This window comes from Myotis yumanensis, unplaced genomic scaffold (assembly GCF_028538775.1).
Source record: "Myotis yumanensis isolate MYYU_CA2020_CCGP unplaced genomic scaffold, mMyoYum1.0.hap1 SCAF_15, whole genome shotgun sequence".
Taxonomy (NCBI): Eukaryota; Metazoa; Chordata; class Mammalia; order Chiroptera; family Vespertilionidae; genus Myotis; species Myotis yumanensis.
The window spans coordinates 26478322-26550410 of record NW_027223766.1 but is presented as its reverse complement, the minus strand read 5'-3'; the positions used below and the strand labels follow the sequence as shown (position 1 = coordinate 26550410).

Below are 72089 nucleotides of genomic sequence, written 5' to 3'. Positions count from 1 at the left end.
TGCTTGTCTCTCTTATTACATTAGTTGGGCATTTCTTGTAATACAACATATTAGAATTAGATACCTTCTGAGTTTTCTGAGTCTCTCCACCTTCTATGAGCCAGTGATTCTCAAAACAAGCTGCACACTACAATCAATTAAAAAAAAAAAAAAAGCGTGAGGCCTGTCTCCCTCTAAAAGATGCTGATTTAGTTGGTTTGGTTTGTAGTCAAGGTGATTGGTCTCTTAAGGTGATTTGAATTGCAGCCATTAAGTAGATGGACATATGACTTCACAGTTGAGAACTGAGAAGTCAGTTATGTTTTATTTCATCAAATGTTTATTGAGCATCTATTATATGCCAGACACTATATTGCTTCCACTGATACACAAGGCACAGCCCCTGTTCTCAAGGAGCCTGTGGTTTTATAGGAGGAAAAGGCATGCAGATAAATAATCATTAATGTGTGGTCAGTGCAATAAAACACAAAAAGTATTATTATCTGGCAGAAAGCACAGTGATAGATTCTTTTGAAGGGGCATGGGATAAACATAATAATAGTTGACATTTATCAAGTACTTACTATGGATCCTGAAGGCCCCAGGGAAGTGCTGATGTTTTACCTGAGGCCTAGAAGGGGAAGGAGAGAGCCAAGTGGGGAAAACAGGTGGGGGATGGGGAAGGTAGCTCTGAGCTGAAGTTGATGGAGATGGGGGTGAACGGGTAAAGAGACTAAGGGAGGTTACTCCTGGTTTCTTTGTAAAGTCAGGGTGGAGTCATGACCTCAGAGAGGATGGTGGAGGGGGTGGAGGGGTGGAGGGGTGGAGTCCGTGACTGGAGAAGAGGAGCTCCAGGCAGCGAGCGCTTGGTGCACTGTTGAAGGTCTAGATGAACTTGGGTTTCATAGATTGGTTTTGATCTTCAGGATCCCATACTCAGCAGCTCCAATGTTGAAATAGAGAGATGGGACTGTGGAAATGAGATTTTGGCTCAAGAGTTTAATGGAGATGAGTTTGAAGGAAATACGGTTTGGAGAGAACTGTTAGGCTTGGAAAAAACGGGGGAGAAACTGGGCTGAAAAGAATGCATCAGAGGGGGATTTCAGGGATGAAATTGGCCAGGGTGATGTTAATGTACAAGGTGTGGGTTGGGTAGGGTCTGCTGAAGAGGGGTGTGATGGGAAAGGTCACTAGAATTGTGCAGCCAGGAGACATCGGGTGGATTCCCCATGTGGATGCTGAAACCCCCGCAGGGGGAGGAGAGAAGGGAAGGAAGACTGCAGTGCTCTTTGGGCATATTTTATGAGACACGCCACTAGTAGGAGTGGATTCAATCAACTCACTCAGGAGAGGAAGGAGGGAGAGTTAGAGCAGGAGCAAGGGGCATGCCACAAAATACAGCACCTGTGAAACAGGAAAATCCCACTCAGAATGGAAAATATTGAGGAAGAAGTGGCAGAAATTCCTAGTGATGAAAGTTTTGTGTATCCTTCTGCAAACCTGGAGATGCATTTTCTTAGCTTAGGGGTAAAAGCTCTAGAATTTGGAAATTTTGTTGCCGGTAACAGCCGCGGAAGGCCAAGGAAGAGATTGTCTCTTATCAATTTTGTCATCAATGGTAGGGTTTACAGATAAGTGTCATTAGCAATGCCCTGTGTCTGAGAACTTCCATTTTGAATTAATTGTTCTTGGTTGCTATGAGCTACATTTTAAAAATCATTTTTAAGAAAACATTTCCCCAGCAGTGAGCTCAAATTGATACCTTGAGACAAAGCCCCATTCACCTGGCATTAGAGTTCTGCTCAGCCTGAAAGGGTCCCCGACTTCCCGCATTTGGCCTTCTCCTACCTTCCCCCAGATCCTGGAGCTCCTTTTATCCTAATAGTGAGCAATACTGATTAGGTGCCTTATCCGATGGCAAAAGGACAACGCCCCTTGTCAGGAGCCCCTCATCAGACCCAAGGTGGAACTCCATCCGGTGGCTGTCTTCTTCAGAATTTCCCGTAAGGGGAGAGAGCTGCACCTGGACATGGAAACATGGGTGCTGGAGTCCTCCTAGAACCCCCCTTTTCCAGAGAACATTATCTCCAAAAATACCGCAATAGAGACTCTGCGCCCCCAACAGAGAGAGATAGAGCCGCCCAAAGACCTCCAGAGAGAGAATTCCTGTCCCCCAATCCACAGCTGGGGGAGCATCCACACACCTTCTGCAGCCAGGCGCTTGTGGGAAGACAGGAGTCAGTCTCCCTTAGGAATTCATTACTAAGGGCTGAGACATACATGTTCGCAGCGGAAGGGAGGCCTTCCCCTTCCCAAGTGGGCTCTGCATCCTGTTCCCCTAACACCACTCAGGAGCGTCCCCAAAGGGGAAAACAGAGTTCTCGTGTCCCCCCACCCCTCCCTGGGCTGTCCCCCGGCTGTGTCGTTGGGTGGGTTGCTATGTGGGGCAGATGGACTCCTTTTCCCTGAGGGAGCCCTGGGTCCAGCTATATATAGTGAGGCCCCGCACACCCTCTCATTACTCATTTAGTTTGGCCCGGGTTTAAAGCATGAACAGTCTCTTCCAGGCACTCCCTGTTTTCACTTCCCTCCGACCAGAGGGCCCCTCCTCTCGTCTGACCTGTGGGGGTCAACATCCTTTCTAGTTGGCCCACCCCACTTCCTCCCTCAGGCTGCGCTCCAGGCTTGTTTTCCAGCTCCAGGGGTTTCTGGAGATGTGCTTCCTCTGCCCCCTCCATCATCACATCAAACATACTGGACTCAGGGTCTTGGGTTATTGCAGATTTGGAAGCAGAAAGCTCAGAGTGAACCTTGGGAAGAAACATTACGGGAGAGGGGGGAGTTGAAACCATCTATGAAGGTGGGCGAAAGGGGGCCGCCCTAAGCAGGGAAGGCACAGGAGCCGCCATGTTCCAGTCATAGTGGGCTGGGGGGGACCAGCCTGAGGTTTCAGGGAGGGATTCTGAGATGCTCAGAGGAGAGCTAATGAAAGCAGCATGCTATGGGGGGTCAGGCGTGGGCCACACCGGCTGAGGAACCTGAGTTTGCACTCCAGAGAGACCACCAGTGACTCTAAACCTTTGGCCCTCACCTAAAAACTCAGAACGTCTGTTTCCTCATCTATAAAATGTGGGTCACAATGATGACCTGCAGAGTCATTGCAAGGATTAGAAATATCTGTGCAGAGCCTAGCTGAGTGGTGGTATTAGGAGGAAATCTGTGCTCCTCTAAACTAGTATTTCCAGGGGTGTGTGTGTACCCAGAGAGCGTCTGTCCAGCCTGAGCCTGTAGAGTAACCAGCTTACTGACCAGTTCCTGGGACATAAACACCAAATGGTTTTGTGCTTTTAAGTATGGCTTTAACTAGGCTCTCTTTAATTTTCCTGTCTTGCTCTTTTTTTTTTAAACATTGTACAAGTGTACTTTTTAAAAATATATATTTATTGATTTCAGAGAGGAAGGGAGAGGGAGAGAGAGAGAGAAACATCAATGATGAGAGAGAATCATTGATTGGCTGCTCCCTACACTCCCTGCACTGGGGATCAAGCCTGCAACCCGGGCATGTGCCCTGACTGGGAATCAAACCAGTGACCTCTCAGCTCATGGGACAATGCTCAACCAACTGAGCCACACCAGCCAAGGCAATATAATTATATCTTGCATTTCAAACTGTTGCTACTTTATAGGAATATAGTTGATTTTTTAAAAAATTGCCAAACCGGTTTGGCTCAGTGGATAGAGCGTCGGCCTGTGGACTAAAAGGTCCTGGGTTCGATTCCGGTCAAGGGCATGTACCTTGGTTGCAGGCACATCCCCAGTGGGGGGTGTGCAGGAGGCAGCTGGTCAATGTTTCTCTCTCATCAGTGTTTCTAACTCTCTATCCATCTCCCTTCCTCTCTGTAAAAAATCAATAAAATATATTTTTAAAAAAATTAATCTTATATCTTGTGGCTTTGTAATCTTATTAGTTCTAGGAGGGTGTTTTTTTTGTAGATTATTTCAGATTTTGTTTATAAACAATTATGTTCTCTGTGAATAAAGATAGCTTTATTTCTTTTTTCAAATGTGCATGCCTTTTTTTTTTTTTTTTCTTATCTTACTGCATTGGCTAAGACTTTCTCTACATGTTGGAAAGGAGAAGCATCTAAGAGTCTTTCTTCTTTCTCTTGTGATGTGACTCAGGGGCAAGTTCCCTCCCAAGAGGGAAATGGATATTTTATTTCTAGGATCTGCCTCCATTACATCCCACTTAGTTTGAAAAGGGAGTAGAATGAATTTTGGTGGTTTGGGAGCTGAAAAAGAGACTGATTCAGCAGTTGTTATGGCTCTTTACCCTTGAAAGGACTTCCAGTGATTACGGGTCCCTAATGGATAGGCCCTAAACATGTTTTGGGGACAGTTGGGCTCAGAGGAGAATGGTCAGTCCTCTTGTAACTAAGGCGATTGGGTGGTTAGGCTACAACATGGTAAGTATAGTTAGAAACTCTTTGAATCAGGCGTGCCTTTGAAGAAATGGAGGTATAGAGGGGCAGTATTTACCTTCCATATCCCTGCCAGCCTAGGCTAGGGAATCGGGCAAGTCAGTCTTTGTTTCAGGAATTGAAAGGACAGCAGTTCATGGCCATCCTGGGTGGCAGAATATGATAATCCCAGTGGCAGTGGTTGAAAGACCCCAAGTCCCTTGTTCACTTGGTAGGATCTTTTTTGGGACTGCCAAAGAGCCTGAAGTTCTTGGATGATCCACAAAAGGGAAAGAGAGAACCCTTCAGAGGGTGAAATTGTGCTTCCTACCACTCTCAGACATTGGGAGTTGAATTGGTTTTAATTTAATTGGGGAATAAATGAAAAGTACTTGAATTTCAAGTGTTAAGGGTTGTTTATGCTTCCAATGAGTTGAAGTCAGATTATAGAAGCTTTTGAAAATCAGGCTGAAGTGGTTGAACTGAATTTTCTATAGGCAAAGCAGAATCATTAAATGTTTTTGAAAAATAAAACAATAGGTATGCAAAGTACCCCCATGAGCAACTGTATACTCAGGCGTACAGTGTGTGAAGAAGCACGGGGGCTAAGACAGGTAAGTCGAATGCTCAATGACAAGTCAACTAGTCTCTTTGGAGTAGAGTAGAAAGTAAGATATAAAGCGCTAGGAAAGAAAAAGCCCTGAGCAACACTTCTTAAAGATAGCTTTTCCACAATTGGTTAAAAACAATTCAAGGATCAGAACATATTTCCACTCTTTTTCTTATCAGACTAAAATTCATTTCAGTGGATATTTCTTAGCATTATTAGGGAGTAGGCTTATTGTTTACACAGAGGTTGGCAGCCCATTTACCACAGAGAACCTATTTAAGAACTCATGGTCTTGGGCTCTTTTCCAAGACATTGTAAAATTATTTTATAGTGTCTGATTTACACTAAAGCTGTTATTGCAGTTTAGAAACAAAATTTATCCTGTACACACTCTGTTTAAAACAGAATTTTCTCTTTAGTTAAGCATTGATAAAGAATGCAAAAATATGCATTTCATAGCATTAGTTCACTTTGATGTTAGATGAAAATGGAACCTGCAGTGTTTAATTATGAAGTTCATGGCAGAAGGAGGCACAAATCAAATATACATCTGAAAGTGTAATTTGCTTATGTCTTGAGTGACTTAATGAAGGTGGTGGTCAGTTCTCAAGAATATGGTGAGCATGAAACTAGCCACATCCAAGACAGTAGGAATATTGGAGACACTTTCTCACTATAATTCTGCTCCCCACCTCCCCATATGATTGGAAGGAAACACTTCCCTGGGGAAGGAAGGAAAGAACTAGACCAGTGATGGCGAACCTATGACACATGTGTCAGAGGTGACACGCAAACTCATTTTTTTGGTTGATTTTTCTTTGTTAAATGGCATTTACATGTATAAAATACATATCAGAAATATAAATCTTTGTTTTACTATGGTTGCAAATATCAAAAAATTTCTATATGTGACACGGCACCAGAGTTAAGTTAGGGTTTTTCAAATGCTGACATGCCGAGCTCAAAAGGTTCGCCATCACTGAACTAGACTATATGTCCAATATTCTGATTTTTTTTTTGAGGGGATTGACCTGGTACTGGTTTCTGTCTTGCCTGCATCTGAGTACTGACAGGAAAAATCTCAGGTCAAGAGAACTGAGATAAAGATGGAGATACAAATTCATATGCAAGCACCCACATAAACCCCTCCAGCGTGAACGGGAAAAATACTCCAAATCCAAACTTCTCACTGGGGAGAGAAAGAGTTGGATTATGTGTCCAATGTTCCAACTTCTATGGGAACTGAAGTACTGGCTTGTTTCACCTGTCTTGGAGCACTGAGAGGCTCAGTGTACTTTAGATGCTGGAGGGTCACCAGGAACAAAGGTAAAGATTTAGACCAGTACACAGTCACCTACCAGAGATCCTGCACCAGCTCAGTACAATACCATCGGCAAGGCTCCCAGGCCATGGCTTACCCCTGGACAAGGAAAGAGGAGACTGAAACTAACACCTAATATTCAGACTTTTTAGTGGCTGCCTGAGACTGACTTTATTTTTGAGTCTCAGAATGCATATGAAACCTCGAATGCTATAGATGTCCGAAGGCTACTAAGAACAACAACAACAAAACACCACCACCAACAACAAACAAACAAAAAGCTGAAGTTTTGCCACTGCTTCAAAAAATTCGTTGCACAGCAGACCAACACCAGAGGGAGCAAGAGATTATGAACTCCTGGGGAAAAAAAAAAACAACTGGAAAATTCCTGTAACTGGGAATTTACAAACACAAGTCCACAGAAGATGCTACACAGAGCAGGCTTAAGAGGCCTCCAGTCTTTTTCTTGTCTAATAGTTCTGGCTAGAACGGCCAGTGCTATCTTATATAATAAAAGGCTAATATGCAAATAGACCAAACGGCGGAACAACCGAACAACTGGTCGCTATGACGTGCACTGACCACCAGGGAGTGTTCATGGAACATGGTGGGTGTCGGTCGTGGCAGGATGGTGGAGCAGGTGAGCGGGGGCACCAGACCAAGGTGGGGTGCCAGTCACTGTCATCGGGGTGAACCTTTGGTGGTTACTGAAAATTCTTTTCTCCTCACCCCGCGGTCCCGCCTGGCACTCGCACCTGCTGTTGGTGCTGGAGGCGCCGCTTGCACCCATTGCCGGCACCAGCCCTGGTCACACCCGCAGCCAGTGCCAAAGTTGCCACTCACACCCGCTGCTTGCACCCACTGTAGGCACCTGGCACCGGTCCTGATTGCTTGGCACCATCAGCGGGTGTGAGTGGGGCTGGTGCCTTCAACGCTTGGGTGACTTCAGCGCTTGGGTGCCTTCAGCGCTTGGGTGCCTTCAGCGGCAGCAACGGGAGTGGGATTGCCAGCAGAGAGGGAACTGGGGGCCACAGCAGGAGGGGCTGGGCGGGAGTGCAGAGGATGGGCCGAGACCCACCCCTGTGCCCACCGCAGCCTCATGGCCCACAGTTCCTTTCAAGGTGCACAAATTCATGCATTGGGTCCCTGGTTTATAATAATAAAAGCGTAATATGCTAATTAGACCAGATGTCCTTCCAGAGGTCCTTCCTTCTGGACAAAACCGCAGCGGGTGGGGGCCGCTGCAGATGTGGCAGAGGCCCCCGGCCATGGCGGCAGTGGGTGGGGGTGGTGGCAGAGGCCTCTAGCCACAGTGGCGGCAGGCGGGGGGTGGGGCCAAGGCCCTTGCACGAATTTCATGCACCGGGCCTCTAGTGTTAAGTAGAATTAGAGAAGGTGTTCATCCTTGTCCTATTCCTGGTCTTAGAGAAAAAGTCTTGAGTCTTTCACCATTGAGTACAATGTTTGCTGTTGATTTCTCATTATAGGTTTTATTATTTTAAGCTAATTTTCTTTTATTTCGATTTTGTTGCGTGTCTGTGTCTAGAAAGTGTATTGGATTTTGTCAAATGCTATTTTTTTGCATCGATTGAGATAATGATTTTTATTTTTTATTTTGTTGAAGTGGCATATTATATTGATGATATATTGAACCATCCTTGCATTCCAGGAATAAATCCCACTTGGTCATGGTATAGAGTATCTTTTCAATATGCTGCTAAACTCTGTTTGCTGGTATCTTGTTGATAATTTTTTATGTCAATATTTATAAAGAATATTGGTCCATAGTTTTCTTTAAAAATATTTTTATTGATTTCAGAGAGGAAGAGAGAGGGTTAGAGAGAATGAAACATCAATGATGAAAGAGAATCATTGATTGGTTGCCTCCTGCATGCCCCACACTGGGGATCAAGCTCGCAACCCAGGCATGTACCCTAACTAGGAATTGAACCAGTGACCTCTTAGTCCATTTGTTGACACTCAACCACTGAGCCACATTGGCCAGTCCCATATGAATTTTAAAATGAGCTTGCAAATTTCTTCAAACTAGACATTGGGGATTTTGATTGGGATTTCATTAGATGGGGATCCCAAAGTCTATGGGTTTATTTGGGAAGAATTAATACTTTAAAAATATTTAGTCTTCCATACCATGAACAAGATATATCTCTCAATTTGTTTGAAGTATTCTTTAATTTCTATCAGCAATACTTCCTAGTGGGTAAAGTACAAGTCTTTCACATGTTTTGCCAGATTCAGATTTATCTGCAAGTATTTCATATTTTTTATGTTATTGTGATTTTTAAAAATTTAATTTTCTTATTTTCTATTGCTAGTATGTAGGAATACAATTTATTTTTGTATGTTGATTTTGTAAACTGAAATCTGGCTAAACTCACTTATTGGTTTTCTCAGTTTTTCTGTAAATTCTGTCAGATTTTCTACATAAATGATTATGTCATCTGTGAATAAAGAAAATTGTACTTTTCTTTTTCTAATCTGGATGACTTTTATCTTTTTTTTTTCTTGCCTGATTGCTCTGGCTAGAACTTCAAGTATAATGTTGAATGGAAGTAGTGAATGCAAACATTCCTGTCTTGTTTCTGACCTTAGACGATAAGCATTCTGACTTCCACCATCAAGTAGGTCATTCTGAAGTCCTTCCAACGGCTTCCTCCTTCTCATGTCTGGGCTGTTGTTCAGATCACCTACGTTTGACCTCTCCATGTTGCAGAAAAGGAACCTGAATTTTTATCAAAGATGATTCTTTGTAACTAGGTAGTGATTTATGATTACTTTCATAATGAACATTTTGTTCCCTTAAAGTTGCAAAATTCTAGAATTCAAGCTATCACTTGTCTTTTGATGTAAAGAGTATCTTCTAAGTTCGAAGAACGCAGGCGTTTTCAAAGCACAATGTCACATTAAGACAAAATTTCCAAATATAAGATGATCAGAAACACTAACAGAAATATTGCTGCCTAATATAATTCTATTTATTCAATTGGACATGACTTTATTGAGTTGTCTCATGTACAAGATACTGTTCTAGGAGAAGGAATAGACATATTTATTTTCATGGCTCTTAGAGAGGTTACCAGCCGTGGGCAAACTACGGCCCCTGGGCCGGATCCGGCCCGTTTGAAATGAATAAAACTAAAAAAAAAAAGACCATACCCTTTTATGTAATGATGTTTACTTTGAATTTATATTAGTTCACACAAACACTCCATCCATGCTTTTGTTCCGGCCCTCCGGTCCAGTTTAAGAACCCATTGTGGCCCTCGAGTCAAAAAGTTTGCCCACCCCTGGGTTAGACATTATCTAGAGTAGTAATACATGTAAACTGGTTCTGCATTTCCTTGAGACTTAAACTCCAACTGCTGCCCATGGGAATTGTGTTTGGGGCAGGAAATGAAGCAAGAGCCTTGATAGAGAGCGGAACTTCCTGTAAGACTACCTGCTGTGTTTGGCTCATTAAACTGCCTGGTATATTAGGCCAAGACCGGAGATAGCTATAAAATCATACAATCCCTGGGATGTTTTACCTTTCAGCATTGCAGGTTGGGGCACATACGCCCACTGCATTGGCAACTTTTGTCACTCACCTCACAGGCATGTTTTATTATAACATGATGCTAAGTGCTTTCAGCATTTTGGTCCAGTTAATCTCATCACTGGATAGACATTGTGTGCCTTTCTAGAAAACACTTTTAATTAGTCCCTAATTAATATATCATAAGGCAAAATCTGGATGTTTCAAGCATTAAAAGGAAAATTTAGTTAAGGGAAGAATAGTGATCGTTAGTTCTAATCTACTTATAGTTTCCAAACGTAAGTTGATGACAGATGTCATATACCTTTTTAACACAGTCCCAATATTGATTCTTACTGAAATGAGTTTTTAAAAAGAGAAACTAGAAGTTTTCGTATATTAAATGGAAATAAGTCAACTTAGTAAAATGTAAGTAAGGCCAAGTGTGAATAACAATATTATGGTATTTCATGCAAACAAACTACTCTGTTGTTTAATGCTTCTTATTTTTTTAATTGAGAATTGCTAAAATATCTTAGAATACCCATTTTCTAGCGAAGAATGAAAAAAATTTATGGGTTTTCATGATTCCGTTTAAAGCAAAGGGAAATGTGTTTCAGACATTTTCCTTAAACATTCTCCTCTGGACAGGAAGTGGGCAGTGTCAACTGAAAATGTGTCCATCAGGTGGGAAGAAAACCTGCCAGTGTGACAAAAGATCTATGTCCCCTACTTGATGTGTTTTCTTCTTCTTTGGTATTTCTTTCTTAAAACTAAACCAAAGCTCAGTGACAGTTTAATATCAGAGAGAAAGCAGGTCAAACTACAGCTTACAGTGATTAGAGAGAGAATTGTATGCTGAGGGCTGGCCCTTTAAGCCCTTCTGACAGATAAGAACTTGAAGAGCTGCCTTTCTTACAGAAATGACAGTCTCATCTTCAGGAGCAAAGGTCAAGCTCTGTTGCTCATTCTTTGGGTGCTTTAGGAAAATCTCATCTGAACTTTTCTAACTTTATAATGGAGATAATGCTATTGAAATTTCTGTAACACTAAAATGAGCTAATTTACTGAAAATTTTCAAAAAATACTGTACACATATAAGACAGTGGTATGAAAACCATCTTAATAGGAATGTCTTTATATTCTATTTGGTAACAATACCCATATTTGCAAACATTTCATATAAATTCAGGTCTCTGAAAGCAATACATTATATGAGGAACACAATTTGAGTGTTTTATTTGCATTTCTTTGGATTCTTTTTTTTCATTTTTTTAATTTCAAAAAAAAGATTTTAAATATAATAATGTTACTCTTTGCATTCTTAATTCTGTTTTTTTCATTATGAGTTTTTTTTATTGTTAAAAATACCATTCATTAAATAGATAATTATTGATTACTTATTATGTGTAAAGGCACTGTACAGTACTTTTTGGAGCACACAAAAATGCTAAAACACTGTTCCAGTCCTCACTGAGTTTATACTGTTCTCATTGTCTTGGAAATTTACATTTTAGTATCATTAGACTGATTTGTGGATTTCATAGGTATGCTTCCTGAAACCATTCCTTGTGCAAAATTGATCATCACTTGAGTGTCAGCAGAGATTTTCAATGTAACAACTTTCCTCAGATAACATAATGCATTTCTCAGAAAGGAAGTTCAAAAGGACCATTTCTGTTAGATTGCTGACCTTGACCTCCTGTGGCCAAAAATCCTGTTTCCCTGTGTTTTTAAAGGAAACACGTTTGAGAAAAGCTCCCAATCCCAGATTTGGTGGTTTTCCTTAAAGCCTGTTTGGAGAGACAACAATGGAATTCTGGGAGAGATCTGACATAAGCGGATTCATCTGATCCCTCTCAGGAGAGAAAAGTGTTTGTTTACTTTGCTCAGAGCACTATATTTCTATGCATGTGCTATTATTAGAGTACTTTGAAGTAGAGAAGTCATATGTCATAGACCTTGTGATTAAAAACGTTAAGACTGTTTATCTGCTGTGTATGTCGAGTACATAGAAAAGAAGAAACACCTGTTTCTTGAAAATGTTCTCTGAAGATTAGGCCGCTGAAGTTTGCAGTTTTGATTCTCTATGCAATGTCATATTTGTTTATCTTACATCATAGGATGCTTTTCAAATAGATGATTATAAAAAGGCAAATATGATTGCATTGGGAACCCAAGAGAGTTATATAGAAAAGTGTGTGGCACCTAGAAACTGTGTCAGACTAGAAGTTGACTGGGAATAATGCCTTCCCTGGCTATACATATTGTGAACATCAAATGGATAAGCCGTATGAAATTGCTTTTAGCGCATAGCTATTGAAAAACTAAAACATTTCTTATTTATTGGACTGAAACATCACTTATTTTTGAAGATCTTTAAAAAATGTTAAGCTCTGGTGTGGGGAGGGTCTTGGTTGGAGGTGGAGGGATTGAGCAAAATATGAAAAAAAAGAGAGAACTCATGAACATGGACTTTTAATTCTTAAAAAAAAGAAAAAATTTTAAACAGAAAAGCATAAAAATTAAAAAAATAATATGCAAGCTCATTGTTTTTATGCCATAACAATATATCCTTGATGGTTTTATACATAAACTAATATTTCATTTTAAGTGGCTGCGTACAATTTCCTTGGGTGAAAGGAAAATATATGTCCTGCATTAATAGATATTTAATTAATTTTATTAGACTATTAAAAAGTAAAAGCTGCAATGAGCATTGATGTTACATATTCTTTTATTCATTCTCAAATATCCTTTTATGAAGACAAAGTGTGTGAAACAAGAGGAAAGACTCACACAAGATGATGTGCAGTTAAAGTTGTGTGCTAATTACACTTCACATGAGGCCAAGAGAGGACATCATTTCAAAGTTGTAAAAGACTTCTGCCTCCAGGACAAGAGAGTAGACAACCTTTTCCCTATTCTTCTTGCTAACTAAAAGCATTGAACATTAAATACAAAATAAATAAAAGAAGATGTTAAAAGATGGAGAACAGAAAGTAGACTGACTGGGGACCTTAGGACCTAGGCTTTGTTTTGTCTTATGTATTCCAGACAGAACATTAGAGAAACTGGCAACTTGGAAATATCAATAGACATAGACTAAAAAGCCTCAAGCCTGGCCTGCTTGAGTGATTGAGCATTGACCTATGAACTGGGAGGTCACCATTGGTTTCCAGATCAAAGTACATGCCCGGGTTGCTGGCTTGATCACCAGTGTGGGGCATGTGAAAGCCAGCCAATCAATGATTCTCTTTTTATCATTGACTAGAGGCCTGGTGCACGAATTCGTGCACGGGTGGGATCTGGCCAGCCCGCCCCAATTGGGCCAATCAGACTGGGCCAGCTGGGGGAAGGGGCCGTGGGCAGTTGGCCAGGCAGCCCTGCCCCTGGTCGAACTCCCAGTCAAGACCCCAGTCGAGGGGACAATTTGCATATTAGCCTTTTATTATATAGGATGTTTCTCTCTCTCTCTCCATTTTTATTTAAAGGAAAAGTTTTCACTTTCTGGCAAAAAAACAACAACCCAACAACAAGAAAAGGACACCCAGCAAGAAAATTTTAGATAATATCTGCTCTACTCCAGCCAAACACCACAGAAAAAAACTGTGGTCTTATCTTCCCTCCATTGTGCTCAAGCCAAGGCCAAGACTTCAATCCTTGCCATGTAGTAACAGGGTGCTCCCACCCCACTCATATAGCTTCAGTGAGGGCTGAATGGGGAGTGGGGACTTTCACTCCCCCCACTCTGCACTGTCAGTAGAGGCAACATAGAATGACTGAACTTCCACCTTCCCCTCTTGCTGGGGCAGTGTCAGAGGAAGCCAAGAGAGAACCAGGGCTCTCACTACTGCTGGGTAGTAATGAGGTCATCCTCTACAGTGTACATGGGGAGCAGTAACGAAGAGCTCTTCTCCCGGGGTCTCAACAAAGGCCAAGTAGAAAACCTGGTATTAATGAGTGGTACCTTCCTTCTTTCACCAGAGTGGTATCAAAGGAGACATGCTAAAACACAAGATTTAAGTAAGACGTGAGCTCTGTAATATAATACCCCAAATGACCAGATTTAACTGAATATCACTCATCATAGCAAACAAACAATCAAGAAACCTCAACTAGAATAAAAGCAGCAATCAATGAAGGAAAAACTGAGGTGATACAAATATTAGAAATATCTAGTAGAAATTTCATTTTATTATTTTTAAAAATATATTTTTATTGATTTTAGAGGGGGAGAGAGAGATAGAAACATCAGTGATGAAAGAGAATCAATGTTTGACTGCCTCCTGCATGCCCCACACTGGGTATCAAACCCACAACCCGGGCATGTGCCCTGACCCAGAATCTAACCGGGACCTCCTGGTTCATAGATTGATGCTCAACCATTGAGCATGCTGGCTGGGCTAACAGAAATTTTAAAGCAGCCATCATAAATATGCTTCAATGAGAAGCTATAAACACACTTGAAACAAAAAAATATAGGTCTTAGCAAAGACATAAAAAAAAATAAGAAAAGAAATAGAAGATACAAAGAAGAAACAACTTGAAGTTTTGGAACTGAGGAATATGATAACCCAAAAAAAAAATACAAAAAACAAACTTAATGGATGTAATCAACAGCAGAATGGGGAACACATGTAAAGAAATATATGCATGTGAAGACAGAACAATGGAAATTATTTAATCTGAATAACAAAGAAAATTATACTTTAAAAAATGAACAGGGCTTCAGTGATATTTGAGACTATAATAATGATCTAACATTCATGACATTGAAATCCCAAAGCGATAGAGAAACTAGGTGAGGTTGAAAAGTATTTAAAAAAATAGCTGAAAAGCCCCCAAATTTGGCCAAAGACATACACCTATAGATTAGAGGGGCTGAGCAATTCACAAACAGAATAAGCTCAAATATTTCTGTGCCAAGACACATCATAGTCAAAGTTCTGAAAACTTAAAAACAAACAAACAAAAAAATTGAAAACAGGCAGAGAGAAATGCTACATTACCTACTACAGGAGAAAAGCAATCCAAATGATGGTGGATTTCTCATTAGAAACAATGGATGCCAAAAAGAAGTGGCACATTTTCAAGAGCTGAAAGAAAAGAACCCAGAATTCTATATCCAGTGAACATATCCTTCAGGAATGAAGGGGAAGACATGGGGCAAGCCACTGCGCCCAAGAATGGAGAGAAAGACAGATGACTACATAGTCACAGCTTCCCAGGAGCACTGACTTCAGAGCTGAGCCAGGAATACCTGAAATGTAATTAGCAAATTGCTGGAGGCTCAGTGTGGACAATTCGGAGCATTATAAAATTCAGGGAGACCCACAATTTTGTGAGATTTACCTCCAGGAGCTTGGTCAGATTCTCACAACCCAAGAAATAACTCCCCTATGCTTCTGTCAAGGAACCATTTAGAACTACACCGGTTCTGCTTAGCAAGGCCTGCCCTCAGGGGAAACCAGTTAACTAGAACCTAACCTGTTGGGGCATTATCAGAGGCTAATTGACAAGGGCAGGGTTGGGGAACCTTTTTTCTGCCAAGGGCTATTTGGATATTTATAACATCATTTGCTCAATATAATTCACTTAATATAAAGTTATGTTGCTATGAGAAAAGCTCCTAGATTTATTGAATTTTGAGCCTCACCTGAGGTTGTCTTGGCAGGGCCAGACCAAATGATTTCTTGGGCCTTATATGGCCCAAGGGCCTGGACATTCCCCACCCTTGGACTAGAGGAAGTGATATACTAAAAGAAATGCTAGAGATAAAAAACACTCTAAATGAAATGAAGAATGCCTTTGATGGGTTTATTAGCAGATTAGATAAGATCAAGGGGAGAATCTATATCAATAGAACCTTAGAAACCAAAAAGGAAAGAAAACAAAGATTGAAAACAACCCATACAAGCCTGTCCCATGTGCCTCAGTGGTTGAGCTTTGACCCATGAATCAAGAAGTAACTGGTCCAATTCCTGGTCGGGCACATGTCCGGGTTCCAGGCTTGATTCCCCAGTAGGGGGCATGCAGGAGGCAGCCAATCCATGTTTCTATCTCGTTGAGAACATAGCACAGATTACTAAAAATTCAAAAATAAAGATGGTCAGTCATATATGTACAAGGAAGTACATTGCAGTACAGTGGGGCCTTGACTTATGAGTTTAATTCGTTCCGTGACGGAGCTCGTAACTCAAATTACTCGTATGTCAAATCATTAAAGTGAACGAGTGAGACACATGATGCTGGGCTGATGTTGTGGCTGCGCCAACTAGCAGTGGGGTATCTGAAGCTGGCTCGTAACCCAAATTTTAGCTCATAACTCAAAGCAAAAAATCGGCCGAGAGACGGCTTGTATCTCGAAAAACTCGTTAGTCGGGACACTCGTAAGTCAAGGCCCCACTGTATTCCTGGTAATGACATAAAAATAAAAAACAGTTTAATTCTCAATAGGAGTCTGACTGAATTGTGTCCATGCAGTTATTAAAAGAGAACAAGATAGACATCTGCAGTGACATGAACAGATGCCCTGGATATAAAAGTGGAAAAAAAAAAAGAGATGTAAATTACTATGGACAATGTGACTATAATTTGGTGGAAAATTAAAATTAATTAAAAATTAATCATATAGATGATTGATACATAATATAGATAAATAGATTAATAATCTAATATAATATGGCAAACTCAGGAAGAATATGGGCAAAACTTTTAACATTGTTTTTTTCTGAAAAGGATATATGTTTTACAAATTTTATACATCAATACATTTAAAATAAATATACTGTTTTAATATCTCTACATTTGCATTAAAAATTAAATTTTGCTGGAATTAGCTTATTAGCAGTATTTATGCTGAATAATATAAATATATATTTCTATCTAACATCTTATTGCATGTAGATATCTCACCATTTTGGGGCAAGGCAGCTGGATTTGAGAGAAAATGTAAAACATGTCAGTTACATGTTTATTGTTTATTATTATTTTAAAATATTTTAAAATTGATTTCAGAGAGGAAGGGAGAGGGAGCGAGAGATTGAAACATCAATGATGAGAGAGACTCATTGATTGGCTGCCTCCTGCAGGCCCTCTACTGGGGATCGAGCCTGCAACCTGGGCAAGTGCCCTTGACCAGAATGGAACCTGAGACCCTTCAGTCTGCAGGCCAACACTCTATCCACTGAGCCAAACCGTCTAGGACTACACATTTGATTTTAAATTCATACATCATGAAAGTCATGGCAAAATATATATATGGAACACATTGTACTTTTTTTTCTTTTTAAAATTTATGTAGTCCCAGAGACTTTTAAAAAATAATTCATATAGTTCCCAAAGTGGTAACTTCTATCTTTTTAAGTTTTCTGCATTGTTTAAATTTTAAAAAATCAATAATATTAATTAATTCACTAGTTAATTAATCAATCTACTCATCAATCCATCGCCTATCCATTCATCCACCCACCCATCTATTCGCCCATCTATCCATAATTCCATCCATTCATCCTATCATATCCAAGCACATTTAGTAAGTGCCTCTTCTCAGGCATTTGTGTTTGCCATGCATATTACAGCTCACATTTAATTTAGCCTAGCTTGGAACAAGAAGAAGGATGCCCACATGTTTTTTCCTCCTTCTAGTTGACCATTTATTTAAAAACACACCAACAAAACATAGAGAGTCTGGTCCCGGGCTTCTTGGACACACCATCTGGCTTGGCTTCCCTTGGCTCTGGCCTTTGTCTGCCCTGTACATGACAGATTAGTGGGGACATCCTTTATAGTAGGAAATGGAGGTCAATAAAATTTGCACCAGGCTTTCCAATTTTGTATCATCCTAGTCAGGACATCCCAAAATAAAATTTGTTTCAAAAATAGACCTAGGAGAAGAAAAAGTCAGGACTGAAAACAAACAATTAATCCTCTTATGTCATTGATTCTGTGAGAAAACCAGATTAAAAAAAAAAAAAGTTTCTTGTTCAGGTGCAATGATTTTGCTCGTAGAAAAAAAAGCAAGACAAAAATAGTGCAGTCAAAGGGTCTAGTGTGATAAATGATACTATAGACCAAAACAGGAAGTTGTTTAATGGAAGAGGATCATTGACCTCAGAGCCTGAGACATGAATAGATCCTTGGATGCAAAGGTTTTTGCATTTGGGAAGTGCTGTATTGGTGTTTTATTGATCAGAATAGAATTGTATACCATGTACTGTTTTGTGGCTTATCTACCAGGTGAAGAGATAGAGCATCCCCGATTGTTGAATGACAAAGCATTTCAAGGTTGTTATGCAAGAAAGAGAAACACATTAGTTTCTATTCTAATATCCATACTTCCTTATACACATATTTTTGTGTGTGCATGCACATGTCCATGAAGTTTAGTACTATAGGGATTTTAGTTGATTTTATGTGAAATTGGATAGACATCCTAAATCAATCTAAATTTTTTCTTGCTATAATATTAAAAAAATAATAGTTTCATCATTGTAAAATATATGTACATATTCTGTTTTTACAAACTTTTGGGGAATGTATATTCAAAGGGTATAGGTTCAAAAGGCAGAAAAAAAATTGCTTCTTTATACTCCATAATTATTTCTTCTTATAGTGCTAATCTGGAAAAATGTCAATCTAGAGAAGTTTCCTCTCGAGAATTTGTTTCAATGCCAAGAAAAACTTACCCTTAAAAAAAATTCTCTTCATATAGCAAAGAGAATTGGTTATTTTAAATCCATACTCTGCTGGGGGGTAGGGGAGGCCAGGGGATTGTTAAGGGCGGGAAAAAAAGGAGACATATGTAATACTCTTTGTAATACTTTAAGCAATAAAATAATTAAAAAAAATAAATCCATACTCTGATATATCAGGCAAAATTCAGAAGTCCTGAAGTAGTGGAGGAAACTCCTGGAATGCTCAAATGGAATTCTGTAACCTGTTCAAGATAGCCAGTAAGTGGTAGAGCTGATTTCACACCAGGTAACACCAACCACCAAATAACGTTCAAATGCGCTCTTTACGTAAGACCGACACGCTTATTGATGAGTCTGTTGACTTGCTGTCCTCTGACCCTCGCTGTCTGTTGTGACCGGCTCTGGTGCAGCTCTAACTCACACAGAGAATAAGGAAATGATTCCAGCATTGGGGACTGAGGGTCCTTGGGAGAGAAGAGGGTTGTTTTGTTTGGTTCTATGGTAGTTGTTTTCCTGGGATAGGCCCTTGTCAACACTTTCAAACACACAGAGGCTGCTTCCTCTCCGTTGGTCCCTGAGAAGGCCCTCCCTTTCCACCCTGTTTCTCTGGGGCTGCAGACAGAGCCTTTGCCGGAGGGTTGGGGGAGGGAACGGGCATCTCTGAGGACCTGCCCTGCCCAAGGAGAGACAGCAGGACAGATGGCAGTGGACACGTAGAGGGCACTTTGTAGGGATGCTGGCCCCGTGCAGGCTTCCTGAACTGCAGTCCTGTGTCCCTGCCCTGCCAGGGCAGCCCTGGGGAGTCTGATGACTTGGCTTGGGACCAGTGGGCCCGTAGCCAAAGGGCAGTAAATCAAAGTGAAAAAGAGGTGATATTTTCAAAGCAAACAAGGTTTTTGTTTGTTTGTTTTGGAGGGTAAAGAGAAATAAGTTATTGTAATGGTAAAAGGGCAGATATAAAACAACACTGCCATGGAGCAGTTTCAAGATATTTGTTTGGAAAAGCCCTTTCTTTAATGAGTATGCTCTATTCTTATTAAGTAAGATTCACAATCTTTTTCCAAATGGGGATGGGGAGTGTGTAAATTTTGGCTTTACCTTGAGATTTGTAATCCAGTGTTAGTGAGGTTCTTAACATTTTAAAATAAACAGAATACTTTTGTCCATAATCTCCACAGGGGGTTGAAATGTTTTCTGCGTAAAATTTCTGGCTCCAAATCTTTCTCTCTTATCCTGATTCAAGTCCTATTTCTTCTTTCTGTCCTTGGTCAGCTTTTTCACCTGGACACTCAAACATGAAAAAGTGTTTATAAATTCTCACCTCCTGCAATTAGCTGAGAATGGCTCTGTGTCTGCAGAGAAAGGCTCTTGGGAAAGTCAGAACTGGGCCTCAGGAAGCAATATTATGGGTGCAGAATGCTGGGGCATTCATTTGTTGAGGTGAGAGCTTTAATCATTTTTACTTATAAGTGTAAAAAGTTTCAGGACTATAAAAATGAAAAAAGATTCCCTAGTTGGTTTGGCTCAGGGGATAGAGTGTTGGCCTGTGCACCAAAGGGTCCTGGGTTACATTCCAGTCAAGGGCATGTACCTCGGTTGCAGGTTTCTCCCCGGCCAGGGCCCTGGTCAGGGCTTGTGCAGGAGGCAACCAATCCATGTGTTTCTCTCACATCAATATTTCTATCTTTCCCTCTCTCTTCCACTCTCTCTAAAAATCAATGGAAAAATATCTTCCTCAGGTGAGAATGAAAAAGAAAAGAAAAAGAATAATATCATGAGCATCCACTCACCACCCTAAGCTATAATAATAAAAGCATAATATGCTAATTAGACCAGACATCCTTCTGGACGACCTTCTGGACAAAACCGGGCCTGTGAGGGAAGCCCGGGTCTTGGGTGCCAGAGGGAAGCCCAAGACCAGGTGCCAGAGGGAAGCTGGTGTGGGCAGCTGGGGGAAGGAAGGTCTACTCTTGCACGAATTTTGTGCATTGGGCCTCTAGTTAAGAAATAAGACATTATACTTTATAAGGGAAAAGTACCAAGTCACTAAAGCATAAACTGAAAACAATGTATGACAGTGGGAAGGATGCTAGCTTTATTGTTCCTTTAAACTTTATCAGCAACATTTATTGAGCTCTTGTTTGTGCTGGGCACTGAGACTGGAGATGAAAGATACCCTTGCTGACTCTGATATGACGGAAGACTCACAAGAAAAGAAGAAACACAACAACATAATACTCTCTGAAGTGCTATGGCAGATAGAAGCTCTGGAAACTGAGACCACAAAGGAAAATTAACTCAGAGTGGAAGGTGGGGATGGGAGTGGGTGGTCAGTAAAGGCTTCTCAGGGAAAGTGATCCTTCAGCTGCTCTGGAGGGAGAGGGCGGAGGGGCTCACCCAGGGGAGGAAGGGTGGGTCGGACAAGGGAAGCAGCATTTGCAGAGACTCCGAGGTGGGCCAAGCACTCACACATGGGGCAGCTGCTGAAGCTTTCCTTGGCTGGAGTAGGCTGTGCTAAGAGCTGGGACTTTCAGGAGGGGTTCAAGTGATCATATCTGCTTGTTAGAATAGGCACTCTGCTCAGAGACTAAGGTGGCCTGGATGTGCTGAGGAGGGCTTCAGCGGCTCTGTGAAATTGCCGAAACCGGTTTGGCTCAGTGGATTGAGCGTCGGCCTGTGGACTGAAAGGTCCCAGGTTCGATTCCGGTCAAGGGCATGTACCTGGGTTGCGGGCACATCCCCACTAGGAGATGTGCAGGAGGCAGCTGATCGATGTTCCTCTCTCATCGATGTTTCTAACTCTCTATCTCTCTCCCTTCCTCTCTGTAGAAAATCAATAAAATATATTTAAAAAAAAAAAAAAGAAATTGTATGCAATATGGTGTGTGTGTGTGTGTGTGTGTGTGTGTGTGTGTTCCCCTGGGAAGGTCCAGCTCTTTCCTTCCATCCCAAACTGTTGCATAACTCTCAGAAGGGGTGAAGACCTCTACTAAGACAAGGGGGCTGTCCGATGGGAAGGTTATTGCAATAACTGAGATGACAAGCAACGAAGCCCTGGACTGAGAAAGTTTCCCTAGGGATGGAAGGCAAGGACAATTTCAGGAATGATGGAGAGATGGTGTTGACAGGATCTGTTATCTGATAGATTTGCAGGGGGAAGAAGAGGGAGCAGTCCAGGCTTCTCAAACTGTTCCCTGGGTGATCTGGGGATGCTGCTAATATGTAGATTCTGACTTGTAGGTCTGGGAGGAGCCAGAGATCTCACATCAATAACAGTGCCCCGGTGATGGTGATGTGATACTGTGCTCAGGGATTATGTTTTGAGTAGCAAGGGAGGAACTAACATACTCTCTAGGTACAGGATTTTCAACCTCATTTAAAATTTTTTTCTTTTATTAATTTCAGAGAGGAAGGGAGAGGGAGAGAGAGATAGAAACATCAATGATGAGAGAGAATCACAGATCAGCTGCCTCCTGCAAGCCCCTCACTGGGGATCTAGCCCGAAACTGAACCCATGACCTCCTGGTTCATAGGTTGACAACCAACCATTGAGCCATGCTGGTTGGGCTCAACCTCAGTTTTTGACATTTTGGACCACGTAACTTTCTATTATGGGGTGGGTGGGAGACATCCTGTGTATTGTAGGACATATAGCAGCATCCCCAGATGGCAATATCAACCCAGTGGAACAGCCAAAAATGTCTCCAGACAGTACCAAATTGGGGGGAGGGGGACATGCAGGTGGTGGTGGGGGCACTGCTCTCCAGTGGTTCCCCTGCTAAATATTAAAATCATCTGGGCAGCTTTAGGAATTATCAAAACCTGGCCTCACCCAGACTGATTTTATTCTAATCCCTGGTGGGGGTGGAGGACCATGACCCCGGCAGCTTTAGGAAAGGTCTGCTGGTTTGAGGCTGCAGCACCTGGCCTGGTGGCAGAGCTGTGCCTTGATCAGGAAACTGCCCGAGAGCAATGTGGGTGGGGAGGCAGAGGTAGGGGTAAAGATAAGACTCCAGATTTAAATGTTCAGGAACTCGATATGCCTGGAGGTCATTTAGATGGAGATGCTCACTTCCGATTTTCTTGGTCACTGACAAGCTGTGTGTCCTTGGGCCAGTTAAATATATTTCCAGTTTTTTATTTTCCTTATCTGTCAACCATGACAATATCTATCTGAAGAGTTGATGAAAATGTAAACTTTATTAATGAATATGGAAGAAAGTAAAACCCATCTCATAATATTACACACACATACACACACACACACACACACACACACACCTGAAGGTAGGCCTTTAGAATTTCATTTGAAAAACCATATTTGGAAAGTTTGGGGGAAATGGGACAATATTTTATAATATCAGGGCATGGAATCATTTTTGAGAGAAAACAAACACAAAAAGCACAAATTGTAATTGATAAATTCAAGTAAATTAAAATTTTAGCATAGCAAAAGGCACCATCAGCAAAGTTAAAAAACAAACTGAAAAAAATATTTGCATTGCGTAAATTGACAAAGTTTTAGTACAAAACATACGCAATAAACTCCTAAAAATCAAGAAGAGAAAGACAAACAACCCAAGAGGAAACATGCAGAAGATGTAAATAGGCAAGTCACAGAAAGGGAGTTGGAATGGTCAATAAACATAATACAGTGGTGGGCAAAAGATTTACAGTTGTTCAGATGGAAAAAGACATGCCTGTTATGATTATTACAACAGCTTTATCAACCCAAAAGGATGTCACAATGCAACTGTAAACCTACTTCTGCTAATTCAGTATAAGATGCTCAACCCCCTCAGTTATCAGGCAAATGAAAGTTAGTTGGGACTGCATTGTACACTATTTCTCACCCACCTGATAGGCAAAAGTTCACTGAAATTGTAAGGCAAGAGAAACTCATGCTGCTGCTGCGGATATAAACTTGCACACTACTCTCTGAGCAATTTTTATAATATTTAATAAAATTAAAATGCCCAATAAACGATAACACCATAATTCCATTCTTAGCTGAGATATACAAAGATGCATCATTGCAGCAAAGATATTGTGCAAAGATGATCATTACAGCATTCTTTCCAAAAGTGAAAAGTTGGAAATGTCCAAAAGAGCCATCAACAGGAGAATGCATAAAAAAATTGGCTCCTTTTTATATAATGAAATATTGGGCACTTTTATGAAAATAAACAAACTAGAGCTCTAAGTATTAACATAGATAAATATCAAAGGTGATGCTGGGCAAAATGGTAAGTTACAAAATATGCAGTGTTTAGTTAAACTATTTATTTAAATAAGTTATTTAAAGTGTTAAAAATAGAAAACAGTACTATATTTTAGTTATATTATATACATTATTAAAAAATAAACAAATGCATGCATGGGAATATTAAAAACCAAATTCAGAATGGAGGGAGAGAAATTAGATGAGGGAAGGTCATAGGGTGGAGAAGTTGAATAATTGTGTCAACAGCTAGGGAGCGACAGAACCTGGATTCCACTCCAATAAAAGTATAGAAAAAAAAGTATATTTTTTTTATACTTTTACTTCTAACCTATCTATACTTTGCTGTTTTCTACTTGTTCTATTGATTTTTTTGTTTATTTCTCTCTGGTTTTATTTGAGCACATTTTTTATTATCCCATTTTATCTTTTTTTAATTTAAGTAACTCATGCCTCAAAATTTTATTTCGTTGTGACCTTAGGGTTTATAATATACATTTAAAAATAATTTAAGTTTGTCTTTAAAAAATGGTAATATTATCCAATGCGGTATAAGGAACTTGTATAACAGTATATCCTCAATTCCTGGTTATTATACCCTTTGTGCTATTGTTGTCATATATTTTACCTTTATGAAAGTCTTCAGTACAGAGTACATTATAATTACTCAAACATCAAGTTTCCTTTTAGAGCAATTACAATGAAAACTTTTATTTTAATTCACATTTTCTATTATTTTTGATTCTATTCATTTCTTTTTGTCGATCGGAGTTTCTGACCTATATTGTATTCCTTCTGACTGAAGAGCTTCTTTAAACGTTTCTTACGGAGCTGGGTGCTGGCAATGGTTTGGACTATTGCCAACCCCCATCTCCCCCTTTCTGCAGCCCCCAGGGTTTCAAATGCATTCTGCTTTCACACTTGGCCTCTAGCAATTTGTTAAATGTTTATAGCTGAATTTTCTTATTGGCTTATATGGGCTGTGATGACATCTGCCCTAGATAAGGAAAAGCTTGAGTTCTGCTTCTTCTTGCCAGCACCTGTCTCTTTGAAGATTTCTTGTTAGATGTTTGATCTTCTGACCTTAGTTCTCTAAGAGGCTTGAGAAAAGTCATTGATTTGCCGTTTGTCCATCATTTTTCTTGTTGTAAGGGTGGCTTTCTAGCTCTCTACATCCCCTTGCTGAATCTGGAAATTCAAATAATCTGTTTTTTAAATTCCCACATTTCTTCCCCTCCCCCACCCCCCAATATTCCTGATCTTTTAAAGTGCTGCTTTTAATGATGTTTATATTCCTTCTTTCATCTACAATAAGCTTAAATGTATCTTTTTACTAGTGTCTTTCAGATTTTTCTATTCCCTCTCATTCTTGAGTGCTAATTCTTCCTGTATTGATTCTGTCCATCTTTCATGCTGGCCCTCATGTAGTTTAAGATGGTGCTTGCATATAGAGTTTTAATTATTTTTAATTTAATATATACTAGTATATACTGATTTCAGAGAGGAAGGGAGAGGGAGAGAGAGATAGAAACATCAGTGATGAGAGAGAATCATTGATTGGTTGCTTCCTGCACACATCCCACTGGGGATCCAGCCCACAACCCGGGCATGTGCCCTGGCTGGGAATTGAACTGTGACCTCCTGATTCATAGGTCGATGCTCAACCACTGCACCACACTGTCAGGGCACATGTAGAGTTTTAATTATGTCACTTTGAATTTTGATTTATGGTTGGCTGGGCTGTCCTTTCTATATGCCCAGGGTTGTGCAAGTATTCCTATGAATCAGGGTCTCAACTATCCTGGTCAGTCTTTGTGTTTAATTCCCAAGTTGTGCTTTCTGTTCACTGTAGGTGAATACTAGTAAATTCACATCTGCACATGATATAGTTTGAGGGTGTGCATTCTTGTGGTTATTTATTTATTTTTTTTAATGCAAGACACCTATAGACTGAAAGTTTCCTTGATTCTTTCTAGGACCAGTGAACAGAATTTTCTTGCATGCTTTTCAGCTCTTCAACACATTTGCACATTGAGCAGGTGACTCAGTCCAATTCCCTTCTCTCTTCTCTGCTCTTCCTCTGGGCATTAAAATTCCAGCGTTTGGGCCAAATCTGAAATCCCTGTTGAATCCCTCTGTTTGGAGTCTTCTCTTAATTTCTGAAGCATAGGGATTTCCATCACCTATTGTTAACAAAATGTGATACTGTATACTACAATTCAATCATGATTATTTAAACTTACATTGAAGACTCATGCCTGTTCTTGGGTTTGAAAGGCCTCATTTGGTTGTGGCTGGCTGGAGGAAGGAAACAGATATCTGAGTAGCTAGGAAGGCAGCATCACCTGACATCTGCAGGATGTAGGGCCCAGCTGTGGACCAAGCAGGCCAGAGTGACCAGGGCGTCATGCTAGCCTCAGCCTTATAAGATTATGAGGTAGCTGCTTGGCCAGCAAAATTGAGCATTCCCTCCCTTGTCATAGATGCCCACCATTAAATCCAGGACTCCTTAAAGATAATTCCAAAATCATGAGCGGAAGAAAAGGGACTATTTATATTTCAAATCTACAACTATGGATAAAAGAAGGTATCTTTAAAATTTTCTCTTTATGTGGCTCATGAAAGATGTATTTTTTTCTGGGCCATTAATCAAATAGGTGTGGTGTTACATTCATTGAATTCACAGTGATGAACAGAAAGAAAGGGCCAGTCTGATTTTAATTAGAGACATGACGAGAAAAAAGGATTTGCTGTGCAGATCAAGAGAGTGACGCACATACTCTCTAGGCCAGGGGTCCTCAAACTACGGCCCGCGGGCTATATGCAAATACAAATATTGTATTTGTTCCTGTTTTGTTTTTTTACTTCAAAATAAGATATGTGCAGTGTGCATAGGAATTTGTTCATAGTTTTTTTTTAAACTATAGTCCGGCCCTCCAACGGTCTGAGGGACAGTAAACTGGCCCCTTGTTTAAAAAGTTTGCAGACCCCTGCTCTAGGCTCTCACGTGCTTTTATGACCGACTTCTCCATAAGTGCCTCCTCCTTTTGGTTTGCCATCCAGATGCACTGATGCTTGTGCACCACAAGATGGAGCCTTCAAAGCAGTTTATTTCCTAGTGTTTTCAGTCCGTTTCCTTCCCCTTTGGAAAGTGAAGGTCTGGGTTTGTGAGTGTTTGGGACAGGAAACAGAGTATGCAGGCCTTGCGGGGAGCTAGAGCATTGTTCTCATTGTTATACTGAAAGCCAATCTGTCATTGGCTCTATCCTGATTAACCTTGTATGAGTATTTCCATGAAGACACACAAGGCATGCTTAGCAGGTGTGTGGATGACACAAAGCCAGGGAGGATAATTGGTGCATTTGGAAGATACTATAAAAATTGTAAAATGTGCAATGGACTGCAATCTACAACATGAACGTGAACAGGGATAAATGTACAAGTTTACCTTTGACCGAGTAGTCAAAAGACCATTGGTCAGTGAAAGAGGAGATCTGAATATGTGTCCCAGATAATACTAACATGACCAGGATCACTGTGATGATTACAGCCCTGCCATCTAACACAGGGCTACTCAAGGTGTGATCTACGGACCACCAGTTGCTTGTTGATGACTGTGCTCCTGCCAGGGTGTCAATGAACTTCATCACAAAGCACACTGTTTAGTAAAGACAAACAACCAAAACTTTCCTGGTGAAGGAAGCAGGCCATCAACCTACCTACCAGCATGGACACTTCTTGAAGGCCCCCCTCCCCCTTTGGAGTGGCATTGAATTTTCAAGGTTCCTTGGTGTCAGTACTAAGTACTTAATGTTAATTTGCTAAGTACTTTAAATGCATCATCACATTTGTATAGAGCAGTGGTTCTCAACCTTCTGGCCCTTTAAATACAGTTCCTCATGTTGTGACCCAACCATAAAATTATTTTCGTTGCTACTTCATAACTGTAATGTTGCTACTGTTATGAATCATCATGTAAGTATCTGATATGCAGGATGGTCTTAGGCGACCCCTGTGAAAGGGTCATTCGACAGCCAAAGGGGTCGCGACCCACAGGTTGAGAACCGCTGGTATAGAGGCATAGTGTAGTTAGGGCCAGTGTAGTTAGTGGAATGTAAGTAAAGACACGTGGACCAAACTGCCTCCATTTCCTCCTGTGATGGGTGATAACAATACTGTGTAACACAGGGGTCCTCAAACTATGGCCCGCAGGCCACATGCAAATACAAATATTGTATTTGTTCCCGTTTTGTTTTTTTACTCCAAAATAAGATATGTGCACTGTGCATAGGAATTTGTTCATAGTTTTTTTTTTAAACTATAGCCCGGCCCTCCAACGGTCTGAGGGACAGTGAACTGGCCCCCTGTTTAAAAAGTTTGAGGACCCCTGGTAACATAAAAGGTGTTTGTGGTAGATAATGCAGGTAAAGTTCATGTTCTGATTCCTGGCACATGGTCTGAGCTTAGGACCTGGAAGTGAGTGTTAGTGTGTGTCTCCTTAACACCTCTTTGAGGAAAACACTGTTGTCATCCCTTTGTTTGTAGATGAGGAGCTGAGCTAAGTTTCAGCCATGCTTAATAGGATCCTGTGCTCATGCAATTTCTAAGTGCCAGAGGCCAGACTTAAAACCAAGGATTTTCTGACTCCAAATTGCAAACAAATGCTTATCCATGATAGCACACGGCTAGTTCCTGGTTGGACTAGACCAGTGACTTTTAATTTTTTTGACTGAAGCTTTATGGTGATCATAACCTGGTAGATACACACACACATACACAACCTGAAACAAAAGTTCTATGAAATAACACGTACCCTTCATAAATGCAGTGCACTCTGATATTTTCTATTCTATTTCATTTTAAAAGAAAAAGCTGGTGGTGTCCTATTGAATTGATTTCATGGCCCACGAATGAGCTGTAACCCACAACTTGAAGATACTGTACCAGCAATTTCTATGGACTCTTTAGTTCTAATGTTCTCTGGTTCTCCTAAAGAAACAAAAACACAAACAAGAGGCTTCAAACCCAATTTTCTTCGTTCAGAACCTGAACCATGTTCTGAGAAAGATCATCAAGGTGGGGAAGGTTCTGGAATTATTTGAGGAGCCAAGCATGTTTAATCTGATTCTGAAGGAGAAGAGTTTCTGAACTGATTTTACAAATTAAGCGTAGCATGACCGCTAGTCTCTAAGGTGGGAGCATTACTCTTCAGGACCGAATGTCTTGTCTGATGCATTATCTTACAGAAAGCTCAATTCTATTAGGTTTTCAGGTTTTGGTGTGTGAAGGGAGTACCTTGCAGAATGATTGTTCCTCCACTTCCCTCATGTGAAAGGCCGGCAGGAAACCGCCCCTCCCAGGGAAAGCAGAGGAGCTCTCAGGCTCGGTGTTGGCAAGACTTTTGCACGGCTTCAAAGTGATTTCTTAGGGGGGTGCGAATCGCCAGCCAGCCGGGGCTGTGCCTTGGAACACAGACGTTCGTCTGCCTAGAGACGGCCCGGTCTTGTGGGAAAGCCCCCTGTGCCTGAGCCGGTGGAGCGGGAGGAAGCACTTGTCCAGTTGTTTACCTCCCTCCTGGGCTCCAGCTGAGAGCTGGGCTCCGTGTGAGTCAGGTCGGGAGGGAGTGAAAGGCTGGAGCAGTTCCTCCCAGGTTTCCACTGGGGCCTCCAACTGCCTGTAGCTGGAATTCCCCCTGCAAGGGGGTTACAACAATAGAGGCTTGCACTATCGCTGCTGGGGAGGGCACTGCATTGCAACCAGTAGCAGCAGATTTGTCGGTAGTTTATTAAATTCAGGAAGGAAGGGGAAGAGAGGTGTCAAGAATGACTCAAAGGTTACGTGGCTGGGAAACCTGGGAGCAAAACAGGGCCACGGAAACACAAGGGTCCCAACTGAAGTGGTATACATGGCGGGGAGAAGGGTTGGCTGCTTCTGACCATACTGTGTTTGCGGCTTAGAGTCACAGCCATGTTCATGGATGTTTGAAATGAAGCTGGAGTCGTTAAGAGTATCTTGATCTTGCTGCTCAATGGTTTACTATCCAATGTTATATCCAGATACTTGGAGCAAGATTTGATTCTAATTGAGAGTAAAGTGTTGGAATGTCACTGTAGTCCTGGGTAAGATATTCACTCCTTCGTTATCTGTTGGCATCTCAGACTGAGCTTAACTTTTAGAATGCAATGAACACATTTATTTTGGGGGGTTCTTTCAGGAGACTTAAACAGGTTAATTCTGATTTCTCAGATGGTAGAGTCCAGCAGCACCCAGTTATTCTAGATACAGTATCTAGTTGTTTGAAGTGAGCTGAAAGGAGGGGGTGCTGAAGCAGAGGAAGTTTTGTGCACCTTGGGCCTCAGGTAGGAGTGGGGAGAGATGAACTGAGAAACAGGAGGATGAAAAAGCAGCAATTAATATGTACCAGGTGCTCACTATGCACTGGGTGGTATTCTTTTTTAAAAAGCATATATATATATTTTTTTATTGATTTCAGGGAGGAAGGAAGAAGGAGAGAGAGAGATAGAAACATCAATGATGAGAGAGAATCACTGATGGGCTGCCTCCTGCACGCCCCCTACTAGAGATCGAGCCCACAACCTGGGCATGTGCCCTGACCAGGAATCGAACCGGGACCTCCCAATTCATAGGTTGACACTCAACTACTGAGCAACACCGGTCTGAGTGGTATTCTTAGCCCTATATGTAATCATCTAATTTGCTCTTCAACAAGCCAACTAAATAATACCCAGTTATGAATGCCCTCCTTTATAATAAAGGAAACAAAGGCACAGAGAGGCGAGCAGGTTTGCCCAAGGCTGCAGAGCTGGGATGGTCTGGCCATGGAGCCGCACCCAGAGCATTCCTAAGGAGGCTTTGTCCTTGCCTGTTGTGATAAGGTAGAGGAGACAGAAGCTGCAGAAACTGTTTTCTAGGAGCTAGTATTGCTTTGAGTTCCCAGGTGATAACATGTAATCCAATATTAGGGAGAGAGACATTCTCCACTCATTTTCCAAAACCATAGGGAAGTCTGGGGCTTCTGGTAGCTTCCACAGTTTTGGTACCCGTGTGGTTTCTTTGCTTGATGGGTCTGAAGTAGGGACTGCAATGTTTTCTGTTTATATTGCACATTGCAGGATTCTTTATTGTGACACCCATTGAGAATCTGACTTAATTGTCTGGTGATGTTGCTGTTTTTTAAAGGCAGAAATTATGCTTTATATAAGAGCACACTGAAGCATTTTACTGGAAACGTTTTCAAATATCCATTAAACTACTAACTCTAATTCAATGACAATCTAGTAGGCATACACTCCTTTTTTTTTAAGAAGATGTAAAATAGATATATAGATGAATAAATAAATACATAAATAAAAGTATGTTCAGTAGCTAGTACTTATTAAAATATCCTTTAGAACACTTCTGGAGGATAGGTCAGGAATATTTTCTTCATTCCATAGTTCCTGGGGCAGTTTGGACAAGGTAGAAATAAAATCAATTGCCTACCTGCATATCAACAGAAAAACTAGCCATTTGGAGATTACATTCCTCTAAATAATGTAGAAGAATATTGTTTCAGGCAAAGCTAAATGCTCCACATGAAATAAAACAGGGTGACATGCTATACAGTGACTGGGGGAGGGTGAGCCAACCTTAGCCAGGGTGGCCTTAGAAGGCTTCTGAGTGACATCAGAGCTGAGACCTAAATGAGGAGGACGGGAGAGCCCTGTGCATATTTAGGGAAAAATCAACCCAGGGCGTGCAGAGCCCTGGAACGGGCCAGGACTAGGAAAGGAGAGGACAAAACAAGGCCAGTGGGTGTTTATTTGTAGCACTGGCACTGTCTGAAATGATGTCACCTGAGAAATTACATTGTCTACCGTGTTTAATTGCAGCACCTAGCACACTGTCTGGCAGATAATAGGGATGTAGTAGTATTATTGAATGAAAGAAAAAGCATGCGAGGTGTAGGAAAGTCTCTCCAACCCAGCCCCTGCCTCTGCAGGCGAGGTCACAGACACCCAGTGGAGGTGAAGAGACTTCCAGCAGGAATGGGACCAGTCCCAGGTTTCTGGCTGATGGGCCCCTGATTTTTCCCCTGCACCATCCTGCCCTCTGCTGCTTAATTTGTCAAGAACCTGTAAGTGTTTTAAAAAGCACAGATTCTTCCAGATAGAATTTCTTGCTTTCTGGATTTCCCACTCTAAGGTCATATTTGAAAAATCTTTGCTTCTTGTGCAAACCAACTTAAAAAAAAAAAGAAAAGAAAGAAAAGAAAATGTATTTTCTGCATCGAGGAAAAAACCAAACAACAGAAACAAAGGGACACAAGGAAACTCTGGGAGGTGCTGGAAGTGTCTGTTACCTTGATTGGGGTGATGGTATGACAGATGCTTGCACATGTGCAAATTCATCAACTGTACACATTACATATGTGCAGTTCCCTGTATATCAATTACACCCCCATAAAGCTGTTAAATAAACACAAAACAATATGAGACTTTTAACCTGGGGTTCTGGTGACCAAAATGAAGCGAAGGATGATGACAAGTGATTTGAGACATTCATCACCCCCTGGAGCCCCACCCTTGGCTGCTGGCAGTGCTCAGAGCCTAGCTCGCCTGGCCTGCATAGGCACTTCTGTGGTTTTGAGAGAGTAAGTGAAGAGTAGAGACAATATGTGCATGTTGATAATCACCTAGTACAAAAGAGAACTGGCTCATGAACACTTAGAAGTCAGAGGGTTTTCTGTTGGTTGGTTTGCAGGCTCACGTCTTAAATGCAGAAGACTCTAAACAGATGTCTGTCGAATTTAACAATGCACTTGTCAGGGGAACATGACCTCCGCTTCATGGCATCTGACTGAACTGAAACATACTTTTCACGAAAAACACTCAAAATACCCAAATCAGGTAAACAGCTCATCTGTTTGTATGTCAAATATTTATATGTCACAAAAGATCTATTGATTAGAATGAGAACAAAATGGGAGTTTTTGGTCCATTAATAAAATGTAATTTTATTTATTATAGGTTATTAGAAATTATAGGGAACTGGAGAGATAAGGGAACACAGTTATATGTGCTATACTCTCTATGTTTCTTTATCAGAATAAGATGAATTCACTCACCAATGCATAATAACAATCATGAACCTCAGACTAGCTCTATTCTTTGCCAGTCGGTGGTTTGGGAGTTACGTGAAGTGTTTGTTGTTGTTACAGGTAACACAGGTGACAACGCAAACATTGCTTTTCCCTTTGACCAGCACACACAGAAGCCAGGCTGACTCCTAAGCCGCATTTGAGCGACAGGCTCCCAGCGATGCCAGGTTCTTCGCTCTGATTATCCTAAACTTGAGTCCTCTGGAGTAAGCCATTCTGGAAGCATCTGAGGAATTTCTATATGCGTTTTAGAAATTACAGGTAAATTATATGCTTTTTTCCCTCCTTGCCTTTATTATTGGGAGTGGTAATTACAATTTTTAAGTTTTATAATTAGGTTTCTAAGGGAGAACACTTGACTTTTATTTAAATGTGGAAGATTGCTTAATGGTGCAGAAAACATGCCAGAGATGGCAAAGAAAGCAGAAAAGGCCTGAGCTAAATACTTTTTAGTCTTGGTTACTATGGGGAAGGTGAGTGAACTTATTTTTCTTGCACTGGCATTTTTGCAGGTGTTTCTAAGATATTCTAGGTTGGAGAGGTTGTTTGGACAATTGTCCCCATGGGCCATACTCAAACTTGGGACTTGATCCTTAAAGCCGTGGGGGAGACCTGGAGGATGTTAGGCAGAGGACTAGTATGATCAGTCTTAGATTTTAGAAATCAAAACAGACAGGTTTTTACTATGGGGGCCAACAGGGGAGCGGCTGGCTCACGGTGGGGCAGGACCAGACAGATGCCTGAACACCAGCTGGGAGGCTATTGAGACAGACTGATATGAGATGACTTTTAGGGGTGAGAAGGGCCAGATCAAAGAATATAAAAAGAATATTCAGAGCATGAGGTGGTGTGGGACTGTATGTAGGGACTCAGTCCCCAAATGGGAGAGGAGGAATTTAACATAATTCTGTGGTTTCTAACTTGAATGACAATTTCTCATGTTCTTTTGATTGCAACTTCTCATGTTCACTTAGTCACCTTCAAGCTGCAGCATTGGGACATCATAGCAGGAACATGGGATGAAGAGCCAGAGGGTGTGGCGTGGTCTGAGCTGGAACCCAGCTCCTCCTGTGTGTGTGCTCAGCACTCCCTCACTCTATAAGTTAGTGCTCCATGAATGTTATTAGCTTGGATTTCTTTTCTTACCAGTTCAAGTGGAAGTTCATTTTCATTTTAAGTCACTAGGTGTTCTGACTGCTGTGGAGCTGGATGGAGCATTAGGGGACCACTGAGTCCTGGCTCATGTCAGAGGTGAGATAGGCCAGAACTCTTAGCGTGGGCGCCAAAAGAGTGCAGGTGGGAGCCTTGGTCCTAACCCACTTGTGCTGTGTTCAGTGAGCAGAATGCACTGTCCCTAAGGTTTCTGCCTGGAGGCAGGAGTGTGTGGTGGCTCAGAATGCCTGCTCCAAGTCCTCCACGTGTCAGTGTTCTTTCACCTCCTCCTCCCTTTTTCCAAAATCTGTATATTGGAAATGATAACGGTAGGGCTGGGTGCAAGACACTCTATATAGTGCCCAGTATTTTGTGAGCACTCAATATGTAAACCAATAGATGTTATTGCTCTGAGCCTGACATGCTGACATGGTGCAGGGAGACCTACATGGCCATTGCAGATTTGGTGTCATCTCTATGTGGGTGGCATTCGGTGGCTTTATGTGGGGCTAGAAGTGGAGCTTTCAGTTATAGTGGAGTCATAGGCTTCCAGTGGAGATACAGGCAGTGGCTGCTCTCGTAGTCCCCTCAGCATAGAAGACAGGGCCACTTGGCAGCCTCAGGAGGTGTGATACACTGTTTTGATGCTGGAGAGATCACAGCTGATTGGGGAGAGATATGCAGCAGAACTGCTTGGCCAGTAGGTGACGTCACTGGATGAGCCCTGTTACCCTGGGAGACGTGGCTCCTCAGAAAGGGTCTGTCTATCTGGCCCCACAGAAAAACCAACCCAAGCAAAAGCTTCTACTACGAAAGTTCTTAATAAGTCCCCGATTTCCTTCTCTCACCTGGTAATTTTAAATTAATGGCATAATATTCCCACAGGGACATATTATGAAATCACTTTCTTCTTGTTGGCTAACCAAGAATTTCTATACTTAAAATTTGTAGTATAGATTCTGAGTAAACTCAAAGTGCTTGTTTAAATTACTTGCCATTGGCACCATAGCAATAGGGGTTTAGTTTCTGTTTGTATTTACTTTATTTAGTACCTTAGAATCATTTAACGGCAACACACTACTAAGGCCAGACAACACCCTTGGAAACTAGGAAACACAATGAAGGCCTGGCCATTACCACAGCTGAAGGGTTCCTCAGGGTAAGGAATTGCTAGAGTAGTTTGGCAGGCATGACTTCACTGATCAGGCCTATCGAAAACACAGCTGGTCTGCTCTAAAAATAATAAATTGTGGCCTTTCAGGTGATTAATTGCCACAATGTATAAATTCTGGCCATTGGATTATTTTATTCCTGTCGAATTACTTAGTCACGAAAAACATTTTAGTAACTAAACAGAAAAAAGATCAACAGCAAATATCATTGCTAGAACATTCTACTTTCTATGCACGGTTGATGAATGCCATATTCCAAATAATTATATATCCTGATAATATGAATTAATATCATGATATCATGATAGAACAACTCTACTCGGATAATGAAAATCTACTCAAATACATGAAAATAAGTTTGTTTTTTCTCTGAGAAGGTATTTCAAATTTTTATAGCATTTCAAGGATATTGATATAAATATCACTTATCACAAAAAAAGTACTGTAGCTACAGAAAATATATAGATGGGTTGAATGAATGGATGGTCCCCTAACTTGTCCAGAGAAATATGAGATGCTAATAGTTAATATTAAGTAATTAAAAATGAATCTGCCTAAAACACTTGGCAGCTATTCTATTACCCAAATGATTCAAAACCCAGAATTTCAAATATTTTGTCTTAGTTATGTTCATATGTGAAACCAGTGAATAGGAATGTAACATTTTTCATTAAGGAAGTGGAGGCTGAATGATCATTGCTGTTTTAAAGAAAATTGCAGGATTCATATCTGAAGTTATCTGATGTTTCAGAGAAGGCATTCCTGAACATACTGAAATGATAACCTTTGTCTATGATTTATAAACAAGTCTCTGAAATAAGTTAAAAGAAATAGTTTTAAGTAATATTAGGCTTGGTGAAGTGCTTCTATAAATTTATAATTATCATCTAAAATTTCTTTCTTTTTCTTTTGTCTTGTTTTGTTATCGGAACCAGGTGCAAGTGGGTTTCATGCTGTATTTATTGTCTTTAACCTGGTACAACAGGGCTATGGATGATAGGCAGTGTTTGACCACTTTTTCTTGGGTCCTGCATGCCCTGTGTCAAAACCCTCTCTCCCTCCTGTCCTGCCTCCTTGTCTCAGGCTGGGAAGCCCAGGCCCATGTTTCCAGGCAGTCCACAGCAGGGAGTCTGTACTCTCTAAGATGCCAATATGAATTGATCAAAAAGCATTTCCATGGATGCTTTTTTAGGTGGCATCTTCTTCAACATTGAAGAGCAAAGCAGTTTTCCAAAGGTCTTTGAAGGTCCCTAGGGGAGTCTGGCAAGGATGCAAGGCCAGGCAAACCCCTTCTAATTATACAGAATTTTCCTTGAATGGGTGATGCAGGGGCTGGCCCACCAGGCAAGCCATATGGAGGCACCTTTCACCGAGGCCCCTGGTGCCCCAGTAGTAATCGTGGTTTTGTTCCTATAAGTGCACACCCGACTTTCTGCTCTTTAGTCTTACCACTCTGATCGGGAAAGAAATCGAATCTAAAGAAAGAGGAAAACATAATTAGTTGTTCCTTAAGGCCCAGAACAGAAGGGTCCGTGTTCTGGCCTGGCTCTGGCTGCTGTGGGGCTTCCTAAGATCTGAGGTTGGGAACAGGTTGAGAGGGAGGAGATCCAGGGCCGCTTGTCCCTCAGTCGTAACGGGTAGCTGGATTCCTGAGACACGCTCCTCCCAAAGAGAATGGCAGTGCAGAGTGTCACTTAACACCCTAGGTCACCATTTCCATGATGTGTTGCAGATAAAATACCTTTCTTACAGGGTTCCTTGATATTTAAGAGCCCAGCACATTTTAAATGCCTCACAAGTGTCAGTTATTATTATCATTATTATTGACACCCAAATCTTCACTTCCTGGCACCAAGTCCCATACATTTGTCTAACAAATGGAACTAGCAAGAAAGAATTGATCTCTAAGCAGTAATACTGGTTACTTCCGTATAAATATGAGTGAACTCATCCCATGAGGAACTCCCTCAAGTTAGGTTGATGTGAGAGGTTTGGTGGCCCAGGGCTTTCTGCACAGAAACAGAACACCTAGAACATTTCAAACCAGGTCTCCTGTGGGTGGGGCTTCATCCCTGTCCTGGTGCTGGTGATGCCAGGAATGTCAGGACTGGTCAGCGCAGGGAACAGATATCATCGGAGAGATTTAAAGCAGTGATCCTCAGTCTCTGTCGTTCTCCCCATAAGAGAGGGACATAGAGAGACTTGGATGCCTTCAGAGGGCCCCGAGCTTGCCCCGAACTCTCTAGAGGTGGGCCAGGATGCTGAAGTTTAACAATAGGTCCTCTGCGTTCCTCTTTCCAATCACTCAGAGGATAGGTCACATTTTTTTAGGTTGGGTTCTCTGAGATGAGTGATGCCCTTTTCCAAGGCAAAGCCCCACCGTCTCCTCCTGGGGGAGGACTGGCCAGAGCAGGTGCTTGTCACATCAAAGCCATTCACCTGGAGGAACTCCACCCATGGCTGCTTTATTCTGGCTTTTTCTTCTTCAGAGTTGTCTTAGCACAGTCCCTTTTCTCCTGTTTGAGCTGTGGTTTGTAGCCTGAGTTGGACCCACGAAAGCTGTGGGGGTTGGGGGTATAAAGAACCAGTGCTGCCCTAATTGGTTTGGCTCAGTGGATAGAGCGTCGGCCTGCGGATTTAAGGGTCCCAGGTTCGATTCCAGTCAAGGGCATGTACCTTGGTTGCGGGCACTTCCCCAGTGGGGCGTGTGCAGGAGGCAGCTGATCGATGTCTCTCTCTCATCGATGTTTCTAACTCTCTATCCCTCTCCCTTCCTCTCTGTAAAAAATCAATAAAAATATATTAAAAAAAAAAAAAAAAAAAGAACCAGTGCTGAGCTCAGAGCCACTTCTATTTCCTTGGACCGTGGGCCTTTGTCCCATTGTTCCAAAGAAATAAAGGACAAATAAGAGATTTACTGCTGACAAATTATTTACACAGGTCTCCAACCAGCAACTACTACCAGCCATAGGGACAAGACAACCTTACAGAGTGTGCTTAATTAACTAACAGAGTAGGAAGGTTCTCAGGACCTGAGGCCACTGTGGGGAGTGCAGGCCGAGGCAAATGGTGGCTGTGAATTCCTCAAAGCCTCACCCTGGTCTGACCCTAGTTCGAGGCCAGGGAATGACCAATTCTCCTGCTAGTGGTGGCTGCAGCTCTAGACCCATCTCAGCTTGGGTGTTCCTTGAATTTCTTATAGTTGATTTGAATACTTAAATCCCTGTAGCTCAAACAGCATTCTGACTTTGCTTCTCCAAAAATAAACATTTAAGTAAAAAAAACAACAACACAATATCGGCAGTTATTTTATCTCCTTAGAGTTAAATGGCTGTTTGACAAATTTTGTCAAACCTTCCTTTAGTCACAGAATGTACTATTGTTATTCATCAGTTAAGGTCTTTGGACACATAGAGGGATGCCCACACTTTCATTATATTCTGGCAAAAGGGCCAATTTAATGTGAGCACCAATATCTCAGCAATATTTTACAGCCTCGGATCCAAATATCTTTCAGGAGACCACAAAAGGCTTTATTTTTACAGCATAATTCAAAGCTGACCCAGGTCGCAGGCATTTCACTTATTATCAAGAGGCTTCCTGAGGGAAAGTAAAATGAAAATATAGGCTTGCAGACGTCCATAACTTAACTTTTTAACAGGTGGGATGGAGAAGACAAAGTGTTCCTACTGGTTTTGAGGTAATTATTTTTAGTGTAATGGTCTTTGAATGCAATAAGCAATGGGAAGCTAGGCCTCATTTTGTATATTCAGGAATAAAAATACCACCCTGTGTGGGAGAAAGATCAATGATAAGCTCATGGATGTGAGAATGTTTCATGAAATTTTGTGGTCCTCTGAAGCATTTCTGTCCAATCTTTAGGAGAGATGTTTGTGGTCGGTGTGATCTCTTTGTTTCATTATATTAGGCATTGCCCAAATACCCACACATGCATTGCATGTATGTGAGTATTGGGGGTAGAGGAGGGGGGGGAATTGTTTCTAGGCTAATGCCTGGCAGGTAGTAGGTGGTACTCTCAGGTCATTTTGGCTGAACATAACTGAAACATAACATATAGACTTGACTATGTTTCTTTCTTATTAAAATGTGAACGTATAGTCCAGGGCTGATATAGTTCATCTGCAATGCCGAGACCCAAGATTCCTCCATCTTTTCACTCTGCTGTGTATGGGTGCCATTCTCAAGGTCATCCTGTGGTCCTAGATGGTTGCAGGAGTTCCAGCCATTGAACCACATTTTAGGAAAGAAAAGAGGAAGAAGGGCTTGGGAAAAAAGGAGCCCTTCCCTATTCAGGAGTCTTTCTGAAAGAACCATATAACCCTACTGCTTCCAGGTCGGTGGTTAGAACAGTGACATGGTCAAGCTGGCTGCAATAGAGACTAGAAAAATCTGCTTAGCTTATAAAAAAGGTCAGAAACCTTTTACTAAAAGGAAGGAAATATTAGATTTTAAGATAGAGCTAGCAATCCTTTGTATATGGCTCAAAAATACTTGTTGAATGGAATGGAATTGGATCCATTGGCCAGAACTGGTACACGTGAGATATTTCTGTAGGAAGCTTCTATATCTCACACTATGATTCATATGGGAGTTAGGAAAGAGAGCACTGGTTCTGGACACATGTTGGACTGGCCTGGACTTACTGTGTGCAAGGACGTTAAAACCCTTATGCTCTTTTATCCTTCAGGAAGTTGGGAGTGAAGATGAATAGCGTGAGACAAATACTCCAAGTTCCTTAAGATGAAAATCTTGTGCTCTGATGATGAGTGAGAAGGAGCAGAGGATAGCTCGTTTCCTTTGTATAGCCAAACCCAGGGAAGACTCCTGATCCTCATCAATTCAGAAGTCATTAGCAGTGGCTCCACCATTTATTTTCTGTGTGACTAAGGATAAGTTATTCAACAATACTAAGCCTCAGTTCCCTCATCTTTAAACTGGGGACCACAAACATTCTTACTTTCTGGACTGTTAGGAGAATTAAGAAAAAAATTAATATAAGAGCCTTGTTCAGTGCCTGGCACATATTACGTACATGGTAAATATTAACTGTAATTGTCAATAATGCAAAGAGCAGAACCAAAATCTTAACAGGTGGAAAATTCAATGACCCAAATGTCTTTATTCCTGGGTTGTCTTGAGGGAGGGAAGAGGAAACCTGGTACATAGCACAATATTAATCCTCATGAAATGTTGCCATCATTTTTCAGAAAACAATTTGCTAAGTACGTATATAGTGTTCTGGGTATCTTTTGTTACATATAGTTTGGACTATTTATCAAAATGTTCTTAGCTATTTTTCAAACAAATACGCAAACACACAGAACATACCTTTTCACAGAAACCTAAAGGCCAAAACATGTTGAAAAGGAAAATGGGCCGTTGCGATCTAGATTAAATAATATGTGCTTATTCACAAATTCTGTTTTCACCCTGCTCGACACCATTTTAAAAAAGAAACCAGAAAGAATGACATTAGGCCCAACAGAAATCTAAATATAACTGAAGTTTGGAAGTGACTCATGATGTGAGTCTAGGAGAGAAGGATTCCTTTGAAAACTTGTGCTGCCGCTGCTGCTGCTGCTGGAAATAGTACCTCCTCAGCCTCTTGTGGCCTCGACAGGTTGAGTGGCAGCTGTCTCTGTATTATGGAGGACATTTGTTGCTTTGTTTGTCAGCCCTCCATTCTCCCCTTTCTGTCTGTTGAGGTTGTCCCTTTCTTTAGAGAAGGGTTAGTCTGTGGGAGCTTTGTGGAACATGCACACCACTCCTCCCACCCCACCTTTCTTTGTTGGGGTGCTAATTCCTCACCCTCATTTCTGTCTCTCTGTAAACCTCATTTGCTGGTCTACTTGTCCCAGAGCAGTCTCTGCATTTCCACAGCACACATCATACTTGTGATTACTTGTTTAGAGCAGATCTTCCCTGGGAATTCTGGGCCACAGGGACTGTGTCTTCCTGTTCATGGCTGTGTCCAGGCCCAGACTGATGCCAGACACATAATAGTTGCTTAATAAATATTTGTTCACTATCTGAGAGATGCAGCCCCTCCCTTCCCATTACACTGAGCAGGTTCCCAGGACTCAGAGCCTCTGATTAGTTGCCTTTATGGAACTGCAGGTGTTAGGCCTGAAGGGCCGATAAGATCAATTAGTTTACCCCATCCTTTTTTTTTTCTCTTTCTCTTTTTTCTTTTTCTTTTTCCTTATTGATTAAGGTATTACATATGTGTCTTTATCCCCCCATTGCCTCCCCCCCCTCCTACTCATGCCCTCTCCCCCCTGGTGTCTGTCCACTGGTTAGGCTTATATGCATGCATAGAAGTCCTTTGGTTGATCTCTCCCCTTTACCCCCACCCTCCCCTACCTTCCCTCTGAGGTTTGATGGTCTGATCCATGCTTCTTTGTCTCTGGATCTGTTTTTGTTCATCAGTTTATGTTGTTCATTATATTCCATAAATGAGTGAGATCATGTGATATTTATCTTTCTCTGACTGGTTTATTTTGCTTAGCATGATGCTCTCCAGTTCCATCCACACTGTTGCAAATGGTAAGAATTCCTTCTTTTTTTACTGCAGCGTAGTAGTCCATTGTGTAGATGTACCACAGCTTTCTAATCCACTCATCTGCTGATGGGCACTTAGGCTGTTTCCATATCTTAGCTATGGTGAATTGTGCTGTTATGAACATAGGGGTGCATATATCCTTTGATCCTCACCCGAATCTATATTTCCATTGATTTTTGGAGAGTGGAAGGGATAGGGAGAAATATAGAGAGAGAACCATCAACGTGAGAGAGACACTTTAGTTGGTTGCTTCTCACACATGCCATGACCAAGGCCAGGGATAGAGCCTGCAACTGAGGTATGTGCCCTTCACTAGAATCGAAACCCAGACCCTTCAGTCCATGGGCCGATGCTCTATTCACTGAGCAAAACCAGCTAGGGCTAGCCCATCCTTTTTCAGATGAGGCAATAGTACTAGTTTGCTAGGTCTGCCAAACAAATACCACAAACTGGGTGGTTTAGACAATAAACATTTACCGTCACAGAATTCTGGAGACTAGAACTCTGAGATCAAGGTGTCGGTAGGGCTGGTTCCTTCTGAGGGTTGGGAGGGAAGGATCCTGCCTCTCTCCTACCTTCTGGTGTTTGCTGGCGATCTTTGGCATTCCTCGGCTTGAAGAAGCATCACCCTATCTCTGGCTTCATCTTCCCATGATGTTCTCCCTGAGGGCATGTCAGTGTCCAAATTTCCCCTTTTTACAAGAATACCAATCATATTGGGTTAGGGCCTCCCAAAAGGACCTCATTATTTTCACTTGATCATTTGCAAAGATCCTGCTTACAAGTAAAGTTACATTCACAGGTACTGAGGTTAGGACTTCAACATCTTGGGGCAGGGCAGGATTTAGCCAATAACAATGACTAAATTCCGAACACATTGTCCTCTCTACAAAAAGATGATGATAATTACCCAACATTTTTAGAACATAAGGGTTGCATTATTTTCCCAGGTCTAGTCTTGCTGTCTTTTGTGAGCAAGAACCTTAAGACAGAGAACAACCTGGGTCACAAATTAAGAGGTTGGTTTGCTCAGGTAATGGAGCTTGCTTGCTAAGTTTGAAAACTTTTCTCCATATGATGTTTTGTACTCACTGACATTAGACCCACTTGGCATATCCAAGAAGCACAGTCACAGGAGTTCATTTATTTTTGTGAGTCAATAAACAATTATTTTAAGACAGTGACTTTGTCAACAATTTAATGAAAGTCACCCACCATTTGAAATTAGAAGTAACTCAAATTTTGCCACCTATTAGCAGTGTGGCCCTAGGCAAGTGATGTAACTGGCTGGACATCAATGCATATCCATAAAGTTCTGGCACTGGTTTAGGTAACCTCAAAGGACCCTTCTGGCTGGAACCTTTTGGGAATTATGTGGTTCTTTTAGTGTTGAAAACAGAGAAAAATCCTCTAAGGAATTGGACTGTGCAAGTATAAAAAGGAATCAATTGTTGAAGCACTTTTTCCATTCATTCTCATCAGTAGATATGAGGTGGTTCTAGTCTCAGCACAGAAGAAAGAGGCTTGATCCCTGCCTTCATCAACTTTTACCGCTCAGTGTCTACTCCTTATATGCGATGGACCAGCATGTAGCACTCATGTTAACGGGCACTATTCCTCTTGTCACCCCAGTGGTCACACTCTGGTGGTTTGTGGCATCAGAATTCAAAGAGGTTGAATGTATCATTTTCACGCTCAAAATAACATGTTTTTTGAAGAGCTATTTCTATGAGTGCCTGGCAACATATTTAAGAACCAAATCAGAGTTTTAATTACTTGGTACTTGTACAGCTGAGCCTCTGGCTGTATTTGCTCACTCTTTATAATTTTGCATCAAAACCTCTGCTAATAATAGCATCTTTACTATAAATAGAGATTTTTAGATGCCCATCCTTCTATTGTACTGCCTCTTACAATGCTCAATGTGTGTTAATTCTTTTTCTTTATTTTGTCATAAAACTGTGACCCTTGATTGTAGGGAGGATACAAAATAGACCAGATGCCTTAAACATGTTTGGATAAATCAGTCATCACCTTCTTTTTTCCAAGAAAAACGAGGGAGAGTAGTTTGAGTGAGGCGTAGACTCTACTTTCCATTCAGTCTTTCCAAAGCAAACAGAAAAAAAGAAAAGAAAAAAGAATGTCTGCTAATGGTGCTGTGTCAGTTGTGTGGTATTGGGTTTTAAGGATGCAACACTCATTAATATGAAGGTAAAGTTTTCAGTGTTTTTTCTCATTTAATATTGAGACCAAAAATAACCTCACACACACATAAATAACCCCAGGAGAAAGAGAATTGATTAATAAACTTACTTCTAGTTTAATGATTGAGAAGAATATAGATTTGATATGAGGCTTGGGAGACAGCTCTCAATATAATAGCCTTTCCCTCAAATTTAAAAATACTCAGATTTACATTTAAATGGCATGTGATTTCAGAACTTTGCTTTTTGCAAAAAAAAAGTCTCAACAATGTTACAATGAGGCAAAGAGTGGATTTGCAGCATTATCACAATAGTCAGTTACCAAAGTATTTTATCCCAACATTCTGTAGTCTGTTATGTATCAGTCCCTAGGTTAGGTGTTGAGCATCCATGATATCATTTAAAGCAAAAAAAAAAAAAAGAAAAGAAAAAGAAAGAAAGAAAGACAGAACGAAAGAAAAGAAAAGAAAAGAAAGCAAAAGACTTATGAGATTGAGATTGGAACAATGTCAATTTATAGCTGAAAATAATGTCAAATTCATCCAAATATGGAATTGCATAGTTGGGATTCCAGCATGGAGCGGGACCATTTGAGTCAGGCCCTGAGCTCTTTCCAAAAGTCTGGGGTTCTATTACTAGGGCCTGATTTATGCAAATGCTGTTGTCACACAGCTTCCCAGGTGTGAGATTCAGGTGAATACAAAGGTCTTGTTATGGCATCATTACTCTAAGCCAGGCCAGGACTGGTGGATTTAGAAGGATTGGAAATACTAGGCACTAAGGGGCATGCAGAGATGAAGGAAACACAGTTCCTCAGAGTGCTTTTTGGAGGATCCTGAAAGTGCACGCTATCATTATGATAAAAGAGGTTAGCCCAGCTGGTGTGGCTCAGTAGTTGAGTGTCGACCTATAAACCAGGAGGTCATGGTGCGATTCCTGGTCAGGGGACATGCCCAGGTTGCAAGCTCCATCCCCAATAAGGGGGCATGCAGGAGGCAGCCCATTGATGATTCTCTCTCATCATTGATGTTTCTATCTCTCCCTCTCCCTTCCTCTCTGAAATAAAAATATATTTAAAAGAGAGAGAGAGAGAGAGAGAGAGAGAGAGAGAGAATAAAAGTGCCATGAAAAAGTCTGAGTAGAATATAATGAACAACATCAACTGATGAACAAAAATAGAACCAGAGACATAGAAGCATTGAACAGACTGTCCAACCTATGAGGGAAGGCGGGGGGTGAGGGGGTAAGAGATCAACCAAAGGACTTGTATGCATGCATGTGAGCATAACCAATGGACACAGACAGTGGGGGGTGAGAGCATGTGCTGGGGGGTGGGAGTGGCCGGGGAGAGGTCAATGGGGGAAAAAGGAGACTCATGTAATACTTTAAATAATAAAGAATTTAAATTAAAATAAGATAAAAAGTCTATGAAATAATACTATGAGGAGTTTAAGAAGAGAGAGATCCTGATGTGCAAAAGGTGTTCTGATCTCTAATCTACATGACTATTGAGGGTGGAGGATGTATCACTGAGTGAGAGGATGTGGAAAGACCTGTTGGAGGAAGGGGCACATGGAATGGGGCTGAAGGATGGTTAAGGTAAGAAGAAATTTGGGTGAGAGATGGCATTTCAAGAGAGAATGGGAAGACAGTGGGGTAAAAGTGGAAACCCTTTTGGTAGAGTAGCTTTGTTTAGAACAAATATTGGGAAATGCAACCCTAAGTTTTTAAGATTGGGGTCTGGGAGCCGGTCTCATGTTCTCTAAGAAGCCTAGGAATGGGCTTGAGTTTGTCTATGAAGTTTTATTTGTATGTCTATGTTTCAGTTTTCTATTGCTGCTTAGCAGACTACACCAAAGCTATTTATTTAAAAAAACTGACTGACTTAAAACAACAATAATTTACTATTTCTTGTGATTTTTGCAATCTGGGCTAGTTCAGCCAGGAACTAGAAATTTGCCATAGAACCTCAGCCAGGTGTTTGGGGCCCTAGTGCCTATTTTCAGGCCTCCATTGTATTTAGTGTCTGCCCTCCCACCAAGAGTTTGAAGTAACAGCCAATCTCATCAAGGGGTTCCCCATCAAAGGCTACCTTTGCAGATATTTCCACAATTCACATGGAAACTCCTGTTGCTGTCCGTATAGAACTTATACAAAGAAGTAGATAGATGTCTTGAGGACCAGTCTAACTCACCATAAGTAAGAACTTTCTTATATCTGGAACTAACTATGGGCTTTGTCCTAAGCTAAGGAGTCCTCCACTTTTAGATGAATTAAAGTAGTGGATGCAGAGCTGTAACTCAGGGATTCTGCCAAAGCAATTCCTTCATTCTAAGACTATTACACTAGATGATGGTTTTATGATGACTTGGAATTTACGGGTCCTGAAGTAGTTGTTCCCTAATGTAACAAAGCTATTGAGATGGAGAAAAACCAATGAAGTGTCTGAAAAACAGTGCACTTCCTAACTGGAAATGCCCCTTCCCATAGAACCGTGATTAACTGGTGAGAGTAGTTCTTCCTCACCTGAGGGTGTGAACAGAGAGAAGGAAAACATCACTTTTTCAATCACTCTTTGCTGCTTTAGGAAGCGCCCAGCCTATGTGCTATTTACATGTCCTAAGGAGGAAAATAATGAATGAATATGTATGTCATTCTTACCACTCATTAATGCTGGCAATCAGTCTTGCAACCGCTACTTGCTTAACAGCTTCATTAGCAGCTATGGAGAGTATGTTTCAATTTCTTTTGCATTACTTAATGGTAACCTAATTTACACTCTTCTCATGCTTTAAAGACATTCTTCAAAGGTATGCTAGATATCAGAAAAGTCACTGACAGCTATGCTAAAAAAAAAAAAAAAAGGATGCCCTATGGGTCACAATGAAGAGATTCTACAGGTTCCCATTTTAATTTGGGATCAGAGTGCAATTGATCATCTTTGTTACAGACATGTAACAGTTGTTCACTTTCAAAACTTCAGGGAAAGTTTTAGAAGTCTGGAAGTGAAAACACTGGGAAGCGATTTATTTTAGGGCAAGAGCTAATCTCTTTCCACTTTGGGTCCGGAAATTCATGGGCTTAGTTTCCTAGATAAGACTCCCGACAGCAGGGCCAACAGGGATGTGGTGGTGAGGCAATCCTAGGTGTGGCTGGTGTTATCAATAGCTCAAGGTTAAATTTGATAGACACTGATTGATCAGAATATGTTTTAGATTACTTATTATTTCCAGTTTCCATATCTACTATCCTACAATTTTAAATATGAAATGATAACTTCTTTAAAGAAGATAAAGTTATCTAAGACAAAAGATTGCTTACATTTGGTAAGAAATGTTAATCATTTATGTGGGACTTCCATGGAAAGAGGAAAATGATAAATACTAGAAGTAATGAATCCTCATTCAGAGTTTATAGTCTATGTGGTTTCCCACAATGAATAAATGAATTGTGCTTATGCAATTTTGAGAATGGTGTTTAAATCCACATTCCTTTCTTACATAGTATGTTATGAATCAGTCACATGTGTTATGGATTGCTCGTTAATAATAAAATGACTAACATGATTTCTTACTAGTGTTATACTACTTTATTTCATTTAATCCTCAAAAATAATATTAAAAGATATATACTATGGTATCTCCCCTATACTGTAGATACGGAAATGGAGACTTAGGCTGTATAAATTACCCAGGCCACACAGCTCAGAAGTGTAAATAAAGGTGGTGCTCAAATCCAGGTGTGTCCATTGTCAAACCATCCCTTTAATTAGTGTTCTCCAATGGCTTTTCACGTGGTGCCTTGGTAACCTCAGACTTGGACAAATTCCTGATGAGAAGCTTGGTAGACATTTTCAGAAAGAAGATGGAAATGTTAGAAGCATTTTCTAATTACAGAGTAAGACATGCCTTAGAGGGATTGATTCATTTCTTAAAGAATATGAGCTGACAGCCCTAACCGGTTTGGCTCAGTGGATAGAGCGTCGGCCTGTGGACTGAAAGGTCCCAGGTTTGATTCCGGTCAAGGGCATGTACCTTGGTTGTGGGCACATCCCCAGTACGTGGTGTGTAGGAGGCAGCTGGTTGATGTTTCTCTCTCATCGATGTTTCTAATTCTCTATCTCTCTCCCTTCCTCTCTGTAAAAATTAATAAAATATATTTAAAAAAAAAGAATATGAGCTGACAAAAATTAGTCGAAAATTTACAACTAATTTCATTTCTTTTACCTCTGATTTTTGCTCTGGGAGTAAACTATTTTAATATTTCTCACAAGGGTGACGTGCTACCTTTCAAATAAAACTATCTTATTATTTTTTTAAATGAGTTGCTGTCTTCTTTTGTGCAGTTTATCAAAGGAAGGACTCCAGCATTTGTTAAGCACAAAACACTGTGCTAAGCAAGTCCCTTGATTTAATTCTCACCAGCACTGTGTCAGCAGGGTATTAGTGTAGCCATTTTTCAGCTGAGGGAACAGTTTCAGGGAAAGCTAAGTGCCTTCACAGAAGTGGTACATACTGTAAGCACAGGGCTGGGATTCCAACTCATGTCTGCCTCGGGCCCTTCTTAGAAATAGATTTATTGTCCTTTGAAAAGTGAGAGGAATAAAATCACTTCCCCAAATAAGCAGATTCTTCATTACCCTTACAGTTCTCGGTTCCAGTGCTGTATTCCTAAGGTTGGATGTGTTGTCAATGTGAGTTCCAATTCATGTTTGAAAAAGCTGCATCAGTGTGTTGTTTCAAGAACTGCCAATCTAATCAGCAGAGCTTTTGTCTAGGAAGCTGAAATCAGGGGCCTGAAGTGCCCAGATTTCCACTCTGTGTTATCTCAGTAGACACACAGCTGTAAATCAGCAGCTGCAGACAGGCTCCTTTGATGATTCTCAACATTTCCCTCCAAATGAGGGAGAAAACGAAGCAAACTGATGAGGAGCCTAGTCCAAGAAGCTAAAATGTAGGATCAATTCTGAAAGCTGAAAAGCAGGGAGGTATTAATGACTCACACGTACCTGGGCAGATCTGCTCCTCCCTTGCCACTCTGGCTAAGGCAGGCTTTGGTGCCTGGTGGCATTTTGTTACCCTTTGTTAGTGTGGGGCATTGGGGATGACTGAGCTATAGGAATGAGTCCTGATATTCTTTTTAGGGTCCTGGTCAAGGAGAAGTTCTGAGTCAGGTTCTTTAAAACACCCGGTTCCATAAATCGGTTCAGACCCTGATTCAAAGCCTAGGATGGATCCAAAGTAGCTGAAGCCACAATGGGATGGTCAGAACCTAAATGTGTTTGCCAAGTATCAGGAGCTGCTGCTTTGTCCTGCTCACTCCCCACTTAAGGAAGCTTGGGTCTTTCTACCCCACTGCATGCCCTGGTGTTCCCTAGCCCCAGAGCCTAGGTTCCTCATTTCTGCAACAGAGCTGCAATGCCCACCTAGTTCTCTCCGAGCTTGTCTCCAGAATGCTTAGAGGCAGTGTGTCTTCTGGGAAGTGTGGTGCTCTGCCCCATCCGTCTCCTCACAGTCTCCCCGGGGCAGGAGACATCATCTGCTTGGACGTGGAGAGTCCAGAATCAGGCGCTCACATTCTCTGACAAAGGTGCTGTAGAAATGGCATAGGCAGCGGGAAAAGCAAGGGTTTCAGCCAGACGGACATGACTGAACTATTTTAACTCCAACCCACAAGTCTCCGTGTCTTCATATGTAGGAAACGGCGAATAACTGCTGTGTAGGGTTGTTTATTGTAAGGTCAGAGTCAATGTATATAAAGTATCAGGGGTAATGTCTGGCAAGTATTGGCCATTTCATAACTGGTGGTGTTTATTATGCCTTTCAGTGAACTATTTGGACTTTGGAAAGAAAAATCTAAGTAGAGATTCTTAAGCCTCTGGATGCTTTGTAATATTGAAAACAAAGTAGGACTCAAGTTCTCCTGCACCAGCCCACTGGTGATCTTTGGAGAATGCCTATCTTGGTTTTGATGAGATCTCACCTTTCTGAGGTATTGTATAGATAGATCTGACAAAGAAAAGAACATTTTCCCTCTAGCACTGTACCTGGGCATTGCAGCCAGCGAAGGCCAGGAGACCCTTGGAACCTATTGGAAGGTTGAAAATTTAGGTACAAGAACGAGGAGGATTGACAGATCATGAAAGTTTGTTAGACAGCAGAATGGTTTTACAAATGAAGTGCCTGAAGTAAAGACTCTCTGGCCATCTAAAATTAGACTGGACGAACCCTGGAGAATGAGCTATGCTGGCAGGGAAATGGACAAGGTGGCCTAAGGACTTTTTCCATTTCTAATTCCATGTCTAATCTCTTCCTCTATCTCTCTTTTGTGTGTTTTCTCATGTATTTTTTTCTTTAGCCTTCTTGGAATTTTTTAGATATATTTATAGATTCTACTTAAAAAGCTTAAAATTACAACAAAAGTGCCATTTCATACACTGTTGAGTTTAGTGCATTTTAAATCCTGTCTTGCAGATTTCTTCTCCTACAAAGCGAAGCTGTCCAATCATGTTGCCTTATGTCTGTTGCTATTTTTGAATTACATTTACAGCAGAGTTAATCCATCTTTGATAAGGAATTTAATATTCATTGGCAGGTCAACTTGTGACTGTATGTTGTGAATACAGCTGCAAGTTATAGAACATTTTTCAATTTAAGTTATTCCCTTGGGATAGAAAGCCAGTCCAAATGCAGAAGAATACTTCATGATATAAGATTAAAGAAGCAATCTTACAGAAACAATGCATCCATGGTGGGTAATGCTCTCAGGATGGAATGTTCTGAAAGAGTGTAAGTAGCTTTGAACAGATGGAAGGGAGCTGGGTGTGAAAGAGCAAAAGCGAGATTGGAGAAGCCATAGGAGAGGCCACCGTGGATTAAGAGGGACCCAGAGAAAGTTAATCATGGCGCTGAGGGTCAGAGTTAGGCCCAGAATCCGGACTGGTGCAGGAAGTGTTCTTTGAAGATTCGAGCAAGCGGTTGGGCTGGAGATTAGGAAAGCAGCTTCAGTGTTTGGATCTCAGCATAGTGGGAAGCAGAACCCAAAAGAAGGAAGTAGATCACGGGTGTTGGCAACAGAAAAGGCTCTGGACACTAAACTGACATTTCAGTTTAGCCTGGAGTTTTCTACTTGTCATGTTAGGTCAGTAGCTGGTGTCAGTTGCCTGAAGGTGCCGGCGTAGCTAAGTGAGAATATTCAGGGGAAAGGTTATTGAGTAAGACTTATAGAAGGAAAGATCGTGGTTGACCTGATTACATATCCAGACACAGGTCTACCTTGGTTTCAGGATCCCTTGACTTTCAGCTTTTATTCAGATACTGGATCTTCTATCAGGGAAATAAAATGAAAGGAAATGAAATCAACACTTCTAGGATGTCTACTACTTAAAAAGTACTTGGCTAGGCACATTGCATATGCGACACACTGAGCTGTTAGAGCAGCCCATGAGACAGTTATTTTTATCTTTTTTTTTACAGAAGATGTGGAGGCTCAGATAGATAAGTAACACCCTGTGCCCTCAGTTACTAAGTGGTGGCCTACAGATGCACTTCCAGCTTTGCATGATTCTAAAGTCCCCACCCTTTTCACTCCACCAGGCTGCCTCCTATAGATGCCCAGTGACTCCAGGGACTGGGCCTGGCACACAGCAGCTTTCAGTAAGTCGCATTAGGTCCTGTTGACTTCCTCCCTCCCTGCATCTCTCTCTCTCTCTCTCTCTCTCTCTCTCTCTCTCTCTCTCTCTCTCCTACTAATCTCTTAAATCCATTCTTCCAATTTCTCCCCAATTAAGAAAAAAAAGCTATTCTTTAAGAGCAGTTTTATGCTCACAGCAAAATTGAGCAGATATTTCCCATTATTATTATAGTAACTACCAAACAGGGCTCTGGCCTCTCCTCCTGCTGTTCTAACGCCCATGCGCCTCACAGCAGGTGAGCGATCTCTCCAAAATGCAAATCAGATTTCCTCACCAGAATAAAATCCAAAATCCTTACCAGGGTTTAGAGAGCCCTAAACAATCTGGTCTCTTCCTATTCCTCTGATGTTATCTTTTGTCACTCTCCACTTTGTTCATAATTTTAAGCAATGCTAGTCACATTCCCTATCTCAGGACCTTTGCAAACGGGCTGTTGCTTTTGTTTGGAATACATTTCTTCTATATCTTTAAATAGTTTTTGATTCTTCAGATTTAAGTTTCACCTTAAATATCGCCTCCTCAGTGAGGACTTCCCTGAGAAATTGAGTGGACCTCATCACTTTCTACTAAATTATACTGCTTTAGTTTTTTCAAATCTTAAATTATCTTATTTACTATTTTATTTTTTTATGCTCGCTGTAATTTTGCCCATTAGCTTAAAAATATTAAATTGTTTGGGGTGACATTGGTCAACATGAACATATAGGTTTCATGTGTGGGTTTCTATGTTATAAGCTCTGTATATTGCACTGCATGCCCACTACCCAAAGTCACATCTTCTGTCAACTTATATTAATGTCCATTAGCTTTTATGGTATAAAACATCACCCCAAACGTAGTGGCTAAAACAAACATTTATTGAGCTTATACTTCTTTGGGTGAGCCAAGCAGACTGGGCTCAGATGGATGATGTTCGGTGTTAGGTAGGTTTTACTTATGTGTCTGCGATCAGGTAGGTGGCTCTGTTTCTGAGGGTTGGCCAGCTGTTCGCTGGGGTAAATCAGACACATGGAGTAAGTTTTTTCCATCAACTAGCAGGCCAGACAAGGCTTATCTATAATAATAAAAGCATAATATGCTAATTAGACTGGACGGCCAAACAGCAGAATGACCATCCGGATGACCTTCCAGACGACCTTCTGGACAAAGCCAGGCACCATGGCTGCGAGGGCTGAGGCAGCCACTGAGGCTGTGAGGGCCGAGCCCCTTGCATGAATTTCATGCATCGGGCCTCTAGTTCATGAATAATAGAGGATTCTTAGGAGGACAGAGTATACCCATCCTCTTGAGGCAGGTTTAGTTTTGTTGCTGGCATAATATCCCCTCTGCCTCATTCTATTGGTCAAAGCAGTCAAAATTCAGGGAGTAGGGGAGAAAAAAAAAAAACAGGTGTCACCTCTTGATGGTTGGAGCTACAGATTACATAGTAAAGGGGTTTGCAGGGAATTGCAGTCATTTTTGCAAATCACCCTGTTTGAATTTGGGAGATTATTCACCTTATGAATCTTCATAGGCCAAAGACTATTTCTTCCTGTAGGAGCTAAATAAGCTACATATTTTCTTTCCGTTTTTCCCCCAAATGAGGGCACAGGTACTAGTGTAGGTTGGAGGTGAGCAAGGTGAAACAGCAGGCTCCCTGTGAAATTGATTTTCTAGTTAGGGTGACAGCAAAGGTGAATAGCTAGGTTGATCTTATTTGAAGCATAATCGTGTTCCTGGTAGAAAAGTGGCAAGGGTGCAAACTTTCACACCATGGGCTCTGTGGTGTACAGGTGATTCCTCGTCAGGCCAGTTCTATGAAAGGTTTTTATGTTGTTCCTAGAATCTTACATTTGAGCCTTATTCTTTAGAACTTTCAAAGATTCTGTGAGCCATTCACTATTCTTTTAATAGACTCCTTTTTTATGTAATCTCCCAGAGTCAGACAAGGTTGCTTGCCATGAAGAGTTCTATTTCAGCAGTTGGTATCAGGAATGGGGTTAATTTTTCTCATTAGAAGAGTTAGGTGGTTGCCAGATTAGTCCAGTTGCTCACATAGATATCAGGACTCTTCTTCTATTTTTCTTTTCTTTTCTTTTCTTTTCTTTTCTTTTCTTTTCTTTTCTTTTCTTTTCTTTTCTTTTCTTTTCTTTTCTTCCCTTCCCTTCCCTTCCCTTCCCTTCCCTTCCCTTCCCTTCCCTTCCCTTCCCTTCCCTTCCCTTCCCTTCCCTTCCCTTTCTTTTCTTTTCTTTTCTTTTGATTTCAGAGAGGAAGGGAGAGGGAGAAAGAGACAGAAACATTGAAACATCAATGTTGAGAGAGAATCTTGATCGGCTGCCTTCTGCACGCCCCCTGCTGGGGGTTGAGCCCCAAATCCAGGCAGTGCCCTGACTGGGAATTGAACTGTGACTTCTGGTTCATAGGTCCACTATCAACAAATGAGCCACACTGGCCAGGCTCTCCTATCTCTCTACGTGGCCATCCTTAGTGTGTTAACCTTTTATCTTCATACTTGTTGCCTCTTAGTAGTTCCATGTGTTAATCCCATATTCCAGGCATGAAGGCAGAAAAGGGGGTGGCACCATGTGTGTCTCTCATCAAGAAAGCAAAAGTTTCCAGAAGTGCTCCTTCAGAGCTCTCTTACATTGTCTTGGCCTAAACAAGATCACTTAGACTACTGACATAGAGATTGGGAGGTGAGTACTTGGCTTTCTAACCTCTCTGAGGAAGGTATACAGGGAGAAAACTTGAGAATGTGTGTCAAATAAGGTATGAGTAGTGCCTATTGCATTATTAGTTTCCCCTTTATTTTTTATTTTTAGATATGTTTTTATTGATTTCAGAGAGGAAGGGAGAGAGAAGAGAGAGATAGAAACATCAATGAGGAGAGAGAATCATTGATCAGCTGCCTCCTGCATGCATCCTACTGGGGATGGAGCCCGCAACCTGAGCATGTGCACTTGACCAGAATCAAACCCAGGACCCTTCAGTCTGCAGGCTGATGCTCCATCCACTGAGCCAAACCAGCTAGGGCTTTAGTTTCCCCTTTAGAAGGATGGTTCCTGGAGGGCAGATTGTGCTTCATTTGTGCTGTCTCTGTGGAGCCTAGAACAGTGGTTGGGAAATATCTTTTGCTTTCATTACAGACCACCATTTTATTCCAAGCCAATTCTTAAAGATTTGTTTCCATGCTGCATTTCTTTCCCCAGTCTTTTCCTTTTTCATCCTCTGTGTACATTTACTGAATGCTGCTAGTAGAATGTCATCTTAAATACCATTTTTGTCTTGTCCTTTTCTTTCTCCAAAATCTGTGTTAGTTCTGTTGTGGTAAATCTCAGTCTCTCAGGCTGGGATTCAACTCATCCCATTAGCTGTCCATTACCTCCCCCACATCAGCAATTTGATTTGTAATCACTCACAAATCCAGCTAATCTCGTGGCCATCTGGCATGTGCTGCCATATCCACTATATGCAGAGTGATAGGCTGCAGGGCTCACTGGGACAGAGGCAGAAGGCTGTAATGTGAAGGGAGTAAGTGAGACCAGATATAGGGAAGACCCTCAACATAGGATGGGCTGCCATGCTGCTCTGTTGGAAGGGATAGGGACGTCATTATTGACTTTGAACCTGTGTTTAGTCTGCAGTCTCATCTGTGGAACTCATGTTAGGCCAGCGGTTCTCAACCTGTGGGTCGAGACCCCTTTGGGGGTTGAATGACCCTTTCACAGGGGTCGCCTAAGACCATCGGAAAACATATATATAATTACATATTGTTTTTGTGATTAATCACTATGCTTTAATTATGTTCAATTTGTAACAATGAAATTGGGGGTCACCACAACATGAAGAACTGTATTAAAGGGTCGCAGCATTAGGAAGGTTGAAAACCACTGCAAGTTAAAGCCGGAATGGGGTAGCTCAATCCAATCAGTTTTCCCCTCTCCCTTTTATTAGTATCAGAAATGAAGGTTTTATGCATTGTTTGCACAGTGACATTAATAATTGTTTTTATGCATTTTTATTTTAAGTCATGTAAAAAAAAAACTGGAGTTTTGGACAAAAATGATAACAATACTGGTTTTTATATAATTTACCTTACCCATTTACCTTTACCTGAAGGTATTTACCTTTACCAGAGGTTTTGCTTTCTTCATATTGATTACTTCACTTCATTGGGTGGTGTCTAGTAGTCTTTCATTTCTATGCTAAGAACTTCTTTTATAATTTCTTACAGAACAGGTCTAGTGGTAATGAACTCCCTGACTTTTTGTTTATGTGGTAATGTCTTAATTTCCCCCTCATTTTTGAAGGACAGTTTTTCCGGATAGAGAAGTCTTGATTGAGGTTTTTATCTTTTAGCACTATCAATGTATCACCATGCCTTCTGGCCTCCAAGATTTCTGATGAGAAATCAGCTGACAATCTTATTAACAATTCCTGTATGTAAAAAATTACCTCTCATTTATTGCCTCCCAATTTGGAGGTGGTAATGAGACCATTCATGCCTAGTGCTAGGCTGTAATCATAAATTTCTTTACTTACTTAACAGCCATGTCTTTGTGTCGGTAGTTATTATTATGAATGGAGGGTTGTATCATACTTAAATACTATTGTTTCTTGTATCTACACCTCCCCTGTTCGTTCCTTCCTTCCTTCCTTCCTTCCTTCCTTCCTTCCTTCCTTCTTTCTGTTTTTCCCCTTCTGTCTCTCTCCCCTCATTCCTTCCTTCCCTCCCTCCTGTCCTTTCTATTTTTTTAACGTTTGAATAGGTGACTTATTACAAAGTCAGTATTTATGAGGCAAAGTATATAATTTCATAATCATTTTTTGTGTGTGATCTGTTTGGAGACAACATTTGGGAACATATTTGAACCTGATCCTTCCTTCCCGAAGGGCCTCTTACCTTGTTTTTGTGGTTCAGAAAGAAGGCAGGAAGCCTGGTAAGAAATCCAATGAGGTGAAGTATCTGCAAATCCGATTAGGCTACAGGTAGCCATCAGGAGCAGCAGGTGTCATCTGGGGACTTCATGGAAAGTCCTAGAACATGTTCAAATTCCCATCATGATTAAGCAAAGCAATGGAAGAGTGCTGTGTATGCAGAAGTGTAAAATTCCTTCATGTCCTCATGCTCTGCCTCTCTCATTTGTCTTGTGTTATGCTGAGCAGCGACTTTGTTCACACTTCCAGTCATTTTCATTAGAACTACACTGATGAGGTAATAAAAGTGCTTACATTAAAAACAAAAAGGCTTAGGTCCTTTGCTTATTTAATGACTATCATGAGCAAATGTTGACTCAGAATTACTTTTCATAGAATGATAAACTGTCAAACTATTTCATTTTTGGCAGCATAACAATTTTTTCTCTTCAACATAAATAAGTGAGGACTTAAGGTTGTCTGGGAGAGAAATGTTTATAAATTGGCAAAGTGTTTTCTCCTGAGAATGACACTAGGTAAGCAAGATAATACAAGGGACACTCTAATTAGGCAGATTTCAGAACTGTGGAGCATGCTAGAAACTGATTTGTTTCTGGTTGTGGTCCCCTTTAAGGTGAATCCTGTCTGGTGATTAGCATCACCTTGAATTAAATTAATTGGCTGTACTAAAGCCCTGAGTGGATGCACTAACAATAAACCCAAAGACATTCATTTCTTTGCAAGAAATGAGCAGGTTACATATCCAGTAACCTTCATGTGAGTTATACAAACAACTTAAAACATCTTTTTTTTTTAATAAGGAAGTTTCAAGTTCTGGTAAGTACAAAATTATTTGAAATCTTTATTTTTGAAAATAAGCTATGCTTAGCTAGTTAAACTTTATTTTATATCTAGATTGCATATCTGTGTTCTATCTTTAACCATTAGAAAAGGAAGAAATATTCCTAATACCTAAATATGTCACAAACCTTCACAATATGCTGATATTGAAGTAGAAGGGGACCTCACTGTCAGGAAATGAAGAAATTCTAGTGTAATAAAATATGAGTAACATTTTCTTTTTACTGATTATAAAAATCACTATTTACTGATTAGAGAAATCTGTGCAGCACATTATAAAGAAAGCTGCTTATAATTCAACAATGCTTCGACTACCCTAGGGGACTCTTGTGTTTCCTTTCTGAACTCCCACCCCTCAGTTCCACTGCATAGTTATGATAATCTGTGAAATGAACCAATTTTTCTTGCAACATTAAATCTCTGAAATGCCATAGCACTAATACTATGAATATACCATTTTTCTTATTTTGTTTCCTGTTATTCTTCTTTCTAAATTCCTACCTCATGGTAGAAAATTACATTTAAGTTACAATTAGTGAAATGATGCATGGCTATTGTAAGTCTGCCGTTTGTTTTGTCAAATGAGTAGCGTAGAGAAGGTACAACTCTCTTGGTAGAGGCAACCACTGCGCTTATCTCAGAGCAGCACAGATAATTGAGACCAATCACGAACCCAGGGAACCAAAGGGTGGTTAAAAAAACCTGCTCAATCTTAAGAAGCAATACATGTACAACTATTCATGATAGTTCATGCTATGACTTTAGGCACTGAAGAGAATGAACGGAAGAGGAGAATCTGTTGGTGCAAGCTGCCAAATCATTAGAAGCAGATTTCAATATAATTTGGGCTGGAGGCAGGACAGTTTGTTACTTCTAGGGAAGTCAGGGGTGAGGAAAGTGATGGGCCTAAAATTCTACAGTTTCTCTTGTTACCTATTTCTGCTTCTCCTTCAGCCTAACCTGTTGGGAAAATTAGACTGCTTTAGGCTACGGAGTGTTTTTACTCCCTAGAAATCCCCTAAGTATATTACTGCCACATCCCAATATCTGAGGGATAGAATAAACCTTATTATTTAAGACATATGTAAAGAAACATTTAAAAAATTCATCCAAATTCTGATTCATTTTTATTACTGGTTTTAGAGACAGAAAGAGAAAGAGAGGGAGAGAGAGAGAGAAAGAGAGAGAGAGAGAGAGAGAGAGATATTTATTTTCCACTTATTTATGCATTAATTGGTTGTTTCTTATATGTGCCCTGACCCAGGATTGAACCTGCAACCTTGGCATATTGGGACAGCTCTCTAACCAAATGAGCTACCCAGCCAGGGCTCTGATTAGTTTTTAAAGCACAACTGAGTCAGGGTAACAAAAAGTTGTGGAAGGCTGGTAGCTCTGTTTCATGAGAGGGGACACTACTGTCAAGGCTTACTAACCAATCTCTGGCCTTGCTCCTGTGCACTGGCAGATTCTCCACTCATTCCTGCCTTCTTCCTGGAGGGCATCTCCACCACAGCTCCTCATAGGCTTTCCTCTGGATGCTGCCATTGCTTCCCACCCACCGCCCCAGTCCCTCAGGCTGGGCTACTCACCTCTCCTACCTGGACTCTTCCTCAATCGTGCTATTGAGTTACTCTCTGAATTTCCCATAATCCCTGTAAAAGATACATATGATCAAGTCAAAAGCTGAAACACTTCCCCTGGAAGGAACCTGGCTTGTACTCTCTTCCCTGATTATTGTATTGTGCACTGTATGCACATACTAGTAGGTCCTTTTATTCAACAATAACACTGAATCTTCATCATGTTTTATGCTGTACACACAATGCCCACCTTACCATAGGCTTTTAAGTCTCATCTGCATATATGCAAAAGTCTCACTATTATTTAAAACTTCTCCCAGTGACTCTAGGAGTTCCCAGAGATCCTCTTACATGCCACTAGGAACATATGAACTTGTGTTTTTGTTGTTTTTGCTACTGCCTCCTCATCAAGGTGCTAGCAACCACCCTGCTGCAGGTACTTTCTCTGCAAATGCCCCTTCACTGATGGGCATCTGGCATCTTCCCAGGGCATGGTATGTTCAGTTTCTTCCCTTCACGCATCAGACTCAAAACCAGTGCTCAGGTCTGGGCAGCAGTGGGATAGGAACGATGGGGGCCACCCTTCTTTCCAATTATCCTTATCTTCCATGTTCTCCTTCCTGGTCCCAGCACAGGATCTCCTTTCTCTTTTTTTAGTCAGCCCTCCACACACCAACACACCAACACACCAAAACCCTTAGCCTATCAGCTCACATAACTGTGTTCCCATCATGATCACCAGGTCAACAGCTCTCCAAATAGTGAGATCTGTCAGAAAGCTATTGAAATGAAAAGCCTCACTATGTACTTACACAGAAATATAATTTTTCAAAATTAGGAGAAAAATGTATTTCAAACACTATTCATGAAAGATGTGTAAGTAAACCAACCTAAAAAGTAATTGGAGACAAGGAGTTCTGGAGTCTTTAAGTATTAAAGGAATTTCCTCCCTCTTACGGTTGGTGAGGGCATGGAGATTAAGCAGCGCGCTCAAGGTCAGACCACAGTTTATGAGCAGAGGATGAGAAGAGGCTGCAGTTTTGCTGACTCCACGGCAAAGCTGGATTCCCCAATCCTGATCCTCATGCCTGCTGCAGCTGCCTTTACTGTCCTAAGTACCATAATTACTTTAAACCCTGTGGTGCGGCAGAAGGGGAGACACCTAATTTACAGGTTGATCTTTACATCCATTTTCCTAAGTTACATGTAAGTAAGATTTACAAATGATACTGGATAATCTTAGATGACAACTTGCAAACATTTAGGTAGGTGATTTGGGCCAGATTTATTATAGCTCATTTATAATTACAAACATGCTGTTGTCATCTCTATAATACTGATCACATTTATTTAGTATGTTTAATTTGTCTTCAAGGCTGTAGAGTTTTTTTTTACCATGTCAAAAGACACTAATGATTATATTGATTTAAAACAATAGAATATACCCATATATGCTCCAAATGGAAAACAAGCCCCCAAACAGCTAAACCCTTCCACAAGAAGCTTACTTGTCAGTCAGATTCTCAGTGATTGGCTGACAATGGCTCAGAAATTCCTTCCTGAAGTTTTCATTTGAGAACCAGTAGTGGGAGCAGTACTGATTGCACCACTTTTAGCTGTCATTCAAAACAGAGTTATTTACTGCAGTTTCTGCAAGTAGGATTAGTGGTGTGTTAGATAATCTTCCTGCATTCTACAATCTGTAATAGAAACATTTTACACAGTCTAATAATGTGGCTATTATTTAAGGATTTATGTGATACTAGATTTATGTGATTCTAGAATTTAATGTCAGAAAACATTTTCCTCCAGATGAACTCATTTGGTTCCCTCCAACAGACAATTGAACTTTATAAATCTTTCCTATTTCCCCTCTTTTCCTTAACTGTGAGGGCATGCAGAACTAATTTTCTCACTGGATGGTTTCTAATTTGGGTCTCTTTATTTTTTTAATTGTTCAAGAATACCTGTTAATTTTAAAGATTCATAAAATTTAGCAATGTATAAAAAACCCCATCAATATTATCCCGAGCACTGCCATCCATTGATAACTGTCATAAATAGTGGGCTGTGCATACTTTTAGACTTTTTCCACTAGTATAATAAATACAGGGGTGGGCAAAAGTAGGTTTATAGGTGAGTACACAAAACAGAGTCTGCTCTTGTATTATTCATTTATTAATTATTATATTATTATTAACCCACATTTGCCCACCTTTGATGTACAAGTTGAATGTCAGTATCCATGAGGGGATTGGTTCCAGGAACACCGCAGATAAGAAAATCCATGGATGTTCAAGTCCCATATATAAAATGTTATAGTATTTGCATATAACCTATGGGCATTCTCCCTTATACTTTAAATTACCTCGAGATGATTATACCTAACACAATGTAAATGCTATATAAATAGTTATTATACTGTATTGTTTAGGAAATAATGACAAGGAAAAAAGTCTGTACATATTCAGTAGAGATGCAACCATTGTAGGCCTAACTACATAGTACACATAAGCAAAAACGTAACTTTTCCCCCCCTGAATATCTTCCATCTGCAGTTGGTTTTATCTACAGATGTGAAATCCATGTATAGGGATGGCTGTTGAATACACCAGCAATGTCATAGCATATGTATTTTACAAACTGCGTTTTCCCTTAGCAATGGGTCGTGATCATTTTTCTATGCCAATAAATACAGATCTACAAAGTCATATGTAATGGTTGCCTACCTTTCCATTGCATGAGTGCATATATCATAATTTATTTACCTAGTCACTTCTTAGTGTCTTTAGGTTGTTTTTATCTTTATATGAGAAACATCATTATTTAACTGCTTCCTTTATGTCCTTTTACTATTAGGCCCTTAAAATTATCTTTCAAAACAGGCCGGTGTAATGAATGAATAAATGAATGAACGAAATCCTGGGAAAAGCCTGGATGTCTATAACCATACTTAGTTTGCATTATCATGATCATTATCATGTATTCTTTATGGTGCTGTTATTCTGGAGATGAATAATTTTCTTCCCTATCTAGGTCTTGGCCAAAATGAGTGAAACTCCTTCCTCTAGTTTTTCCATGATGCATCCGACTTCTTCTGAAGGTCAAGTTCCTTCTCTTCGCCACCTGAGCGTCACTCACCCCGTGGTGGCCAAAAGGATCAGCTTCTACAAGAGCGGAGACCCGCAGTTTGGTGGGGTCAGGGTGGTGGTCAACCCTCGCTCCTTTAAGACGTTCGATGCTTTGCTGGATAGCTTGTCCGGAAAGGTGCCTCTGCCTTTTGGGGTGAGGAACGTCAGCACCCCCGGGGGAAGGCACGGCATCACCTCCCTGGAGCAGCTGGAGGACGGCGAGTCATACCTGTGCTCGCACAGCAGGAGGGTGCAGCCCGTGGACCTGGACAAGGCCCGCCGGCGCCCGCGGCCCTGGCACAGCAGCCTGGCCCTCGGTGCGCATGCGCACCGCCTCCCTGCCTCCTCCGCTCCCGGCATGCTGCGCGCCCCACGCCGGCTGCCCGTGTTCCGGAACGGGGACCCCAACGCTGGGCGCGTGGTCCTTCTGAGCAGGAGGGTCACCCAGAGCTTCGAGGCCTTTCTGCAGCACCTGGCGGAGGTCATGCGGTGCCGCGTGACCAGGCTGTACTCCACGGATGGGAGGAAGGTGAGGTTCTGGAAGCTTCTCACGCCTGAGCTCGCGTCCCGCAGGACGGCAGCTCGGGAAGGAAGGCATAGGTGCCCTTGCGGTGCCCTCACGTGTGCGTGTGAGCTCCACCCTCGTGGGCGGTTGCTTTTTCTCCCCGGGAGGGTGGTTTTTCTCCCGTGCTCCCTCCCCTTGTCTGCCTTCCCTGAGCCCTGAGTTATGTTATGTGTTGGCATAGATTCTCATCTGACAATATATTTATTTTCTTCCTTTTTTTATTGATAGAAGAAGAGAGAGGGAGAGAGAGAGAAACATCACTGGTGAGAGACAATCATTGATCGGCTGCCTCCTGCACACCCCACACCAGGGATAGAACCTGCAACCCAGGCATATCCCCTGACTGGGAATTGAACCGTGACCTCCTGGTTCATAGGTGATGCTCAACCACTGAGACCCGCTGGCCAGGCTGACAATATTTCTTAAAAAGGAGTCCCCCAGAGCCTATTCTGTTAGCCTGGGAACCCTGCTGAGGGGGCCAGGAGCGAGTTTCCCCTGCAGCTGCCCCTGTGTCCACAAGAGCTCACCTTCCTGGTCCTGGTGCCTCCACCGGGCCCTTCATCCCCTGGCGCAGGGTAGACATTTGGCTACAGCTGGGTACTTTGGTGGGGGAGGCAGGGGCAGTATTGCATACCTTTTAAAGATTTATTTAGTTTGACGGAAGACAGGTCTGTCTTTTTTCAGCTAATATGGAGGCTCAGGAAGGGTGTTGGTTTAACCGCCACCACCCACACTTTGGTATTTCGTTATTTTGCGAACATCATTGGTGCCTAACAAATACTTGGTGATTTTCGCTTTCATGCCCAGGAAGTTGTTGAATTGATTCAATCCATTGTACAGTTATCCTATGGAAAGAACAAAACTGCATGCTACTTATGTAAGGACCATACCTCTTTGGTTTCTTCTAGGTTCCCAGTCTCCAGGCCGTGATTGCGAGCCCTGGAGTTGTGGTGGCAGCAGGGAGGGAGCCTTTTAAACCAGGAAATTATGACATCCAGAAGTACTTGCTGCCTGCTAGATTACCAGGGATCTCTCGTCGTGTGTACCCCAAGGGAAATACTAGGTCAGAAAGCAAAAAGAGTAAGTCACTTAAATATACAGCATTTCTGTTTAGCACTGAGATTTTTTAGCTCAACAACAGCAGTAACAACAACAAAAAATCCTTGCTTAAATGGCCAGCTTTCTTCATCACAGAAGAGAAAATGGGATAAAAAACATTGTAAACTGAAACTGATTATATTTATAGTTGGAGAGTGTCATAAAAAGTTATCTCATTTTTAAAAGATTTTTTCCAAATCAATCTGTGATATTTCTGTTTAACTTGAATTGATGAGGTATGGGTTTCTTTCATATAATACCTAGATTTAAAAAAATCAAAATGCCAGTAGTTCTTTATTTGGCGAGGAAGTCTCTGGAATATGTAGGTGACATCTCTGGTGGTTGCAAGTTTCTCTTATTATATCATGCATATATTTTAAAAAATCTCTAACTACATGCATTCTTTACTTATTGAAGGAAAAAACACAGGCCATTAGATTCACATTTTATTTATTTAAAGCAAAGTTTTATGTAGCCACTTCTTGCTTGCTAACAATAATCTAGGTTGATAATTTCTTAGGAAATACTGCACAATGTGGATAGGGGAGGAGGAGGGCCTCTTGATGCTAAGGAGTGTGGGATAGGCTGTAAATTCCCTATGCAGGCATGGCTAATTTCATTATTCATTGTGCTAAGTATTTTAGCTCTCTGCTAGAGTATTGGTTGCCATTTATACTTAAATTTTAATTGGAGATGGATAAGTAGTATTAACCCTCTACTTACTACTAAAGTGGATGAAATTCATCTGTTATTTATTGTTGTTGTTTAGTTATCTATCTATGTATATAAAAGCCTAAGTGACTGAACGACCGAACGACTGGTTGACCAGTTGCTATAAGGTGCACTGATCACCAGGGAGCAGACACTCAACACAGGAGCTGCCCCCTGGTGGTCAGTGTGCTCCCACAGCCAACCTCCCATGGCCGGCTGGCCAATCTCTCGTGGTCTCTCCCCCCAGCCGGCCACGCTCCCTCCCCCTGGCCGGCCAACCTCCCATGGTCCCTCCACCTGGCTAGCCGGCTCCTCCCCTGCACCAGCCCCGATCACCAGCTATGTTGACGGACTGCACCTGTGCACGAATTCATGCACTGGGCCTCTAGTTTTATATATAATCTCAATAGATAATTATTAATGTTTCTGTTTTGTACACATTAGCTGCTGAGTATTCATTATGTATACAGTACTATTATTTACCTTGGTCATTTTGCTAAACTGATTTTATTATTTTGTGTTTGATATGGGTTGTTGAGTATGATTTTTGATGGTTTTAGGGAATCTGAGGGCTTCCTTAAGTTTTACTTTAAAAAATTATGAGTAAGACATTTTCATTTAAAATTTTGGTAAAAGTACAGAGGGATAAGATAAAATATTTCTAGGTTTATATTTTGAAAAGTTAAGGGCAATTAATTGTTGGCAAGCATGTAAAAATCCATATAAATCACTAATAAGATTTGATTTAGTATAAGAAGCATGAATGCTAAGGTTATCTCTAGAAATACACATTATAAAGATAATGAGATATCTGGGCCTTATGTCTAGCTCTCTTTTGTGCCCTATATTAAATCAGATTCACTGATTATACAAAGTGAATGCTAAATTAATAATTATTATTTGATTAAGGTAGCCTTTAAATTATAAAAATGCTTTAGCTTTCAAAATGCTATAAATGCCTCTCTTGGATATGCACAAATGGGAAAATAAATACCACCATAAATTATTACTTGCTTTGTTTGAGTAACTGAGCAGCACTTGGGTAGACTCCAATTTCAGTACTGGTAAAGAAAATCAAACAACAAAAGTAAAGGCCACAGAAATCTATTTTTGCTAGAATACTTGGCAATTTCTGCTTTATACTTTCCTTTTTAAAATTGCCTTATTCAACTGAAAATTAAAGTTCTATGAATCTCCTCATTGGATTATGATTAAAGTTCTTTATAAAAGAAAAATTTGTAGAAATATACCAGATATTACAGTGAACTCAAATAACCAATGAATACATAGAGGTGAGAAACATATTAATGATATCTTACTATGAAATTTAGAAAAATTATATTTTTCATACTAATTATTTCCTTTTTCCTTTTCTTCTTCCTTTGCTGCCTCTTCTATTGGATATATGTATTTATAACTCCTCTATCTTCCACATTATATTTTGATGTGGGGCATCTTGTACTCTTAAAATTTTGAAAGTGAGCACACTTATGCCTTCAAGCCCAAGGTCTCAGATTTATTCTGCTGCTTCTGACAAAATGCATAATAATGATTGCTACTCAGACCATTCCTTTGCTCCTGAACATTACTTGGCCTTAGAAAAAAAGAATTCTCAGAATTTATTGATATATCCTTCTGAAGATGATGTTGAGAAATCAATTATTTTTAATCAAGATGGCACTATGACAGTTGAGATGAAAGTTCGATTCAAGATAAAAGAAGAGGAAACCATAAAATGGACAACCAGTGTCAGTAGAGCTGGTCTTTCTAATAATCATGAAAAGAATGATATAAACAGTTTTCCAGGAAGAACAGATGATCTGAAATCTGGTTTAAAGATTGCAGCATGTTCATTGTCTGCAGATGTCTCACCTTTGGAGAAAAGCAATAATGAAGAGGACAGTTTAGCAGAGGAGATAAAAACTCAAATGACAGATCAAGGGGTTGAAACTTATATTTCTAACTGTGAGAATTCTGCTATGGACACAAATGCCACCCAGGGAACTCAGGATCAAGCAGAACATCATTTTTATAGGCCACCTACACCTGGACCAAAGAGAATGAGACAAAAGAAATCTGTGATAGGGAGTGTGACCTTAGTATCTGAAACTGAAGTTCAAGAAAAAATGATTGGACAATTTTCTTATAGTGAAGGAAGGAAAGATGGAGAAAACAAATCTGAGTATCACATGTTTACACATTCTTGCAGTAAAATGTCATCAGTATCTAACAAACCAGTACTTATTCAGATAGATAACAATGAGCCGATGGAGTCATCTTCAGGAAGAAAAAAGGAAAGCAGACAACTCAAATCAAGTTCAGTAAGTGCTGGTGTTATAGAAATTACAAGTCAGAAGATGTTAGAGATGTCCCATAATCATGGCTTTCCACACACTATACTAGAAAACGTAGTTGTGGAGGAAGATATAGTTGATAATGTAACACCAGACAACAAAACTAGTATGAAGAACTCGAGAACTTATGGTAACACCAATGATGGTTTCTGTCCTATTTTAGCAGATGCAGTGCCTTCTTCAAGTACAAATTCTGGAACTGACAAATATATTTCTGAGACCCCAGCTTCAGTAGGATCCTCTACTGTCACCAGAAGAATTGACAGACTAATTAATAAATTTTCTCAGTGCAGTTTAACAAAACTTCCAGAAAATGAAAAGCAGATTTCATCATCTGTTGCCAGCAAAAAGATGATATCTCAGCAGCAAGTGAAAAGTTATAGGCATCAGAATGGAGAGATTGCAACTAAAGGAATCCCTAGTAAGAAAATAAACACAAGGGGTAGAATTGCACAGGAAACCATATTGCAAGATTCACACAGTCCCATTGAAGGAGGGTTACTTTGTGAGGAAGACCTTCATGCAAGTGATAGGGTAATTGAAACAAGTTATTTTTGTTCCAAAAGTAATCTCAATCCTGTGAATTCTAAGAATTTCCAAAAAAATAAATTAAATATTATTCAGAATCCTAAGGTTCAAGGACTTAGAGCCAAAAGAAAATCCAGACCATTAAACAAAGTAAACTTAGGAGGCTCTGCAAAAAAAGAAGTTGGTCAAGGAGATAAAGCATTTCCCCATAATAAACTCAGATATTGCAAAAATATTTTTGAAAATCAAAATTTATTTCATGTGGTTAACTTTCTTGAGCAAAACCCCAGTGCTTTTTGCAGACAACAGGCTCAAGCAGAAGTAGCATCTTGGTATTTGAGAGGAATGGAAAAGAAGAGTTTAGTTTCAAAAGTTAATAATTCACATATAACTTTAAAAAGCCAGAAAAAACAAAAAGGGGCTAAGTCAAAATCAGGAACTATTGTAAGTAAACAACGTGCTACAACAAGGGTAAATTCCTTACCATCTTTGAAAAACACTGTTTTTCCTGAGGATATTACCCATCATTCAGTTCAAAATTATATACAGAGATGGTTGCAGAACATAAATCCACATTCAGCTTTGCAACCTAAAAAATCAGCACCAATATGCAAAAAGGAAAGGTGTGTGGTAAGTTGTAACAATGGTTTTGCAGGAAATAATTATCACACAAGTTCTGAAAAAGGAAATAACTGTGTCATGAAGAGTAATAAGCTCATAACTAAAAATGATAGTTTGACAGGAGATAATCTAGATAAAGAGGTAGGTAAATCTTTTGACAAAGATAACAGTGAAGAACTTACTGAAGATCTCCATGAGAGCCAGCTTGAATCTCTGAATGATGCTTACCTGCTTTCCCTGCATGAATGTTGTACTTTGTCACAGTCAACTATTGATGATCATAATACTAAAAGTCAAGGATCTGTTGAAAAGTCAGGACATTGTTTACCAAGCCTTGTTTACCAAGAAATAAACCTAGCTACAAAAAGGCAAAGTGTAGAGGCTGCCATCCAAGTAGGTCCAATGGAAGAGGCCACTCCAAAAGACCTCTTTCTAGTACTTTTGCTTCGCCAACTGCAAGCTTTAGTTTCCAGTATTCACCAGACCCAGAATGGTGTTGTTCAAGTGCCAGGTTCACTTGTAGATGTGCCTTCCCATTACCCAATGTGTGATTCATCCACTAATGTCCTTCTAGCTTGGCTTTTGGTGCTAAACCTAAAGGGAAGTGTGAATAGCCTCTGTCAAGGTGATGCTCACAAGACTACCAACAGAACTTCAGAAATACTTGCCTTGTTGGAGGTTCTAAAGCATGTTGCCATCACAGAGGAAGCTGATGACTTGAAGGCTGCTGTTGCCAATTTAGTGGAGTCAACTACAAATCCCTTTGGACTCACTGAGACAGGACATGACATGGTTCCAGTAGGTCTTTCTGCAAATTGTTCCACACCTAACATTCAGAGAGTTTCTAAGTGCATTGAAAATGAAAAAGCACAGAAAATCTCCTCTTTAAATGCCAGTGAGGACTGTGCTTCTGAAGTTTGTCTTTCAGAGGCGACTTACTCTCCATGTGAGGTGTGCACTGTGAGTAACATTTATCCTTCAAAAGAGACTTGTAACTTCAGAAATGTTTTTTCCTGTAGTGATGGCTGTACCATGGATCAGACCTCTATGAATCAGGCTTGTTTCCCAGGAAAGGTCTGTTCACTTACTGATGCAGTATCTTCCCATAAGGTTTATGCTCATGAGGAAAAACATACTTACGAGACAGCTTGCCCAATTGATGGGGCCTACATTCCCATAAAAGTCTGCAACACCAGTGACTTCTTAAATTCCAAAGAAATAACATATACTGATAATTTGAAATTCACTGAAGAGGTAGAAAGAGTTGATGATGTTCAGAAAGATCTAAATATTTTGGCAGACCCTGGGTATAAACATGGCTTTAATGTATTGGTGCCACACCAAAATAGCAATTTAAGCCATTGTGGTGTTTCCCTAAATGCAACTGAACCAGAATTTGATAAGGAACATAGTGCTCTAGATGAATCTAGAGGTTGTTTATTAAAAAAGTCTCAGGATAAAAATTTATATACATCCTTTGATAAGGAAGAATCAAAGACTTCTGAAGAATCAGGTTCAATAACCGAAAGCATAACATCAAATGAAAGACACATTTCAGAACTGGAATCCTTTGAAGAATTAGAAAAGCAGGACATTGATATCTTTAATACAAAGCTAAACACTGGAGAGCAAACTACTGAAGAACTGATCCCAAAAGAGTTAGAGACTAGTAAAAATCTGGAGTTAATAGAAGTCCAGAACATTGTGGAAGAAGAAAGAAGGAATGGTGTAATTTGTAAGGCAAACAGTAGGGGGATGGCACCACCACCATCTTTAGTGTTTTGCTCTGCTCCTGAAAAGGAACTCAATGAGGGAGAAACTAATATGAGGGTAAAAATGATGGTGAAAAGCATGGAAATTGGAAGTTGTTCAGAGCCCTCTCTTGATTTTAAAAACGGCTTCAAGAGAACAGTGACTTCTGATTGGTCAGACTATGCACAAGACAGTGAGAATGATCAGCCATGGAAAACATCCAGTGATGGCTCCAATGACAATGGTGAGGAGATTGCTCAAGAGAAAGAATATAATAAAGGACTTGTTAAGAGAACAATAGAAAAACTTTATGGTAAAGTGGAGATTGTTAAACCATCTTTTTTCCCTGGGCCTCTGCACAGATCTCAGGTTTGTCCTTACAATTCTGTGGAATTTCAATGTGCTAGAAAAGCAGGTCTTTATGATTCTGAAAGTCAGTCATTTGGCTCTTCTGGACAGGTATCCAGAGGTTCATCTAAGTTGCAGAAATTTCAGGAGGGAAGACAAGATAAATGTGACTTTAATGACATGAAGGCCAGTTATCATGGGGGAGACATTGTAGAACATAGCACAAAACAACATGTTCATAGCAGAATCCTCAGGGACAGAGAGGAAGGAGTACTGATTGACAAGGGCAAGTGGCTCCTGAAAGAAAATCATTTGCTAAGAGTATCATCTCCTGAAAATTCTGGCATATGTGGCAATGCAGATACTATATCAGTGGATACTCTACTTGGGAATAGTAATGAGATACTGTATTCACACTTTGGAAATTTGGCCCCAGGCCCAAACATGGCTGAACTCTCCTCTTCAGAATTGGAGGAACTGACTCAACCCCTTGAACTGAAATGCAATTATTTTAACATGCCTCATTGTAGTGACTCTGAGCCTTTTCAGGAGGATTTGCTAGATGTTCAAAATAAAACTTGTCCTAAGGAGAAAATACGAAATCATCATGCAGAGGAGAAGGATAATCATAGGTCAGAAAGAGCATGCACCTCTGTCACTCATGTCTTTACTGCTGCCAACAAAGTCCATCCTGCCTCTGATGATACTATTAAACACCAGCCATTGCCTGGAAATAATAGTACTCATGGTGCACTTCAGGAGGGTGACTCTTTGGATAAACTCTATGCCCTTTGTGGTCAACATTGCCCAATACTAACAGTTATTATCCAACCTATAAATGAGGAAGACCGAGGATTTGCATATTGCAAAGATTCTGATATTGAAAATTCCTTGGACAACTATTTATGGATGAAAATACACCCCTGTTTCCTAGAGTCAAACAAGACCATGTTCAGAAATAAGAAAGAAAGTAGTAGAAAGGCATTTATTGATAAATCCATTGGTGATATATTTGATCGACTTTATTTCAATAGCATATTTGACTTGATGGGTAAAAGAAGAAAATTAAAAAGAATTAACTTCTTGGACTTAGAGGAAGAAAATAAGTTAAACAAATTTCAATTATATTTAAAGAAAAGGTTTTGTGTGAATTTCTTACACACATTACTGTTAGTTGTGGGTGATGTGAACTCAAATACACAAGGTCCCAACAATCAGACAAATGAAATATTTGAAGTAATTGACGAGAATAACAACTTATTAAACAACAGATTCCAGAGCTCAAGGACAAATCTGAACCAAGTAATAAGAGAAAATATCAACTATTATTTCTTCTTTGAAATGTTTGTTCAAGTCTGTCTACTTGAGACATCCTTAAATATTAGCAACAGAAATGTATTAAAAATATTTTATGGTTTTGAGGGTGAAAATTTTTTCATTTGGGAAGAGGAAAACCAACTAAATTAAATAATTTTGAAAGCAGGAACAGAAAGACAATTTCAATATCACCACTGATTTTTTTTCATCATGAGTTTTTTTTCCTTGTAATAAGATGGTGTACATGGGATGGATATGGATTAGATAACCTCCAAGAATTTCTTACTTCTTCAAAATGATAATCTGATTTGACATATCATCCCTCTGTTCTTCATTTTTCAGACTCAGTTTCTATTCTATTATTTCAGAAGTGTGTGTCTTTCTGATAATGTATAATTTCCTGTCTCTTTGATTTTTCTCCTAGGATATTATAAATGCCCTAAGTATAAGAATTATATCTTTTTTTAATGTTGTCACTCAGTGCAAAATGTATTGGTGAATAAATAGATTAGACATAGCCTTAAAGCACTTCATTTAT

General features: G+C 40.7%; 1 protein-coding gene across 1 annotated transcript; it reads left to right on the top strand.

Moving 5' to 3' along the window:
• Window positions 1-33106: 33106 nt before the first annotated feature.
• LOC138993168 (oxygen-regulated protein 1-like) lies at window positions 33107-71701 on the top strand. Its single transcript, XM_070392289.1, has 4 exons — window positions 33107-33246; window positions 62163-62786; window positions 63731-63902; window positions 66111-71701. The coding sequence occupies exons 2-4, from the start codon at window positions 62175-62177 to the stop codon at window positions 71699-71701; spliced, it is 6375 nt and encodes a 2124-aa protein (XP_070248390.1). The 5' UTR covers window positions 33107-33246; window positions 62163-62174.
• The last annotated feature ends 388 nt before the right edge of the window (window positions 71702-72089 follow it).

Excerpts from the sequence above, each read along its gene's own strand:
- LOC138993168 (XM_070392289.1), top strand. The coding sequence starts at position 62,175 with ATGAGTGAAACTCCTTCCTCTAGTTTTTCCATGATGCATCCGACTTCT. Across the intron at positions 62,787-63,730 it reads ACTCCACGGATGGGAGGAAG|GTTCCCAGTCTCCAGGCCGT; the intron begins GTGAGGTTCTGG and ends GGTTTCTTCTAG. Across the intron at positions 63,903-66,110 it reads TAGGTCAGAAAGCAAAAAGA|TGAGCACACTTATGCCTTCA; the intron begins GTAAGTCACTTA and ends AAATTTTGAAAG.